General features: G+C 48.5%; 2 protein-coding genes across 2 annotated transcripts; both read left to right on the top strand.

The window, feature by feature from the left end:
- The first annotated feature begins 22,448 nt into the window (after nt 1-22,448).
- LOC132381626 (gastrula zinc finger protein XlCGF7.1-like) lies at nt 22,449-30,337 on the top strand. Its single transcript, XM_059951164.1, has 2 exons — nt 22,449-22,587; nt 29,076-30,337. The coding sequence occupies exon 2, from the start codon at nt 29,188-29,190 to the stop codon at nt 30,169-30,171; it is 984 nt and encodes a 327-aa protein (XP_059807147.1). The 5' UTR covers nt 22,449-22,587; nt 29,076-29,187; the 3' UTR covers nt 30,172-30,337.
- A 9,066-nt stretch (nt 30,338-39,403) lies between these two features.
- Nucleotides 39,404-46,096, top strand: LOC132381641 (gastrula zinc finger protein XlCGF57.1-like). The gene is made up of 2 exons (XM_059951223.1): nt 39,404-39,624; nt 44,848-46,096. Exon 2 carries the CDS (start codon nt 45,051-45,053, stop codon nt 45,918-45,920), a length of 870 nt encoding a protein of 289 aa, XP_059807206.1. The 5' UTR covers nt 39,404-39,624; nt 44,848-45,050; the 3' UTR covers nt 45,921-46,096.
- The last annotated feature ends 25,993 nt before the right edge of the window (nt 46,097-72,089 follow it).

Raw genomic sequence — 72,089 nt, 5'->3', positions numbered from 1 at the left:
TCCCCCACTGTAGGAAACATCCATTCCATATCCACTCTATCTGTGCCCTCTGGTCCTAGACTCCCCCACTGTAGGAAACATCTTCTCCACATCCACTCTATCAGTGCCCTCAGGTCCTATACTCCCCCACTATAGGGAACATTCTCTCCATAATCCACTCTATCTGTGTCCTATGGTCCTAGACGCCCCCACTATAGGAAACATCCTCTCCACATCCACTCTATCTGTGTCCTCTGCCCCTAGACTCCCGCACTATAGGAAACATCCTCTCCACATCTACTTTATCTGTGTCCTCTGACCCTAGACTCCCCCACTATAGGAAACATCCTCTCCACATCTACTCTATCTGTGTCCTCTGGCCCTAGACTCCCCCACTATAGGAAACATCCTCTCCACATCCACTCTATCTGTGTCCTCTGCCCCTAGACTCCCGCACTATAGGAAACATCCTCTCCACATCTACTTTATCTGTGTCCTCTGGCCCTAGACTCCCCCACTATAGGAAACATCCTCTCCACATCCTCTCTATCTCTGTCCTCTGGCCCTAGACGCCCCCACTATAGGAAACATCCTCTCCACATCTACTCTATCTGTGTCCTCTGGCCCTAGACTCCCCCACTATAGGAAACATCCTCTCCACATCCACTCTATCTGTGTCTTCTGGCCCTAGACTCCCCCACTATAGGAAACATCCTCTCCACATCCACTCTATCTGTGTCCTCTGGGCCTAGACGCCCCCACTACAGGAAACATCCTCTCCACATCCACTCTATCTGTGCCCTCTGTTACTAGACTCCCCCACTGTAGGGAACATCCTTTCCACATCCACTCTATCTGTGTCCTCTGGTCCTAGACTCCCCCACTATAGGAAACATCCTCTCCACATCCACTCTATCTGTGTCCTCTGGTCCTAGACTCTCCCACTATAGGAAACATCCTCTCCACATCCACAATATCTGTGTCCTTTGGTCCTAGACTCTCCCACTATAGGAAACATCCTCTCCACATCCACTCTATCTGTGTCCTCTGGTCCCAGTCTCCCCCACTACAGGAAACATCCTCTCCACATCTACTCTATCTGTGTCCTCTGGCCCTAGACTCCCCCACTATAGGAAACATCCTCTCCACATCTACTTTATCTGTGTCCTCTGGCCCTAGACTCCCCCACTATAGGACACATCCTCTCCACATCCACTCTATCTGTGTCTTCTGGCCCTAGACTCCCCCACTATAGGAAATGTCCTCTCCACATCCACTCTATCTGTGTCCTCTGGGCCTAGACGCCCCCACTATAGGAAACATCCTCTCCACATCTACTCTATCTGTGTCCTCTGGCCCTATATTCCCCCACTATAGGAAACATCCTCTCCACATCCACTCTATCTGTGCCCTCAGGTCCTATACTCCCCCACTATAGGAAACATCCTTTCCACATCCACTCTATCTGTGTCCTCTGGTCCTAGACTCCCCCACTATAAGAAACATCCTCTCCACATCTACTTTATCTGTGTCCTCTGGTCCTAGACTCCCCCACTATAGGGAACATTCTCTCCATAATCCACTCTATCTGTATCCTATGGTCCTAGACGCCCCCACTATAGGAAACATCCTCTCCACATCCACTCTTATCTGTGCCCTCTGGTCCTAGACTCCCCCACTATAGGAAACATCCTCTCCACATCCACTCTATTTGTGTCCTCTGGTCCCAGACTCTCCCACTATAGGAGACATCCTCTCCACATCCACTCTATCTGTGTCCTCTGGTCCTAGACTCTCCCACTATAGGAAACATCCTCTCCACATCCACTCTATCTGTGTCCTCTGGTCCCAGACTCCCCCACTACAGGAAACATCCTCTCCACATCTACTCTATCTGTGTCCTCTGGCCCTAGACTCCCCCACTATAGGAAACATCCTCTCCACATCCACTCTATCTGTGTCCTCTGCCCCTAGACTCCCGCACTATAGGAAACATCCTCTCCACATCTACTTTATCTGTGTCCTCTGGCCCTAGACTCCCCCACTATAGGAAACATCCTCACCACATCCACTCTATCTGTGTCCTCTGGGCCTTGACGCCCCCACTATAGGAAACATCCTCTCCACATCTACTCTATCTGTGTCCTCTGGCCCTAGACTCCCCCACTATAGGAAACATCCTCTCCATATCCACTCTATCTGTGTCTTCTGGCCACAGACTCCCCCAGTATAGGAAACGTCCTCTCCACATCCACTCTATCTGTGTCCTCTGGGCCTAGAAGCCCCCACTATAAGAAACATTCTCTCCACATCCACTCTATCTGTGTCCTCTGGGCCTAGACGCCCCCACTATAGGAAACATCCTCTCCACATCTACTCTATCTGTGTCCTCTGGCCGTAGACTCCCCCACTAGAGGAAACATCCTCTCCATATCCACTCTATCTGTGTCCTCTGGTCCCAGACTCCCCCACTACAGGAAACATCCACTCCACGTCCACTCTATCTGTGCCCTCAGGTCCTATACTCCCCCACTATAGGAAACATCCTTTCCACATCCACTCTATCTGTGTCCTCTGGTCCTAGACTCCCCCACTATAAGAAACATCCTCTCCACATCTACTTTATCTGTGTCCTCTGGTCCTAGACTCCCCCACTATAGGGAACATTCTCTCCATAATCCACTCTATCTGTGTCCTATGGTCCTAGACGCCCCCACTATAGGAAACATCCTCTCCACATCCACTCTTATCTGTGCCCTCTGGTCCTAGACTCCCCCACTATAGGAAACATCCTCTCCACATCCACTCTATTTGTGTCCTCTGGTCCCAGACTGTCCCACTGTAGGAAACATCCTCTCCACATCCACTCTATCTGTGTCCTCTGGTCCTAGACTCTCCCACTATAGGAAACATCCTCTCCACATCCACTCTATCTGTGTCCTCTGGTCCCAGACTCCCCCACTACAGGAAACATCCTCTCCACATCTACTCTATCTGTGTCCTCTGGCCCTAGACTCCCCCACTATAGGAAACATCCTCTCCACATCCACTCTATCTGTGTCCTCTGCCCCTAGACTCCCGCACTATAGGAAACATCCTCTCCACATCTACTTTATCTGTGTCCTCTGGCCCTAGACTCCCCCACTATAGGAAACATCCTCTCCACATCCTCTCTATCTCTGTCCTCTGGCCCTAGACTCCCCCACTATAGGAAACATCCTCACCACATCCACTCTATCTGTGTCCTCTGGGCCTAGACGCCCCCACTATAGGAAACATCCTCTCCACATCTACTCTATCTGTGTCCTCTGGCCCTAGACTCCCCCACTATAGGAAACATCCTCTCCACATCCTCTCTATCTGTGTCTTCTGGCCATAAACTCCCCCAGTATAGGAAACATCCTCTCCACATCCACTCTATCTGTGCCCTCTGGTCCTAGACTACCCCACTGTAGGGAACATCCTTTCTACATCCACCCTATCTGTGTCCTCTGGTCCTAGACTCTCCCACTATAGGAAACATCCTCTCCACATCCACTCTATCTGTGTCCTCTGGTCCTAGACTCCCCCACTATAGGAAACATCCTCTACACATCCACTCTATCTGTGTCCTCTGGTCCTAGACTCTCCCACTATAGGAAACATCCTCTCCACATCCACACTATCTGTGTCCTTTGGTCCTAGACACTCCCACTATAGGAAACATCCTCTCCACATCCACTCTATCTGTGTCCTCTGGTCCCAGACTCCCCCACTACAGGAAACATCCTCTCCACATCTACTCTATCTGTGTCCTCTGGCCCTAGACTCCCCCACTATAGGAAACATCCTCTCCACATCCACTCTATCTGTGTCTTCTGGCCCTAGACTCCCCCACTATAGGAAACGTCCTCTCCACATCCACTCTATCTGTGTCCTCTGGGCCTAGACGCCCCCACTATAGGAAACATCCTCTCCACATCTACTCTATCTGTGTCCTCTGTCCCTAGACTCCCCCACTATCGGAAACATCCCCTCCACATCTACTTTATCTGTGTCCTCTGGCCCTAGACTCCCCCACTATAGGAAACATCCTCTCCACATCCACTCTATCTGTGTCTTCTGGCCCTAGACTCCCCCACTATAGGAAACGTCCTCTCCACATCCACTCTATCTGTGTCTTCTGGCCCTAGACTCCCCCACTATAGGAAACATCCTCTCCACATCCACTCTATCTGTGTCCTCTGGGCCTAGACGCCCCCACTATAAGAAACATTCTCTTCACATCCACTCTATCTGTGTCCTCTGGGCCTAGACGCCCCCACTATAGGAAACATCCTCTCCACATCTACTCTATCTGTGTCCTCTGGCCCTAGACTCCCCCACTAGAGGAAACATCCTCTCCATATCCACTCTATCTGTGTCCTCTGGTCCCAGACTCCCCCACTACAGGAAACATCCACTCCACGTCCACTCTATCTGTGTCCTCTGGTCCTCTGGTCCTAGACTCCCCCACTATAGGACACATTCTCTCCACGTCCTCTCTACCTGTGTCCTGTGGCCCTAGACTCCCCCACTATAGGAAACATCCTCACCACATCCACTCTATCTGTGTCCTCTGGGCCTAGACGCCCCCACTATAGGAAACATCCTCTCCACATCTACTCTATCTGTGTCCTCTGGCCCTAGACTCCCCCACTATAGGAAACATCCTCTCCACATCCTCTCTATCTGTGTCTTCTGGCCATAGACTCCCCCAGTATAGGAAACATCCTCTCCACATCCACTCTATCTGTGCCCTCTGGTCCTAGACTACCCCACTGTAGGGAACATCCTTTCTACATCCACCCTATCTGTGTCCTCTGGTCCTAGACTCTCCCACTATAGGAAACATCCTCTCCACATCCACTCTATCTGTGTCCTCTGGTCCTAGACTCCCCCACTATAGGAAACATCCTCTACACATCCACTCTATCTGTGTCCTCTGGTCCTAGACTCTCCCACTATAGGAAACATCCTCTCCACATCTACTTTATCTGTGTCCTCTGGCCCTAGACTCCCCCACTATAGGAAACGTCCTCTCCACATCCACTCTATCTGTGTCTTCTGGCCCTAGACTCCCCCACTATAGGAAACATCCTCTCCACATCCACTCTATCTGTGTCCTCTGGGCCTAGACGCCCCCACTATAAGAAACATTCTCTTCACATCCACTCTATCTGTGTCCTCTGGGCCTAGACGCCCCCACTATAGGAAACATCCTCTCCACATCTACTCTATCTGTGTCCTCTGGCCCTAGACTCCCCCACTAGAGGAAACATCCTCTCCATATCCACTCTATCTGTGTCCTCTGGTCCCAGACTCCCCCACTACAGGAAACATCCACTCCACGTCCACTCTATCTGTGTCCTCTGGTCCTAGACTCCCCCACTATAGGACACATTCTCTCCACGTCCACTCTACCTGTGTCCTGTGGCCCTAGACTCCCCCACTACAGGAAACATCTTCTCCACATCCACTCTATCTGTGCCCTCTGGTCCCAGACTCCCCCACTGTAGGAAACATCCATTCCATATCCACTCTATCTGTGCCCTCTGGTCCTAGACTCCCCCACTGTAGGAAACATCTTCTCCACATCCACTCTATCAGTGCCCTCAGGTCCTATACTCCCCCACTATAGGGAACATTCTCTCCATAATCCACTCTATCTGTGTCCTATGGTCCTAGACGCCCCCACTATAGGAAACATCCTCTCCACATCCACTCTATCTGTGTCCTCTGCCCCTAGACTCCCGCACTATAGGAAACATCCTCTCCACATCTACTTTATCTGTGTCCTCTGACCCTAGACTCCCCCACTATAGGAAACATCCTCTCCACATCTACTCTATCTGTGTCCTCTGGCCCTAGACTCCCCCACTATAGGAAACATCCTCTCCACATCCACTCTATCTGTGTCCTCTGCCCCTAGACTCCCGCACTATAGGAAACATCCTCTCCACATCTACTTTATCTGTGTCCTCTGGCCCTAGACTCCCCCACTATAGGAAACATCCTCTCCACATCCTCTCTATCTCTGTCCTCTGGCCCTAGACGCCCCCACTATAGGAAACATCCTCTCCACATCTACTCTATCTGTGTCCTCTGGCCCTAGACTCCCCCACTATAGGAAACATCCTCTCCACATCCACTCTATCTGTGTCTTCTGGCCCTAGACTCCCCCACTATAGGAAACATCCTCTCCACATCCACTCTATCTGTGTCCTCTGGGCCTATACTCGCCCACTATAGGAAACATCCTCTCCACATCCACTCTATCTGTGTCCTCTGGGCCTAGACGCCCCCACTACAGGAAACATCCTCTCCACATCCACTCTATCTGTGCCCTCTGTTACTAGACTCCCCCACTGTAGGGAACATCCTTTCCACATCCACTCTATCTGTGTCCTCTGGTCCTAGACTCCCACACTATAGGAAACATCCTCTACACATCCACTCTATCTGTGTCCTCTGGTCCTAGACTCCCCCACTATAGGAAACATCCTCTCCACATGCACTCTATCTGTGTCCTCTGGTCCTAGACTCCCCCACTATAGTGAACATTCTCTCCACATCCACTCTATCTGTGTCCTATGGTCCTAGACGCCCCCACTATAGGAAACATCCTCTCCACATCCACTCTATCTGTGTCCTCTGGTCCTAGCCTCCCCCACTATAGGAAACATCCTCTCCACATCCACTCTTATCTGTGCCCTCTGGTCCTAGACTCCCCCACTATAGGAAACATCCTCTCCACATCCACTCTATCTGTGTCCTCTGGTCCTAGACTCTCCCACTATAGGAAACATCCTCTCCACATCCACTCTATCTGTGTCCTCTGGTCCCAGACTCCCCCACTACAGGAAACATCCTCTCCACATCTACTCTATCTGTGTCCTCTGGCCCTAGACTCCCCCACTATAGGAACCATCCTCTCCACATCCACTCTATCTGTGTCCTCTGCCCCTAGACTCCCCCACTATAGGAAACATCCTCTCCACATCTACTTTATCTGTGTCCTCTGGTCCTAGACTCCCCCACTATAGTGAACATTCTCTCCACATCCACTCTATCTGTGTCCTATGGTCCTAGACTCCCCCACTATAGGAAACATCCTCTCCACATCCACTCTATCTGTGTCCTCTGGTCCTAGATTCCCCCACTATAGGGAACATCCTTTCCACATCCACTCTATGTGTGTCCTATGGTCCTAGACTCCCCCACCGCAGGAATCATCCTCTCCACATCCACTCTAACTTTGTGCTCTGGTACTAGAGTCCCCCACTATAGGGAACATCTTCTCCAGATCCACTCTATCTGTGTCCTCTTGTCCTAGACTCCCCCACTATAGGGAACATCCTCTCTGCATCCACTCTATCTGTGTCCTCTGGTCCTAGACTCTCCCACTATAGGGAACATCCTCTCCACATCCACTCTATCTGTGTCCTCTGGTCCTAGACCCCCCCAACGTAGGAAACATCCTCTCCACATCCACTCTATCTGTGTCCTCTGGTCCTAGACTCTCCCACTATAGGAAACATCCTCTCCACATCCACTCTATCTGTGTCCTCTGGTCCCAGACTCCCCCACTACAGGAAACATCCTCTCCACATCTACTCTATCTGTGTCCTCTGGCCCTAGACTCCCCCACTATAGGAAACATCCTCTCCACATCCTCTCTATCTGTGTCCTCTGGCCCTAGACTCCCCCACTATAGGAAACATCCTCACCACATCCACTCTATCTGTGTCCTCTGGGCCTAGACGCCCCCACTATAGGAAACATCCTCTCCACATCTACTCTATCTGTGTCCTCTGGCCCTAGACTCCCCCACTATAGGAAACATCCTCTCCACATCCACTCTATCTGTGTCTTCTGGCCCCAGACTCCCCCAGTATAGGAAACATCCTCTCCACATCTACTCTATCTGTTTCCTCTGGCCCTAGACTCTCCCACTATAGGAAAAACCCTCTCCACATCCACTCTATCTGTGTCCTCTGTCGCTAGACTCCCCCACTATAGGAAACATCCTCTCCACATCTACTCTATCTGTGTCCTCTGGCCCTAGACTCCCCCACTATAGGAAACATCCTCTCCACATCCACTCTATCTGTGTCTTCTGGCCCCAGACTCCCCCAGTATAGGAAACATCCTCTCCACATCTACTCTATCTGTGTCCTCTGGCCCTAGACTCCCCCACTATAGGAAACGTCCTTTCCACATCCACTCTATCTGTGTCCTCTGGGCCTCGACGCCCCCACTGTAGGGAACATCCTTTCCACATCCACTCTATCTGTGCCCTCTGGTCCTAGACGCCCCCACTATAGGAAACATCCTCTCCACATCTACTCTATCTGTGTCCTCTGGTCCTAGACTCCCCCACTGTAGGGAACATCCTTTCCACATCCACTGTATCTGTGTCCTCTGGTGCTAGACTCTCCCACTATAGGAAACATCCTCTCCACATCCACTCTATCTGTGTCCTCTGGTCCCAGACTCCCCCAGTACAGCTAACATCCTCTCCACATCTACTCTATCTGTGTCCTCTGGCCCTAGACTCCCCCACTATAGGAAAAATCCTTTCCACATCCACTCTATCTGTGTCCTCTGTCGCTAGACTCCCCCACTATAGGAAACATCCTCTCCACATCTACTTTATCTGTGTCCTCTGGCCCTAGACTCCCACACTATAGGAAACATCCTCTCCGCATCCACTCTATCTGTGTCCTCTGGCCCTAGACTCACCCACTGTAGGAAACATCCTCTCCACATCCACTCTATCTGTGTCCTCTGGACCTAGACTCACCCACTATAGGGTACATCCTCTCTGCATCCACTCTATCTGTGTCCTCTGGTCCTAGACTCTCCCACTATAGGGAACATCCTCTCCACATCCACTCTATCTGTGTCCTCTGGTACTAGACCCCCCCAACGTAGGAAACATCCTCTCCACATCTACTCTATCTGTGTCCTCTGGCCCTAGACTCCCCCACTATAGGAAAAATCCTCTCCACATCCACTCTATCTGTGTCCTCTGTCCCTAGACTCCCCCACTATAGGAAACATCCTCTCCACATCCACTCTATCTTTGCCCTCTTGTCGTAGACTCCCCCACTGTAGGGAATATCCTTTCCACATCCACTCTATCTGTGCCCTCTGGTCCTAGACTCCCCCACTGTAGGGAAAATCCTTTCCACATCCACTCTATCTGCGTCCTCTGGTCCTAGACTCCCCCACTATAGGAAACATCCTTTCCACATCCACTCTATCTGTGTCCTCTGGTCCTAGACTCCCCCACTATAGGAATCATCCTCTCCACATCCACTCTATCTGTGTCCTCTGGTCCTAGACTCCCCCACTATAGGAAACATCCTCTCCACATCCACTCCATCTGTGTCCTCTGGTCCTAGACTCTCCCACTATAGGGAACATTCTCTCCACATCCACTCTATCTGTGTCCTCTGGTCCTAGACGCCCCCACTATAGGAAACATCCTCTCCACATCCACTCCATCTGTGTCCTCTGGTCCTAGACTCTCCCACTATAGGGAACATTCTCTCCACATCCACTCTATCTGTGTCCTATGGTCCTAGACGCCCCCACTATAGGAAACATCCTCTCCACATCCACTCTATCTGTGCCCTCTGGTCCTAGACTCCCCCACTGTAGGGAACATCCTTTCCACATCCACTCTATCTGTGCCCTCTGGTCCTAGACTCCCCCACTGTAGGGAAAATCCTTTCCACATCCACTCTATCTGCGTCCTCTGGTCCTAGATGCCCCCACTATAGGGAGCATCCTCTCCACATCCACTCTATCTGTGCCCTCAGGTCCTAGACTCCCCCACTATAGGAAACATCCTTTCCACATCCATTCTATCTGTGTCCTCTGGTCCTAGACTCCCCCACTATAGGAATCATCCTCTCCACATCCACTCTATCTGTGTCCTCTGGTCCTAGACTCCCCCACTATAGGAAACATCCTCTCCACATCCGCTCTATCAAGGGTTTTCAATGTTCAATAGGTTTCAATGAGAGCTCCCTCATTGTTCTAATTCAGTGAATACGGGCCCAGAGCTCCTCATGCATTAACTTTCATTCCCAGAATTATTCTTCTGGACTTCCTATGGACCCTCTCCCTGTTTCATTAGATAAAAGGCCCAACACTTCACAATACTCCGTGCAGTCTGACCAACGCCTAACAAAGCATCAGTATTTCATCCTTTCATGTTCTAGACGTCTCAAAATTAATGCTAATGTTGCACTTACCTTCCTTACCATTGACTCAACCTACAAGTTAATCTCTAGGGAATCCTGCACTCAGACTCCGAAGTGGCCTTTGCACCTGTTTGCTGAATTTTCTCCTCTGTATTCCCACCGTTGCCTCCTGCCAGTCTGTCAATCTTCCCTCCATGCTCGTATCGTCCCTGTAACACCATGGGAGCCTCCAGTGTGGCACCTTGCCAAAATGCCTTCTGAAAATCCAGGTAAACAACATCGACGGACTCTTCTTTATCTGTCCTGCTTGTTACTTCCTCAAATAACTCCCAACAGATTTGTCAGGTAAGATTTTCCCTGAAGGAAACCACGATGACTTTGATGATTTTATTATGTGCCTCCAACTACCCTGAACCTTATCCTTAGAAATAGACCCGAGTTCCTGCCATCCTTTCAAGTTAGCCTATAATTCCCTTTCTTCTGCCTCCGTCTCTTCCTTAAGAGTGGAGAGAAATTTGCAATTGTCCATTCCTCTGGAACCTTTCCAGAGTCTACTGATTCTTGAAAGAACATTACTAATGCCTCCATCATCTCTTCAGCTACCTCTTTCAGAACCCTGGGGTGTGCTCCATCTGCTCCTGGTGACTTGTCTACCTTCAGACCTTTCCGCTTCCCAAGCACCTTCTCCTCAGTAATAGCAATGACACTAATTTCTGCCCCCGGTACTCTCGAATTTCTGACATTCTGCTGCTGTCTTCCCAATTGAAGACTGACACAAGAAACTTAGAAATATCAGAACACAAAACACTTAGAAATATGTCTACCCATGACCTCCTCTACTGTCAAAATGAATCCACACTCAGATTGGAGGAACAACACCTTATATACCGGCTGGGTAGCCTCCAACCTGATGGCATGAACATTGACTTCCCTAACTTCTGTTAATGCCCCTCCTCCCCTTCTTACCCATCCCTGACATATTTAGTTGTTTGCCTGTTCTCCATCTCCCTCTGGTGCTCCCCCCCGCCTTTCTTTCTCCCTGGGCCTCCCGTCCCATGATCCTTTCCCTTCTCCAGCTCTGTATCCCTTTTGCCAATCACCTTTCCAGCTCTTAGCTTCATCCCACCCCCTCCGGTCTTCTCCTATCGTTTTGCATTTCCCCTTCTCCCCCACTACTTTCAAATCTCTTACTATCTTTCTTTTCAGTTAGTCCTGACGAAGGGTCTCAGCCCGAAACATCGACAGCGCTTCTCCTTATAGAGGCTGCCTGGCCTGCTGTGTTCCACCAGCGTTTTGTGTGTGTTGTTGTTAATGTCGACAGTGCTTCTCCCTATAGACGCTGCCTGGCCTGCTGTGTTCCACCAGCATTTTGTGTGTGTTGTTGTTAATGTCGACAGTGCTTCTCCCTATAGATGCTGCCTGGCCTGCTGTGTTCCACCAGCATTTTGTGTGTGTTGTTGTTAATGTCGACAGTGCTTCTCCCTATAGACGCTGCCTGGCCTGCTGTGTTCCACCAGCATTTTGTGTGTGTTGTTGTTAATGTCGACAGTGCTTCTCCCTATAGATGCTGCCTGGCCTGCTGTGTTCCACCAGCATTTTGTGTGTGTTGTTGTTAATGTCGACAGTGCTTCTCCCTGTAGATGCTGCCTGGCCTGCTGTGTTCCACCAGCATTTTGTGTGTGTTGTTGTTAATGTTGACAGTGCTTCTCCCTGTAGATGCTGCCTGGCCTGCTGTGTTCCACCAGCATTTTGTGTGTGTTGTTGTTAATGTCGACAGTGCTTCTCCCTGTAGATGCTGCCTGGCCTGCTGTGTTCCACAGTGTGTGTGTTGTTAGGAAACAATCTAAGGGTCGAGATTGAAGATGGATCCTGATAGCTCTGGACACTTTTCTTCTTTTCTCTCTGTCGATCTACTTTGATCTCCTTTACCGTTCTCATGTTCCTTCTCTCTTTCACGCCGTTCTCAGAATCAGAATCCTTCATTATCGCCAGGTATGAGGACACATACAGGGAATTCGATGCCGGTTTCCCTGAGCGCTCTCTGTACAGAATTAAAAGCAAACAAAACCATAGTGCAAATAATCATAAACTATGTACAATGAGGTCCACCTCATTGAATGTACAGTGGACTTGATTTATAACAGACTAAAATTCAAGTGTTCATAAGACTGATGGCATACAGAAAGAAATTGTTCTTGTACCCATTTGTCCTGACATACAGTGATCTAAAGCGCCTACCAGAAGGAAGGAGTTGGAACAGGTGATGTCCAGGGTGTGATGGGTCTACAATAATGATGCTTGCTTGCTTCCTAACTCTAGATGCATGTAAGTCCTGGATCGAGGTCAGCTTCACACCAATAATCCTTTCCGCAGCCCTGACGGTTCTTTGGAGTCTATTCTTATCTTGTGTGGTAGCTGATGCTGATTTCTTTCTCTTTCTATTTCCCATCTTTCTCTCCATCTCGCCCTTCCTTTTTCTTCTAGTTTGTGTGTCTTGACCTGGGAAGGTGCATTTAGTTCACGGGTGTATTAATCCTTCTATTGCTCCTGTTATAATTTGACCTCTCCTCTTTGTTTCCTCATCCTCATCATAATCCTCTGTTTTCTTTCTGGTTTTCTGCTCACTGAGCTGGGCTTTGGTCTTTGCATCTACTTTTACAAGATGCTTTTTGTCACCCACTTGAAGTTCATTCGATAACCTTAATACACGCGGAGTAGATTCTGCTTTTTTACACTCACAGAAGCTGAATCCTTGCAACTTTCTTGAAGATTCTTGAACTCTCCTTCAGCTTAAAACCAAGCCACATTTCACAAGTAACTGCCTGATCAACATACAAGAAGCTTCCTCGGATACGGTGCCTCCAAAAGCAGTTGTAGTTGGATCATTAGTTTCATCACTCACAATTCCTCTCAGCAGCATGGTCCTGGGACCAATATACTTTCCAGCCAGAGGCACCGAGATTGGCAACAACAGCTTGTCCTCTGTTGGGCAACTGCTTAAGGAGTTCGGCACGGAGACAGTCTCCCAGTTCCTTTCTGAATTCACTTTCAGCTGGCTTCATTGCAGATGTGGCATGCAAATGGTGGACGGATTTCCAATCAAGTCGTAGTTGTTGGAGCCAATCGCAATGCTGGTCCTTCTCGTACAAGTTCAGTGTGGCTTCTTGTTGTTGTATTTCACCGATACAGATGTCTTTTCTCCAGTATGAGTTCTTAATTGGATACCGGCAGGCATCAGTTTGCTATCTTTGCATCACCAGTCAAACTCATTTTGCGATTGACTGTGTTACGTATTCAGGCAACAATAAATATATGAGTTCGGCAAGGGTTTTTATAACAAACAACACGTTTATTAAACACTGAAAACAAACCCCCCAAAAGTAAACAAACACTAACGTAACCAGAAATCAGCTGCTGTGCGGCAGCTCAAACAGTTCTTAAAGCGATGTTGCAAAAACAGTTCTTTTACGTAGGATTGCCACAAGTTCAAAATGCTCACGGTTCATTTAAGGGAGAGACTTTTTAAGACGATTTAAATTCTCTTTTACGTCGTTTTGCTTCAGTCCCCGATGTCGAACTTTTCCCACGAAGAATTTTATGAAACAGAACGGCTTAAAGGCACTGACCTTTCCTTCCACACTATCGTCAATCCTTTCTGGTATTCCCAGGGATTAACACGAGAATAGTCATCGAAATCCTTCCAAATAAAGATCAAACAAAGGTCGAACCCGTTTCACCGTCGTAAAGCGATTCTCCTCGATCTTTAACTCCCGAACTCCGATCTTCACTCTCCAATGATTTCTGAACTAGAAGTATTGTGAAGAAACTGCCAGCAATGACCTTTTAAACTTTAGGCATTAGATAAAACTTCATCCTTCAATTAAACTGTGTCATCACATTAAATCATGCAGCGGCATGAAGTCACTTGGCAAATCCAGCCACGAACTGCCCCTCCTGACAAGGTGGGGTCTTCCTTTTATAACCTGTAAAAAAAAACCTATCACATGATCTCTACTGGCCGGAAAATGACATCACTCCACCATCACAAGACCATTACCTCAAGTCCAGTATAGCTTCAACCCCAGTCACGTGACAAGGGTACCACTGTCGTGTCACGAGTACGTAACAACTGGAACAGTGTCAAGTTCCATTTTAATGGAAGTGGCAGTGGAAAGCAAGCAGATACCACCAAACGAGGTGAGTTCCTTCTCCTTGTGGGGGGGGGGTGTTGCTTTTCAAACCATAAAAGGGAGGTGGGGTCTAGCAGAGCGGCTGGTGTGGGAATGGGGGCTAGAGTCAGAGTGGGAACTTAGAGGCTTTGACGAGAAGAGGCTGAGGCCAAAGAAACGGGGGTAAGAGGGGTAGGATTTTCCTTTGGTTATTGCTGATTTGGTCTTGGTTGCCCATCGTACAGCTCAGGCAGGATGGCAGATATGGCAGTGGAATGTGAGGATGTGGGAATTCATGGAACCTGATAGTCTCCCTGGTGACTACACCTGTGGGAAGTGCCGCCAACTCCAGCTCCTGAAAGAGTGCATTAAGGAGCCGGAGTTGGATGAACTAGGATCAACCAGGAGGCAGAGCAATTGATGCATAAGACTTTTGAGCAGGCGGTTACACCCAGAGTGCAGAATTCAGGGAGTAGATGGGTGAACACCGAGAGAGATAAATGGAGAAAGAAGTCAGTGCAGGGTCCCTCTATGGCCATTCCCCTCAGCAACATACCCCTGGATACTGCTGAGGGGTGGATGCAAGGCAGTAGCAGCCAGACAGTAACACTGTGGTCAGCTCTGAACCTCACGAGCTTAGGGTGAACCCAGGCAGAGCCCAGTCATAAGGGACTCGATAGTTAGGGGGACAGACAGGAGTTTCTGCGGCAGCACAAGAGACACCAGGACAGTGTGTTGCCTCCTGGGTGATAGGGTCCAGAATGTCTCTGATCGGTTGCAGAGTATTCTTGAAGGGGAGGGTGAGCAGCCAGGGGTTGTGGTACATAGTGGTACCAATGACATAGGCAGGAGAGGGGCAGAGGTCCTGCACAGCACGTTCAGGGAGTTAGGAAGGAGGCTGGTAACCTCCAGATTACTCCCAGCGCCACGATCGAGGGAAGGTCAGAACAGGAAGATAGCGCAGATGAATGAGTGGCTGAGGAGATCGTGAAGGGGGCAGTATTTCAAGTTCTTGGATCGTAGGAACATTTTCCTGTACAAGTGGGACGGGTTGCCCCTGAACTGGAGGGGAACCAATATCCTGGGGGGGGGGGGAGGTTTTAAACTAGATTTGCAGGGGGTTGGGAACCAAAGTGAAGAAGCAGAGGATGGGGTGGTTGGCACACAGGTAGAGACAGCTTGTAGGGAGTTTGTGAGGAAGGATGGGCAGATGATAGAGCAAAGACGCACTCAGCCAGTCGGTTTCAGACCTGTCTGTTTTAATGCAGGGAGTGTCGTAGATAAGGTGGATGAACTTAAGAGCATGGATCAATATGTGGAACAGTGACGTTGTGGCCATTGCAGAGACTTGAATGTCTGCAGGGGGAATGGCTTCTGAGGGTGCCAGGATTTAAATGTTTCAAAAAGGACACAGAGGGAGGCAGAAGAGGTGGGGCAATGGCATTGCTCTAGGGGCAGTATCACGGCTGCAGAAAAGGAAGAAGTCATGGAGGGATTGTCTACTGAGTCAGTGTGCATGGAAGTCAGAAACAGGAAGGGGGCAATAACTCTACTGGGTGTTTTTAGAGAACCCCACTCAATAGTAACAGAGACATCAAGGAGCAGATAGGGAGACAGATTCTAGAGTGAAACAATAATAATAGGGTTGTTGTGATGGGTGATTTCAACTTTCCTAATATTGATTGACATCTCCCTGGAGCAAGGGGTTTGGATGGGGTGGAGTTTGCTAGGTGTGTTCAGGAAGGTTTCCTGACGCAATATGCAGATAAGCCAACTAAGAGGCTCAGTCTACATGAGCCAAGGACATGTCTTTTAATTAAATTTGTCAATCTTTTCGATGTAGCCAGGACTTCAGATTTTAAAAATGATTATTATTACCCAGCACTCACTCTTTATGAACTGTGAATTATTCTGCTTTCTGACTTAAAAAAAACTTAGTTGTGTCTTCCCTCCTGAAGTCTCCCTCTTCCCACGCTGGGCTGCACTCAGCTGCTTTTTCACTTCGGCCACCTTGCTCTACTTTAATGGTCAGTAGTGTTTAAAAATACCTCATCGTCAATTTTGGAAACGAGAGGGTGTACAGGAGTGAGATATGCCAACTAGCGGGGTGGTGCCACAGCAACAACCTGGCACTCAACGTCAGTAAGACTAAAGAGCTGATTGTGGACTTCAGGAAGGTAAAGATGAAGGAACACATACCAATCCGCATCGAGGGGTCAGAAGTGGAGAGAGTGAGCGGCTTCAAGTTCCTGGGTGTCAAGATCTCTGAGGATCTAACCTGGTCCCAACATATCGATGTAGTTATAAAGAAGGAAAGGTAGAGGTTATATTTCATTAGGAGTTTGAAAAGGTTTGGTGTGTCAACAAATACACTCAAAAACTTCTGCAGTTGTACCGTGGAGAGCATTCTGACAGGGTGCATCACTGTCTGGTAAGAAGGGGCTACTGCACAGGACCAAAAGAAGCTGCAGAAGGTTGTAAATCTAGTCAGCTCCATCTTGGGTACCGGCCTACAAAGTACCCAGGACATCCTCAGGGAGCGGCGTCTCAGAAAGGCAGTGTCCATTTTTAAGGACCTCCAGCACCCATGGCATGCCCTTTCCTCGCTGTTACCATCAGGTAGGAGGTACAGAAGCCTGAAGGCACACATTCAGCGATTCAGGAACTGTTTCTTCCCCTCTGCCATCCGATTCCTAAATGGACTTTGAATCTTTGGACATGACCTCACATTAAAAAAAAATACAGTATTTCTGTTTTTGCATTTTTTTTGGTCTATTCAATATACCTAATTGATACTCTTGTTTATTTATTATTATTTTTTATTTTTATTTCTCTCCTAGATTATGTATTGCTTTGAACTGCAGCTGCTGCTAAGTTAACAAATTTTACTTTGTATGCCAGCGATAATAAACCTAATTCTGATTCTGTAACTTAAAAACATTAAATTAGCTCAAGTGAGGATGGGAGTCCGTGGTAGTGTGATGATGTATGCAATTGATCTATTTTACATATAACCCATGATTAATTATTTAAATGAACAAGAATGCTTAATCAAACAATATATCAAAATGCAAGATTACTCAAATGTTATTGAAATCTGAAATAGGCAACGCCATTCCCCTGCCAAATTAGATTAAACTCTCCACAACAACGTGAACAGACTTGTCTGGAAAGATATCGGTACCCCTGAGGTTCAGATGTATCCCGTCCTTCTTCTAAGGTCATACCTTCTCTAGAAGAGATCCCAATGATCCAGAAATCTCAACCCCTGCCTATCCCCTTCCCACTGCACCAATTCCTTGGTATTGATCTGCCAAGTCATCCCATTCTTACTCTCACCGGAGCATGGCACATTCAGCAATCCAAAGATTACTACCCTGAAGGTCCTGCTTTTCAGCCTTCAACCTAAAACCCTATATTCTCCTACATTTACCTACCAACGTCATTGCTACCAATCTGTACCATGACTTCTGGCTGCTCACCCTCCCCGTTTAGAATGCTTTGGACCTGATCTGAAATACCCGTGATCCTAGCACCTGGGAAGCACGTCCCATCTTCAAACTCCACAGAATCTCCTGCCCACTCCTCTAACTACTGGGCTTTCCCCGGTAGGCTGACCCACCTCCAACAGCGTCCAAGGGGAAGAGCCACAGAGGTACTGTACTCTGTGCTGGCTGTCTGTTCCCTTCTGACAGTGACCCAGGTACGTGCCTCCTGCAACATACGGCTGACCATCTCTGTGTGGCTCCTATCTATCACTTCCTTATTGTCCTGTATGAGCTGAAGGTCATTGAGCTGCTGCTCCAATTCTTTAACATGATCTCTGAGGAGCAATATACTTGGTGCAGGACTGGAGCTCCACATCTCACACCAGCGTCTCCCAAACCAACCGCTCATCTTGGATCCATTCTCGCTGAACTAGCAATGTTCTAATATTAAAGAAAGAGGAAAAAAATCTTACTTGGAGGCTCTGCCTGTTCTCGCCTGAGGCTGTTGAACAAAGGCCTGGCCACTCTAACACTGTCCACTCCTACAATGGCTGCTGCGCTCATTCTCTGCTCCTTTTCATTGGTCTATGCCAAGTGCCTAACTGATCATTATGAATGCAGCCCACCGAAAAGTCCTGAAAGGTCCTCAGCTCTTTTTAAAACCTACAAACAAACGACAGTTCATGACGATTGTAACCTGACCTGCTGGACAGAATGGACTAATGCTGCTCCTATATGTTATGGTCTCCTCAACTCTTTCCCAGCCCTGCAATTTCCCCATGGTATCCCCAGCAATAACTCACAATGAGCCCCCACATCTCAGCACTCAGTCCAGCCCATCCTACACGAACCCCCCACAGGCAGCGTCTCAACACCGAACCATCATATCCAAAGATAATTTTTTCACAGATCCTGTCTGGCCTGCTCAGCACTAGAAATTATGTTTTTATTTTTATTTCCCTTTGAAGTTACTGTCACATCTCTCTTAGCAAGTCCAGCCTTGAAGGAATTCTCTGTTCTGGCTGGTTTGCCATCTGCCTCTTATTTCCCCAACTACCCTCCCCAATCCCCTCTCATATTAACCATTTCCACCCTGGGGAACACTCGATCCATGCCTCATCTTATACAGAGTATAGTACGCTGTATTCCCTGACTGTAATATTGAAAGCAGTCAACAAATCATATCCTTTGTCTTCAACTTGAGCAGATTCAATGTGGTACCTCTCATCCTCATTTACTCCAAAAAGGAGTAAAAACCTATCTCGCTCATCCTTTCCTCAGATATCTGGATCGGAGACGCAACTTTCTACAACCCAAATTCCTGGCACACTGTTGTACTTACAACATGGAGTCAGTGCCACATCATTACTGACCGCCTGTATCTAATAAAATGGCTACTGAATGTGCGTTTGTGATATGCTGCTGCTGTAGCCCGTCCACTTCAAGGTTCGACACGTTCAGAGGTGCTCTTCCACACACTCCTGGGGGGGGGGGGGGGGAGCATATCTCTTTTTGTGTTGCCTTCCTGTCAGCTTGAAGCAGTCTGGCCATTCTTCTCTGGTCTCTCTCATTGACACTGTGTTTTCACCCAGAGAACTGCCACTCACAGGATGAACTTTGTTTCTCATACCATGCTGTATAAACTTTAGAAACCTGTATTTGAAAATTTCTGGAGATCAGCAGTTCCTACGATATTCAGACCATCTCATCGACACCAACAATCACTTCACGGTCAAAGTCACTTCGGTCACATTTCTTCCCCATTCTGATGTTTGGTCTGAACAACAACTGAACCTCTTGACCATGTCTGCATGCTTTTTTGCATTGCGGTGCTGCCACATGATTGGCTAGTTAGATATTTGAATTAACAAGAATGGGAAAGTTGAAATGTAACTTACATGAAAAGCTGTAACCAAGAAATCAGTCAAGTCAAGTCACTTTTTATTGTCATTTCGACCATAACTGCTGGTACAGTGTGTAGTAAAAACCATGGTGTTACATGACACAGTATAAAAACTAGACTGAACTACGTCAAAACAACACAGAGAGAAAAAAATACACTAGACTACAGACCTATCCAGGACTTAAATTAAGGGTTTGGGGGCAGATAATGCAATCACATGAGTCAACTATGATCTTCACCTATTGTCTTAGTGGAGAATGCCTGTGTGTGACTTTGTTTAACATGGGGAACTTGATGCATGGACAGCCACTACATAGTCCTTGACAGTGACTCTCATCTGGAAGATGGAAATCACTCCTCTGAGTGCTGTGAAGACCAGATTGGGAACCTGTCTCAGCATTAAACATTCCCAAGGACACTACCCCTCAGTTCTCAGGATGCTATGAAGGTTGAATATCAAATATTTCTTCAGCGGATCAGAGGCAGAAACCAGAGGGGAGCAAGAATCGGGAGGGACTATGGAAGAGAGAGAGGATTCAGGAACAGTTATTACCCCTCAACCATCAGGCTCTCAAACTAGAGGGAATAACTTCCATTCGCCCCAGCACTGATTTGATGCCACAACTTATGGACTGGCTTGCAAGGTCTTAACAATTCATAGTCCTGATATTTATTGTGAATTTATTTATTATTATTCTGCTTTTTCTCTCTTTGTATTTTCAGTTTGTTTTCTTTTGCTGTCTATGGCCTTTCATTGATTCTGTCTTTGGATTTTACTGGGAATACACACAAGACATGAATCTGTGCAGTATATAGTGACACTTAGGTACTTTCTTCAGCAATTTACTTTCAATGTTGAACTTCCAACTTAAAGGTGCTATTTGAATATTAAATCTGTTTTGTTTACATGGCAGCCATGTGTAAGATCTGGGAAGTGCAGAGACCCAACCTGCTGCAGCAGTTGCAGTTGGGTGTGGAGTTCAGTAGAACAGTGGAGTGAGTCTGCTGACGGAAGTTGCTCTCAAGCAGAAAGCGGGGTGGAGAATTCAGGATGAAGAAGATAGATGTCACAAACAGGTGATGGTATTGCGTGACAGGATTTGTATGGCAGAAGGTGAATGGCAGTTTTCTGGGAATCGGAAGGATAAGCGGCGAATTGAGGATTGTGGTGGCTTACCATCCAGCGAAGAACGCGGTAGACAGGATTTAAATAAAAGAAGGAAGGTAGCATTTAGGGTATTGCTGATTTTTGAATGTGGACCTGTTTATAATATCAATCCAAGTAGATTAACTAAGGATTTGCAAAAAAAGCAGTAAGAGATATCGTGTGTGGAAGAACTTTAAAAGACAGTGCACACTTAGTGATTCTGTAAAGATAGTAAGCAATGTGAAAAAACTTTCAGGATAAAAGCTGTGGGAGGAAGAAAATTAAAACCAAGGAATTATATTGAACAACAGTGGCTTTGGGGAGTAATCGCAGGAGTGCTTCTAGATGTATCAATGGAACAAGTTAAAAATAATTTAGTCGGGGGAAAAGTTGTGACACTAAACATTTAAAGGGGCTTTGTGTGGAATAAGAACAGATAGTTTATCAGTGTTGAATTAATTTGATGTAACAAGTTGCTGGATTTCGGTTATATAAGTTATATGGTTTGAGTTTGTGTACCACCGTCTCTGAGATGTTTTCGGTGCCAGAAGATTGACCATGTAGCAGCTGTGAGTGAGGGCAAAAAGCAGTGATGTAGCAGAGAGCATGATTGTGCCAATTGTGGAGAAGGTGTTAGACCAAAATGTTGCATTTGTGTCAAAGAATTTAGCTCTGCTTACATAGGGTGTCCTGCATAGAAGAAAGCTGCGGAAATGCAATACGTTTGGGTAGAAATAAGCACATCATGTCTAGAGTCTCTTCAGAAAGCACATACGACTGTGTCAACAGGACATATGAGTACCTACAGATAGATTTAAAACAGTGTGTTAAGTGAGTAATTTTATAACAAAGGATTCGTTGATACTTGATAAAACTAAAGTCTGCCACTTTCATGGCAGATGTGGTAAATATACAGCTCAAATAAACAATAGGCCAGAAAAAAATAAACATCATATTAAAAGCTCCAGAAAAACCTCTGGAGATCAAAGACTTAACTCTAGAAGTCACTAATGCTTCTTTACAAGGATATATTTAATAGAAAAGACCTCAAAGCTTTTTTTTTGGATGTTTTTTTTTCCCTGTTTACTCTTTTACAACGGAAAGCTGTAATGGCCGGGGACCTGAATGCTTCTGGTACTTTGACAAGTGCGAATGCGGCGCACACACCGCCTGGCCTGCCGAGTTCGCCGGGATTCCCAGCATCTGCAGGTTTCCTCGGGTTGGGAATGGGAATGCGGCAACAGCGGGGGACCCTTTTGCAGCAGAAAGTATTTGGTGGGCTTAGAAGAACCCCGGCTGATGGCTTTAATGCGTCTGACGCCGCTCTGCCAAACGCCTTTAAACATTACTAGAAGCCGATAAAAAAACATTCAACCGCAAATCACTGTGGCTGCGAAAGCGGGAGCGAGCCCAGCGCGGGGGCGCGCTCTGGATGTGACGTCGCCGTCACGTGACCATACAGGAAACTTTCGGAGCGGCGGCGGCGGCCGGCGGTCAGTCGGCTCCGAGGAGCGGGTCAGAATCCGTCCGGGCGGCGGAATCGCCGCGGGCAGTGACCACCCTGAGCGGCCTGGACCTTGCTCTCGCCCCGCTTCCCCCTCGCAGAGGACCCGGGGACCTCCCTGCGTTAACAAGTCTCTCCGGTGAGAAATGGGGCAGAGCGAAAGTAAGTTGCCCTTTTTTACCGTCTCTTTGTGGAGCCGACTGGGTGCGGGCGGGATAGACCGGACAAAGGGAACATCTGATCGGCTTCACTTGGTCCACCCGAGCCTCGCTCAACTTCTTAATTGTCCTTTCTGATGAGCAAAGGCAGAAAAATGTTAACGCTTTGAAAAGTGGGCCAGAGCTCTCCTTCCAACATCAGCGACATTTGTGCATCACAGTTTGTAAAAACATCTAGTGTCTGATTGTTCTCTCTGTAGCTCCCTGATTCATCTGGGGAACTGACGGGTTGCTGAGGTATTCTCAGCCAGAACCATTCTATTTGCCCTGTTTCAAAAAAATACAGCTGCAATAATACAGCGTAAAGACAGAAACTGCTGGAAATTCTGCAGATGTTGGAAGTCCAGAGCCACACACACACACAACTGGCTGAAGGAACTCAGCAGGTCAGGTCGCATCTGTGGAAGGAGACCTCCAGTTATCTGGTCCTTTGACAGTTTTCAACTTACTGAATAGAGCCAGCATGCTGTTATGACAGAGAAATTTGTTGGTGCCCGGTTTAAAAGTGGGAAGGTTTTCTTCTCTTTAAAACTTGAATCTTTGCGATATCGATCTACTGCAAAGTGATTCTGCTATGATTAGTTATATAACTATATAACAATTACAGCACGGAAACAGGCCTTCTAGTCCGGGCCGAATGCTTACTCTCACCTAGTCCCACCGACCTGCACTCAGCCCATAACCCTCCATTCCTTTCCTGTCCATATACCTATCCAATTTTACTTTAAATGACAATATCAAACCTGCCTCTACCACTTCTACTGGAAACCCCTTCCACACAGATTCCGCTCTCTGAGTAAAGAGATTCCCTCTCGTGTTACCCCTAAGCTTTTGCCCCTTAACACTCAACTCATGTCCTCTTGTTTGAATCTCCCCTACTCTCAATGGAAAAAGCCTATCCACGTCAACTCTATCTATCCCCTTCATAATTTTAAATACCTCTAACAAGTCCCCCCTCAACCTTCTACGCTCGAAAGAATAAAGACCTAACTTGTTCAACCTTTCTCTGTAACTTAGGTGCTGAAACCCAGGTAACATTCTGGTAAATCTCCTCTGCACTCTCTGTATTTTGTTGACATCTTTCCTATAATTCGGTGACCAGAACTGTACACAATGCTCCAACTTTGGCCTCACCAATGCCTTGTACAATTTAAACATTACATCCCAACTCCTATACTCAATACTCTGATTTATAAAGGCCAGCATACCAAAAGCTTTCTTCACCACCCTATCCACATGAGATTCCACCTTCAGGGAACTATGCACCATTATTCCTAGGTCACTCTGTTCTACTGCATTCCTCAATGCCCTACCATTTACCATGTATGTCCTATGTTCTTTGCGTTGGCTGTGCAGACAGAGGTGAGAAAATTGAGATGGGCGTTGTCTGGAAAATTGTCCAAATCTCTGTTGGTAATGGCCAAAAATGGGGCTGTGTTTAACTGCCAGTCGAGAAAAAAGATGTCTTGTATTCTGAATAAAAACTCAAAATGCTGGCAGAACTCAGCAGGCCAGACATCATCTATGGGAGGAGGTAGTGACAGCGTTTCAGGCCAAAATCCTTCATCAGGAGTGAAGTAACATGGGATGGCGGAGAGGGGATAAGAAGAGGGGGGAGGGATGAAGTAGAGAGCTGGGAAGTGATAGACTGGAGGGATGGGGTAAGGGGGGGCAGGGGTATCAACGGAGGTCTGCTCCATCGACCGGCATGTGGCCTCATCTTGACGGATGACTGCTGGAGGACTGAGTGCTGGTGTTCGGTGAAACGGTCTCCCCAATGGCGGGATCTCCCTGTGGCCTCACAATTCAATTCCACAGATCACTCCCACTCCAACATGTCTGTCCACGGCCTCCTCTACCGTCAAGATGAGGCCACACGCAGGTCGATGGAGCAATACCTTATCTCCCACCTAGGTAGCCTCCTACCTGCTGGCATGAACATCCAACTCACAGACCTCCGTTGATACCCCTGCCCCCCCTTACCCCATCCCTATCTATTATTTTAGTCTGGTTCTCTTTCTCTCTCTTTTCTCCTCCCAGCCCTACCTTTCTTCATCTTTTATTTCCCATAATTCTCCACCTTCCCCCAGCCCATTTCCCTCCAGCCTATCACTTCCCAGCTCTCTACTTCATCCCTCCCCCCACTTCTTATCCCCCCTTGACCATCCCATGTTACTTCACTCCTGATGAAGGGTTTTGGCCCGAAACGTCGTCACTACCTCCTCCCACAGATGCTGTCTGGCCTGCTGAGTTCTGCCAGTATTTTGTGTTTTTATTTATTTCCAGCATCTGCAGATTCACTCGTGTGTCTTGTATTCTGAAAGTTATTTACCCTTCTCACTTCTGGAAATTGTTCATCGTTCTCTATTCCTGGGTGCTTCTGTCACTGAGAATGTCTGGGTATAGAATGATATTGAACATTGGTACAGTACTAGGCAGCTGGCTGAGGAGCCCAAGTCATTGCGTATATTTAAAGCAGATGTTGATAAGTTTCCGATTAGTCAGGATGTCAAAGGTTACAGGGGAAAAGCACGAAAATGGAGTTAAGCGGGATAATAAATGGGACATGACGGAATGGTGGACAAGACACGATGGGCCGAATGGCCTAATTTGCTCCTGTGTCGTTAGTTTGCACGGATAAAGTAAAAGGTAAGGAGAGTGTAGGGGATCTGCAGAAAGAGGGGGTGTTTTGGGTTTTAATACCCCTCTCACCGGTGGAAGTCAGGTGAATTTCAGTAGTGGAGTCGGTGAGGGAGCCACTGGCAAAAAACAGTCCAGGAGAAGACAGAAGGAGAAGCAGAGGTGTTGATACTTGTGGCATTCCCAAATGGAAGATAAAATCATAAGACATCGGAGAAGAACTAGGCCGTTCAGTCCATCGTATCTGCTCCACCATTTCATCATGGCTGATCCCGGATCTCACTCAACCTGCCTTCTGGCCCTAACCTTGGATGCCCTGACCAATCAGAAACTACCAATTTTTGCTTTAAATATAGTCACAGTCTTGCCCTCCAGAGCATTCCACAGCTTCACTACTCTCTGCTATAAAAATTCCTCCTTGCCTCTGTTGTGAAGGATTGCCCCTCAGCTTTGAGGCTGTGCCATCTAGTTCTGGACACCCCCACTATAGGAAACATCCTCTCCATATCCAACTTATCTGGTCCTTTCAATATTCAGTAGGTTTCAATGAGGTACCCCGCATTCTACTGAATTCCAGTGAGCACAGGCCCAAAGCTGCCAAATATGTTAACCCCTTAATTCAGAAATCATCCTGGTGAACCTCCTCTGGACTCTCTCCAATGACAACACATCCCTTCTGAGATATGGAGCCCAAAGCTGTTGATGATACTCCAAGTGCAGCCTGGCTAGTGTCTTATAAAGGCTCAGCATTATCTCCCTGCTTTACGTTCTACTCCCCTTGAAATAAATGCCAGCATTGCATTTGCCTTCTTTACCACAGACTCAGTCCATAAATTAACCCTCTGGGAGTCTTGCACGAGGACTCCTAAGTCCCTCTGCACCTCTGATGTTTGAATTTTCTCCCCAGTTAGAAAATAGTCTGTACTATTGTTCCTTGTACCATACATTTCCCAACACTATTCCATCTGCCACTTTTTTGTTCATTCTTCCAAGTTGCCTAAGTCTTGCTGCAATCGCATTGCTTCCTCAGCACTACCTACCCCTCCACCTATCTTCATATCATCCACAAACTTTGCCATAAAGCCAGCAATTCCATTATCCAAATCACTGGCAAACAATGTGAAAAGTAGTGGACCCAATACTGACCCCTGAGGAACACCACTAATCACCGGCAGTCAACCAGAAATGGCCCCCTTTATTCCCACTCACTGCCTCCTGCCTATCAGCCATTCCTCTATCCATGCCAGTATCTTTCCTGTAACACCATAGGATTTTATCTTGTTAACCAGCTTCATGAGTGTCACCTTATCAAATGCCTTCTGAAAATCCAAGTAAATGACATCCACTGCCTCTCCTTTATCCACCCTGCTTGTTACTTCCTCAAAGAACTCTATCAGATTTGTCAGGCAAGATTTCCCTTTACAGAAACCATGCTGACTTTGACTTATTTTATCATTAGTCTCCAAGTACCCCTAAACCTCGTCCTTAATAATAGTCTCCAATACTTTCCCAGCTACTGAGGTTAGGCTAACTGGTCTATAATGTTCTTTCTTTTGTCTTTCCTCCCTTCTTAAAGAGTGGAGTGACATTTGTAGTTTTCCAGTCCTCTGGAACCATGCCAGGATCAAGTGACTTTTTGAAAGATCATAACTGATGCATCAGTTATCTCTTCAGCAACCTCCCTCAGGACTCTGGGATGTAGTCCATCTGGTCAAGGTGACTTATCCACCGTAAGACCTTTCAGTTTGCCTAGCATTTTTCCTACTCACAGTAACTCACTCCTGCTCCCTGACCCTCACGGACCTCTGGCACACAGCTAGTGTCTTCCACAGCGAAGACTATTGCAAAGTACCCATTAAGTTCTGCTGCCATTTCTTTGTCCCCCATTACTACCTCACCAGCATCATTTTCCAGTTGTCCAATATCAACTCTCACCTCCCTTTTATTCTTTATATAACAGAAAAAAAATTTGGTATCCTGCTTTCTATTATTAGCTAGTTTGCCCTGATATATCATCTTTTCCCTTCTTATAGCTTTTCTTGTTGCCTTTTGTTAGATTTTAAAAACTTCCTGATCATCCAACTCCCCACTCACTTTTGCTACACTATATGTTCTTTCCTTGGCTTTATAATCTGTCCTTACCTTCTCCTATCAGCCACGATTGCCTACCCCTGCCATTTGAGAACAACTTCTTCTGTCGGACATGTCTATCTTGCAAGTGATGAACTATTCCCAGAAGTTCAGCCAGCTCTGCTCTGCTATTCCCCCTCCCCTGCAGTATCCCTCTCTACCAGGGCAAGCTCGTCTCTCGTGCGTCTGTAATTCTCTTTATGCCATTGCGTTAGCGATACTTGTGACTTGTGCTTCTCCCTCTCAAATTGCAGGATGAACTCAATCATACCATGATCACTGCCTCCTAAGGGTTCCTTTACCTTAAGCTCCCTGATAAAATCTGGATTGTTACAGAACACCCAATCTTAGATAGTCTATCCTGAGTGGGCTCGAGCACAAGCTGCTCTATAAAGCCATCTCGTAGGCATTCAACAAATCCCCTCTCTTGCGATCCGACACCAAGCTGATTTTCCCAATCCCCTTGCATATTGAAGTCCCGACTTCCTTTTCCAAGCCTTTTCCAGCTCCCACTGCAATCTCAACCCCACATCTTGGATACTATTTGGAGGACTGTATATGATTCCCATAATGCTTTTTTTTTTTACCCCTGCTGTTTCTTAACTCCACCCACAAAGATTCAACGTTCACCTCTTTCTAAAGGTGTAATTCCATCTCTTACCCACAGAGTCGAGCCACGCCACCACCTGCCTTCCGGCCTGTCCTTCTGAAACAAAGGATATCCTTTGATGTTAACCTCCCACTAAGACCTTCTTTCAGCCACGACTCAGTGGTGCCCACATCATCGTGAGACCAATCTCGAGTTCACCCACCTTATTCCGAATGCCTTGTGTATTTAAATACAGCACCTTCAGTCCTGCATTCTTCGCCCTTTTGAATTTTGCTCCTGTGGTACAATTTAACTCTTTGCTCTGTCTGTATTTGTACTCAATCATTGGCTTGACCTTCCTTACGTTCATGTTACACCCATCATCTGCTTGTAAACCTGCTGGCTCATCCTCAGCTCTATCGTACTGGTTCCCATCCCCCTGCCATATTAGTTTAAACCACTCCCAACAGCTCTCGTAAACCAGCCCATGAGAATATTGGTCCCCCTCAGATCCAAGTGCAACCCGTCCCTTTTGTACAGGTGCCACCTGCCCCAGTAGAGGTCACAATTATCCAGAAATCTGAACCTCTGCCCCCTGCTCTAATTCTTCAGCCACACATTTATCTGCCACCTCACTCTATTCCTATCCTCACTGTCGTATGGCACAGACAGCAACCCTGAAATTACTACCCTTGAGGTTCAGCCTCTCAGCTTCCTTCCCAATTCCCAGTATTCTGTCTTCAGGACCTCTTCCCTTTTTCTACTTTAGAACCAATATGTACCACGCCTTCTGGCTGCTCACCCTCCTTTTCAGGATAATCGTGGACGCTCTCAGAAACATCTCCAGCTCTGGCACCTGGGAGGCAAACTACCATCCGTGTTTCTGTCTCACACCCACAGAATCACCTGTCTGTCCCCCTAACTACAGAGTCCCCTATTACAGCTGGTGATGGCGGGTTGTTCCTCACTCTTGTGTTTCGTGTTATTGTAAAACCTCACTATAAAGACGAAAATAATCTCAGCTGTAATCCTGTCCCGGGCCTGTTGGTGACTTACATAAATTCGTTTTACAGGGTGAAACAAGGTTATGCGAATCTCAAACACAACAGCGGTGAATTCACAGTCGTGGGGCCGTCTGTCTGCTCTGGGTGTGGGAAGGGATTCACTGGATTACTCCAGCTGCTGATGCACCAACCAAGGGAGAGACAGACTCCGTTCCTACATCGGTGGGCTCGTACCGTAGAGGAGCTCATTCATCTGTCAACGTTAGCGCAGGGCTTGACTCCGTTATCCAGCCTGATGACACACCAGACCGGGGAGAGGCCGTTCGTCTGCTCCACATGTGGGAAGAGATTCAGCCAGTCGACCAATCTGCAGGCACACCAGCGGGTTCACACTGGCGAGAGGCCGTTCACCTGCTCTGAGTGCGGGAAGGGGTTCACTCAGTTGTCCAGCCTGGTGAATCACCAGCGAGTTCACACCGGGGAGAGTCCGTTCATTTGCTCTGAGTGTGGGAAGAGATTCACTCAACTCTCCCACTTGCAGACACACCAGCGAGTTCACAGCGGGGAGAGGCCGTTCATGTGCTCCGAGTGCGGAGGGAAATTCACTCAGTCGTCCCATTTGAAGACGCACCAGCGCGTTCACACCGGGGAGAGGCCGTTCTCCTGCTCTGAGTGCGGGAAGACGTTCAGTCAGTCAGTCAATTTGCGGACACACCAGCGCGTTCACACGGGGGAGAAACCGTTCGCCTGCTCGACGTGCGGTAAGGAATACGCTCAGCTGACCAGCCTGATGATGCACCAGCGAGTCCACACCGGGGAGAAGCCGTTCATCTGCTCCGAGTGTGGAGTGCGATTCACTCGGTCGTCCCAATTGAAGGAACACCAGCGAGTCCACACCGGGGAGAAGCCGTTCACTTGCTCGACGTGCGGGAAGGGGTTCGCTTGGTCAAACAACCTGGTGATACACACGCGGATTCACACCGGGGAGAGGCCATACGTCTGCTCCGAGTGCGGGAAGGGGTTCACCCGGTCCAACGAGCTGGTCAAGCACCAGCGGGTTCACACCGGCGAGCGGCCGTTCCCCTGCTCGACGTGCGGGAAGGGATTCCGTCAGTCCACCGACCTGCTGAACCACCAGCGCATTCACGCCGCAGAGGAAGACTGAATGGACCGTAAGCTGAGCGTTTCTCTCGAAATCCGACAGAAATTCACCAGAGCTGCAGGAGTTCCTGGATGTTGGATTCTGTTACTGCTGATCCCAGGGCATTGAGAACAATTGGTTTATAATACTCTGGATCTGTAATTAAAATAAAACAGTTTACCTGAGGCTCTTCCTGTCTCTGTACCCACATTGATTCTGCATCCTCCGATCATACGTCTCCTCTTTCTCAGGACTTCATTTCATTTTTTACCGGTAGAGCCACCCTGCCTCCCTGCTGGTCTGTTTGACATAATGTGTATCCTTGGGTGTTAAGCTCCCGACTATGAACTTTTTTTTAGCCATGACTCGGTCATGGCCACACCGTAACTTGACAATCTCTAATAGTGCCACAAGATCATATACCTTGCCCTGTATGCGGAATCTATTCGAATATAACACCTCCAATCCTGTATTCGTCACCCTGTTCGAATTTGTCCCCGTGTTACACTTCAACTGCAGTTTTTCCCTATTATCTGTCAATAGACAATAGGTGCAGAAGTAGACCATTCGGCCCCTCGAGCCTGCACCGCCGTTTTGAGATCATGGCTGATCAGCTACCGCCTGTCCTTCCTCACTTTCTCATTGAACACTGCATCTAGTTGTATTAACAACTGCCCCATCCTCAGCCCTATCACTGTCGTTCCCATTCCCCTGCCAAATTAGTTTGAGCCTTCTCAGCATGTCGAACAAACTTGCCCACAAGGAGATTCATCACCCTGGCTGTTCTCTTTGGACAGACCATACCGTACCCAATGATCCAAAATCTGATGCCCTGCCCCCGCACCAATTTCTCTGCCATGCATTTATCCGCCAAATCATCCTGTTCTTACCCTCACTAGCTCATGGCAAAGGCACCAATCTGGAGATTTCTGCTCCAGGAGTTGGCCCTCCTTATCCGTGGGGGATTGGCTCCAGAACGCCCCCCCCCCCCCCGAGGATACCAAAAAACACGGATGCTCAAGTCCCTGACTTAACCTGGCTCAGTGCGGGTGGACTTTAGGACCCAGGGGAGCTCAGGACCCACTGCCCGCGGCTGCTGCTGAATCCGCAGCGTTTCTGTTCCGTTGACGGAAGACGATCACGATTGAAAATTAAGCGGAAATAATAAAGTGATCGGAAAGAGGTGAAATGTCATCGGTCACTGGAAAAGCGTTAGGCTACAGTCGGTCAATGATCGGAACAATTTTAAAGGATAAAGTGAGAATAATGGAGCATGTGCGGGCCCTGTCCCGATGAAAGCTACAATTATTACTAAGCAACACAGTGGTTTAATTATTGAAATACATACATTTCTTAAGTGTTTTGTATGCATAGAAAGGTAAAATATATACTATATACTAAGACAAACGTTTGACTAACTGACGCTAAATAATACCGGATGTCCCTGTTCCGACTTGCGTACAAATCCGACTGAAAGACAGACTCAGGAACGGAACTCGTTCATAACCCGGGGACTGCCTGGACTTTAAATCATCTCTAGATTACTTATAATACCTAATACAATGTAAATGCTATGTAAATAGTTGTTATACTGCATTGTTCAGGGAATAATGACAAGGACAAAAAGTCTGACATGCTTAAACAACAAGTGCTGGAGAGAGAACTTCTGGGTTTTCCCAATCCGAGGTTGGTTGAATCCGCGGATAAGGAGGGCCGACTGTATTCTGTCTTCAGGACCTCCTCCTTTTTCCTACCAACGGTACATTATTGGTACCGACAAGTACCCTGACTTCTGCCTGACCCCTCAAGGGCACTGTGGACCCGATCTGAGGAATCCCTGACCCTGGCACCTGGGAGGCAACATACCATCTGGGTGTCTCCCATCAATTTTCCAGAATGGAATCCTCTGTCACAAATGCTCTCGTCTTCTCCTCCCTTCCCTTCTGAGCTTCGGAGCCAGACTCAGTTGCTGCAGCTTTCCCCCTGTAGGTCTCCCCTCCCAAAGGTATTATCCCGAGTGGGAGACCGTTTCGTTGAGAGGGTGCTCTGTACTGGCTGCCTATTCCCTCTTCCTCTCCCATCAGGCGAATACCTCCTGCAACGCAAGGGTGTTTGCCTCCCTGTGGCTCCCGTGTTGTCGAGCTGCAGCTCCAGCTCCTTAGCGTGGCCTCCGAGAAGCTGTGACTCAGTGACCTCCGCGAGGCTGCAGTTCTCGGGGAAGAACTCCCACATCGCACAAAAAGAACGCACCGCTAACCCTGGACCCGTTCTCGTTGCACTAGCCACCTGCTAGCAGAGAAAGAGGAAAAAGTACATGTTTGGAGCCTCTGCGTGTTCTCACTCATGCTGTTGTCAAAGCCCGACCCTCCGACAATGGCCTCGCTTCACTTGATTGGCCTTTTCTGAGTGCCTACTGCAGCCGGCTGCAAAGTCCCAAAAGTTCCTGACCTCATTACAAGCCTCGTGATGATTGTAGCCCAACTCAATGGGCTGAACGGCCTAGCGCTGCTGCTGCCAAGCGTTCTGATCTCCCTTATCAACCTCCGCCGCTCCTCGCAGCCCGGAGATTTCCCCGTGGTATCTACGTCGCTGGGCGGAAGACCTCAGCAATGACTCACATTGAGCCCCCGCAGCTCGGCACTCAGCCGAGCCCGTCCTACACGAGCCCCCACGGGCAGGGTCCCGTGTCGCCAATATCACCCCGCAGATCCTGTTTGGCCTGCTCGACGCCAGAAACGACACCTTCATTTTCATTTCCCTTTGGAGCTACTGCCACATCTCCTTTAGCAACGTCAACCCTGACGGGATTCTCTGACAGGTTTTCTGAGTGCCTCTGAGTTGTGTCCCTTTTTGCTGCCTGAGCTACTGTTTTCCCTGTATCCACAACAGCTGTGGTCCCCTTGGAGTTGGGGTCCAAGAGGTGCTGGATCACAGAGTGAACAGTACACGCCTTTCGTTACACAATGTCCATTCAACCTACTCTAAGGTCAATGTAACTATTCCTTTCTCCATAGCCCTCCTTTCTTTTGTCATCCATGTGCCTAATCAAGAGCCTCCTCAAAGCCTTTGACTCAAGACTCAAGGTTGAAGATTGTTCATGTCATTTCTGGTATACAAGTGTAAGGGGGAATGAAATAAATGTTTCTCTGGATCGGGCTATGGATATGTTCCACAGATGCGGATAAAGAGTGCAATATTAATAAAAACAATAAAGACATAAGATATAATGTTTGTATGTATATGAGTGATGCAAGCAACAGGAGGGTCTACATGAGATGACTGAGTGGAAATGATAAAGTAGTGGATGGGGAGGATGTGGATTGGCCTCACTGCTTGGGGAAAAGAACTGTTTTTGAGTCTGGTGGTCTTGGTGTGGATGCTACGTAGCCTCCTCCCTGATGGGAGTGGGACAAACAGTCCACGAGCTGGATGGGTGGGATCTCTCATGGTGATGTTGGCTGTTTTCTGACACCCTACTGTGCATGTGCCCTTGACAGGGGGTAGGCTGGTGCCAGCGATGCACTGGGTGGTTTTGAGTACCCGTTGTAAAAGTCTCTGGTCCGCTGCTGTGCCGTTTCTTTACCATGCAGTGATGCAACATATGGGATGTTCTCTACCGCACCTCTGAGTATTGATGTAAATAGTCCAGCTCCCTTTATAAAGTAAAGGCACTGGTGACTGTGTAGGATGTGTTCTGGGTCCATGGGAGATTGTGTGGATGGGCCCTCCCAGGAGTTTGAAACCGCTCGCGGTTTCCGCTGATGTAAAGAGGGGTGCGGGTTCTCTTGAAGTTAATAAACATCTCCTTTGTCTTGCTGGCATCGAGGAAGAGGTTACTTGCCTGGCACCCAGCCTTGAGCTCTTCCACCTCCTCATTGTTGGTAAAGAGCCAACGTGATTATTTGGCCGTTGTGTGTGAGCAAACGCAGGGCCCAGGAGGGCACCAGTGATGGGAAGGGCGGGGTGGTTGTGCATTCTGAACACTGGAGGTCTGTTCATTTGGAAGCAACACCCAGTTAGTCGCACAACGGTGTACTTAGACCATGGAGCAGGAGTTTGTTCGCTGATGTCTGTGGGACAACAGTGTTGAATGCCGAACTGAAATTCAGGGGGATAAAACACAGGTGTCTGGTGCATGACTGTTGATATGGCATCTGTCAGGGAGCGGTATGTGCCTCTGGCGCCGCCCATGCCCGTGTGTTCCTCATACCCACCATTCACAGTGTGAAATACCTACGTCGCTGACGTCCCCTCCCCATACTTTACCCCAATCACCCTCTCATGTTAACCATTCACCACCCTCCCCTGGGAAAAGGTGCTGATTGTTCACTCGATACACACCTCTTTCCCTGACACTAAGTAAAATATATTCCTTGAAAGGTAACTTGTTTAAGATAGATAGCAGCGAGTCATATCCTTTGTCTGGTTATCTTTAGTTGTCACCTCCCATCCTCATTCGTACCAAAGAGAAAAGCCTCACCTCACTCATCCTTTCCTCAGATATACGGCATTCTGACATCCCGGCACACTTTGGTAGTGAAAACGTGCTCAGTGGCCACTATTATTTATCTGCTATGATGACACGGCCGCTGAGTGTACATGCGTGGTCTTCTGCTGCTGTAGCCTGTGCATTTTAAGGTCCGAGCGTTCAGCGATGGCCTGCGTGCTGCACTGCTGTACAGGTGCTTATTGATGTTCCTATCAGCTTGAACCAGTCTGGCCTCTCTCCTCTGATCGTTTTCGCCCACAGACCTGCTGCTCACTGGGTGTTTCTGTGTTTGTTTCTCAGATCCTCGATGCACACTATCTGGCACAAACTACCATTCCACCGTCAAACCCACTTAGATCACACTGCTGGTGTTCGGGCTGAACCTCTTGACCGTGTCTGCATGCTTTCATGCATCGAGTTGCTGTCTTGTGATTGGTTGATCAGATCTTTGCATTGACGGGCATGCTACCTAGTATAAGGTGGCCACTGAGTGCATTTCCACAAGTGGGATTTGATGTTGGGAGAAATGCGAATTTGAAATGTACTGTAACGTCAATGAATATTTGTAACCAAGAAATTAAGGGTTATGGTGCAGGTAATAGGATCACTTGATGTTCTCCTAAGGGGTCATTCTCTTAATTGAGAACACCTATGCCTGACTTTGTTGAATGTGAGGAAGCTGATTTATAGGCAGCCACCACACCATCCTTAACAGTGATTCTTGTCTGAAATACAGGAGGCTGGAAAATGAAAAACTGTGCTCTGAACGTTATGAAGACCAGGTTAGGAATCCACCTCAGCTTTAATTATACCCACAGACCTCAGTTCTCAGGATCCAGTGAAGATTGAGTATCAAATATTTCCTCAAATGGACAGAGACAAAAAAACAGGGGAGCAAGAACAGTGAGGGGCCACGTGGGCTTGGTGGATTCAGGAACAGTTATTACCCCTCAACCATCAAGCTCTTGAACCAGAGGGAATAACATCACTCACCCCAACACTGACCCAATTCCACAGCCTTCAAGGACTTAACAACCCATGTTCCTGATATTTTTTGTTGATTTATTTATTATTAATACTTCTGTTTGTATTTGCAAAGATTGTTGTCTTTTGCATGTCAGTTGTTTGTCTTTGTTGTGGGTTTTCATTGATTCAATTGTGTTTCTTTGTATTTTACTGTGAATGTCTGGAAGAAACTTCATCTCGGGGTAGTATAGAGTGGCATTCATCTATTTTGATCATTCATTTACTTTGAACAGTGAACTTCCAACCTAAAGGCACTATTTGCACATTGAATCCTTTTAGGTGGGTTCACATGTCAGCCATATATAAATTCGGGAAACTGATGGAAAAAAATGATGGTAAAGTGTTGCTGGAAAGGGTTAAGTTAGGTTATATGCTTCGAGTCTGTTATGAGGAAGCAGGTTTGGTTATTCAGAGAGAAGACACTGATTATGAAAAAGCACATCAGCCATTTATTTTCAGGTAACCTGTAAATAAATGTGTTGGCGCGTGGCCTAGTGGATAAGACATCAGACTAGTAACCTGAAGGTCACTGGTTCGAGCCTCAGCTGAGGCAGCGGTTTTGTGTCCTCGAGCAAGGTACTTAACCACACATTGCTCTGCTTGGGTCCTAGTCCCCTTCCCTTGGACAACATCGGTGGCGTGGAGAGGGGAAGGCCTGCAGCTTGGGCAACTGCTGGTCTCCCATACAACCCTGCCCAGGCCTGCACCTTGGAAACTCCAGGCCGACGGATGCCACCACCATAACCTGTAAAAGTTGGACCAAACAGCTAAGTCACCCTAAGTGACAGAAACGGCGACACTAAACATTCAGTGACACTTCAAACTCAACGGGTACCTCATTAAGTCTCCCCAAGTTACACAACTACAGAACTGAACATTCAACAGGCACTTAACCCTCCTATATCTGCAACATACTTTCCCAATGATTCTTCAACTCTGGAGAGAAACGAAAGCCAGCCAGTCTGTCAGTCGTGGTGTATGAAACCAGACACCGGTGCCAATGGGGGGGGGGGGGGGCACGGCAACCAATGGCAAGAGTATCCGCTGAATGGGTCAATCATGAACCATCATGTCGGAAGCGGCTTTTGCACGCTAACTCTTCACCTTACAGATTCTATGTGCCTCCCCCCGAGACGTCTTCAGTATCAGAAGTTGGGTCAAGAGCAGTTGTTTGCGGGGTGGGGGGGGGAAGTGGTGCGACAGATACGGTGGAGAATATGATTGTGGTAATTGTAGAGCAAGCTTTAGTCCAAAATGGAGCAATTGTGGAGGGGAAGGTAGCTCTGCTTAAGCAGGGTGTCCTGTACATTTACAAAAATGCCGTGGAGGTGCAACAAGGTTGTGTAGAAATGACATATCATTCCCATACTTCGAAAAGCACAGAGGACTGTGTCAATTGTGTCAATAATAATGTCCAGATAAATTAAAGTCAGTGTGTAAAATGTGTGATGGTATAACAAAGGATTCTCTGAATGTTGATTAACTAAAATTTGTTACTTTCATGTTAGATGTGGCGACAAACAGCACAAGCTAAAAGTAGGACAGAAAATTGTTAAATTTATATTAAAAACTTCTGAAAGCATCTAGACATAGAAGACTCAACTCTAGAAGTTATGATGCTTTATAAGGAGGAGTAAATAAGGTTCAGACATCAAAGGAGGGTTGTTAATGTTTTAAAATTTTCTTATGTTTTACAATGGAATGCTAGGAATTTGTCAGCTCGTGGCCAGAGAAGTGTTAATGTTTTTTCCATTTTTTTCTTTATTGAAATGCTAAAATATTCTTAGCTAATGGTCAGAGGATTTTAGTGCTATGTTATAGTCCATAAAATGCTATTCCTTTTTCTCAGTTCCTTTGTCTCCACCATATCTGTTCCCAGGTCATCAGATGTCCTCCTTCAAGGAATGGGGCTTCCCTTCCTCCAGTTCACCCGCATCCCGTCCATTTCCCGAATGCCCGCACTTATCCCATCCTCCTGCCTTTACAGAGATAGAGTTCCTCATGTCCTCACCTACCACCCATCAGCCTCCGCACCCAACACATCATTCTCTGCGTCGTCTCCGAAGGGATCCTGCTGCTGAAAACTCTCCGCCCTTTCCGCTTTCTGCAGGGATCGCTCCCTCCACGACTCCCTTGTCCATTCGTCTCTCCCGGCACTTGCCCCTGAAAGGGGCCCGAGTGCTACATCTGCCTTTTCACCTGCTCCCTCACCTCATTTCAGGTCTCCAAACAGTCCTTCCAGGCGAGGCAACACTTCACCTGCTGGGGCCGTCTGTTGTGTCTGGTGCTCCCGAAGCGGCCTCCTCTCGAGTGGTAGGAACCGCCGTGAACTGGGGGAATCGTTTCATCAAGCAGTTCCACTCCGTCCACCAAAAACCAGACATTTTAATTCTGATTCCCATTCCCGTTCCAACATGTTGGTCCGTGGCCTCCTCTTGTGCCGAGATGAGGCCACCCTCAGGGTGGAGGAGCAACACCTCATATTCTGTCTGGGTGCCCTCCAACCTGGATGCATGAGTATCGATTTCTCCGTCCAGTGAAAATAAATTTTCCTCCCACCCCTAGTCTTCTATTTCCCACTCTGGTCTTTCACCTTTCCTTACCTGGCTATAACACCCATATAACATATAACAATCACAGCATGGAAACAGGCCATGTTGGCCCTCCTAGTCCGTGCCGAACTCTTAATCTCACCTAGTCCCACCTACCCGCACTCAGCCATAACCCTCCACTCCTTTCCTGTCTATATACCTATCCAATTTTACCTTAAATGACACAACTGAACTGGCCTCTACTACTTCTACAGGAAGCTCATTCCACACAGCTATCACTCTCTGAGTAAAGAAATACCCCCTCGTGTTTCCCTTAAACTTCTTCCCCCTAACTCTCAAATCATGTCCTCTCCTTTGAATCTCCCCGACTCTCAATGGAAACAGCCTATTCCCGTCAACTCTATCTATCCCCCTCAAAATTTTAAATACCTCGATCAAATCCCCCTCAACCTTCTACGCTCCAATGAATAGAGACCTAACTTGTTCAACCTTTCTCTGTAACTTAAGTGCTGAAACCCAGGTAACATCCTAGTAAATCGTCTCTGCACTCTCTCTAATTTATTGATATCTTTCCTATAATTCGGTGACCAAAACTGCACACAATATTCTAAATTTGGCCTTACCAATGCCTTGTACAATTTTAACATTACATCTCAACTTCTGTACTTAATGCTCTGATTTGTAAAGGCCAGCGTTCCAAAAGCCTTCTTCACCACCCTATCTACATGAGACTCCACCTTCAGGGAACTATGCACTGTTATTCCCAGATCTCTCTGTTCCTCTGCATTCCTCAATGCCCTACCATTTACCCTGTATGTTCTCTTGGGTCTCGTCCTCCTTCCCTTTTTCCCACGGTCCACTCTCCTCTCCCATCGGATTCCTTCATCTCCAGCCCTTTACCTTTCCTACCCATCCTTCCTCTCCTTACCCCCCCCCCCCTGCTCTCCTCTGACATCTTCCCCCTTCCTTTCCAGTGCTGAAGAAGGTCTCGGCTGTTCAGTGACTTCCACAGATGCTGCCCGACCGACCCGCTGAGTTCCCCCGGGGCTGCAGCGGCAGAGGTGGTGGGAGACTGCAGGAAGAAAAGTGCTCACTAGGTGGCGGTAAACACCGCAGGCCGAGGGGGGAGGCGAGAGCGGGCCGACTGCGCAGGCGCGCGTTGGACGTGACGTCGCCGGCACGTGACCGCGACAGGAAGCTGCCCCCGGCGGGGTCCACGGGTTTACCCGGGTCCGGGGCAGGTCACGCCCCGGGGGAGGGAGAGGGGGAGGGGGGTAAACAGCCCGTGCGAGCTGCGGTCACTGCCTTCCCCGCCGACCCGGGAACAGCCCCGCGACAGTGACCGCAGCTGCTGGACGGGGAACTTTGCAAGTCCGGACCGGGGTAGATGCGCTGTTGCCCAGTTTAAAGGTAAGAGAGCTTCTCCTCTCCGGAGCTCGGGTCTTTGCCACGTCGGGTTGCTGTGACCTGACTCCGCTGCGATAAGCTTCGCTCTGGAGACGCAGATGCACAAATTGAAATTGGGACTTGGTCTCCAGACGCGGCCCATCCTATTGGTTTCACTTGGGCCACTCTCGCCACTTACTGACCCTTCTGGTGAGCAGGTTGCTGGAGACAGAACGATGTTGACGCTTTGAGATGTGGGCCAGAGCTGTTGCCGAGCTCGGCTGCAGCTCTGCCTCACAGTTCGTAATATGTCTGGGGTTTGATTTCTCTCTCTGCCTGGCTTGACTCATCTCAGGAACGGGCAGATCAGTAAACTACGGGTGATGCAGAATCTGCCAGATGTTCCGCAGATGCTGGGAATCCAGAGCGAAGCACACATGCTGGAGGAATTCAGCAGATCAGGCAGTAAACAAAATAGAGGAGAATACAGAGGAGATTTACTAGAATGTTACATGGGTTTCAGCACCTAAGTTACAGAGAAAGGTTGAACAAGTTAGGTCTTTATTCTTTCGAGCGTAGAAGGTTGAGGGGGGACTGGATAGAGGTATTTAAAATTATGAGGGGGATAGATAGAGTTGACGTGGATAGGCTTTTTCCATTGAGAGTAGGGGAGATTCAAACAAGAGGACATGAGTTGAGAGTCAGGGGGTAAAAGCTTAGGGGTAACAAGAGGGGGAACTTCTTTACTCAGAGAGTGGTAGCTGTGTGGAACGAGCTTCCAGTAGAAGTGGTAGAGGCAGGTTCGATATTGTCATTTAAAAAAAAAATTGGTTAGGTATATGGACAGGAAAGGAATGGAGGGTTATGGGCTGAGTGCGGGCCAGTGGGACTAGGTGAGAGTAAGCGTTCGGCACGGACTAGAAGGGCCGAGATGGACTGTTTCCGTGCTGTAATTGTTATGTGGTGATAGTATGTGTGCGGGGAATAAACTGACCACATTTCGCCCAGAGCTGGATAAGTTCAGCAGGCTAGGCAGCATCTGTGGAAAGGGAATGTATCAGTTTAGAGACTCCCTGTTATTATCTGATTGTTTGAAAATTCATAACTTACTGATCAGAGTTCGTATGGTGTCATCAAAGAGAAATTCACTGGCGCCCGATTGAAAGGGGAGATGGGAAGGAGATCTTCTCCCCAAACCTTAGCAACATCGTACACGATGAACTGATTCCAATGCAGTAAGCACTTCAGCTTTGGTCCGCTGACGGAGTCAGGAGACTCAGATGAGATAATTGGGATTGGGATGTGGGATGGGTCTCCAGACACTGTCTATGGACAAATCTTTGTAGGTAATGTTTATAGTCTGAAAAGGGACCAAGTAATGGACTGTGGCTAACTCCCAGTCAAGAAAAAATGTCTTCTATCCTGAAAATAATTTACCCATGCAGGGGGTCGTTTTGACTTCTGGATTTTGTTCAGCATCCTCTAGTCCTGGGTTCTTCTGCTCCTGGACATATTCTAGTCTTCCTAGGTGTAGAATGATATTGAACACCTGCATCAAATAACAATTGGACGATCTCCAATCAGTGACTCCAAATCAGCTAATCCTCACACTTGGTGGCATTATAATCGCTAAATGTGTGGATGATACAAAGGCAGAGGGTCAGGTAGTGTTGTGGAAGCAACACCCCTGCGCAGCAGGATTCGGACAGATGAGAACGGACAAAGAAGAGGCAGACAGAACACAGTGCAGGGAAGTGTGTGGTCACGCACACTGGTAGAAGGAGTAACAATGTAGACTGTCTTCTAAATTGGGAGAAAATTCAGAAATCAGAGGTGACAGGGGAATCTTCTTGTAGGATTTTTGAGTTGGTGGTAAGGAAGGAAAATGCAATGCTTGTATTTGTTGTGACAGGACGAGAGTATAAAAGCAAGGATTTAATACTGGGGCTTATAAGCTCATGGTTGGTCAGACTGCACTTTTGGGACCCTTATCGAGGAAAGGATGTGCTGGTGATCGCATTGAGCCCTGTCAAATATTGAAATGAATGGGCGTGGAGAGGATGTTTCCTGTAGCGGTGGAGTGCAGGACCAGAGGACACAGCCTCAGAACAGAACGTCCATTTAGAACAGAGATGTGACGGAAGTTCTTTTGCCAGAGGGTGGAGAATCTATGGGGTTCATTGGACAGGTGGCTGTGGAGGCCAAATCATTGGTTGATAGGTTCTTGGTTAGTAAGGGGGTCAAAGGTTACAGGCAGAAGCCGGGAGAATGGAGCTAAGAAGGGATAATAATCAGTTATGATGGGATGGTGGAGCACACTTGATGGGTTTAAATTTGCTCTGATGTCTTTTGGTGGCATGGATACATAGAAGGAAAGGAGAGTGCAGGAGATCTGCAGAAAGAGGAGATGTTTGGAATTTTACTACCCCTTTCCCCAGTGAAAGACAGAAACAAGTGGGTTTCAGGAACAGGAAGGGGCCGATAACTCTACTGTTTTTTTTTATAGACCACCCAATAGTAACAAGGACTTCAGGGAGCAGGTGCGGAGACAGATTCTGGAAAGGTGTAATAATAACAGGGCTGTCGTGGTGGGGGCTTTTAATTTCCCAAATATTGATCGGCATGTCCCTAGAGTGAGGAGTTTAGATGGGGTGGAATTTGTTAGGTGTGTTCAGGCAGATTTCCTGGCACAATAAGCCTACAAGAGGAGAGGCTGTACTTGATCTGGTATTGGGAAATGAACCTTGTCAGGTGTCAGGTCTCTCAGTGGGAGAGCACTTTGGAGATAGTGATCACAATTCTATCTCCTTTATTGGAGAGGGATAGGAACAGACAAGTTAGGAAAGCGTTTTATTGGAGTAAGGGGAAATTTGTGGCTATCAGGCAGGAACTTGGAAGCAAAAATTGGAAACAGATGTTCTCAGGGAAATGTAGCAAAGAAATGTGGCAAATGTTCAGGGGATATTTGCATGGAGTTCTGCACAGGTACGTTCCAATGAGACAGGGAAAAGGATGGTAGGGCAGGAACCATGGTGTACAAAGGCTGTTGTAAATCTAGTCAAGAAGAAAAGAAGAGCTTACGAAAGGTTCAAAAAACTTGGTAATGATAGAGATCTAGAAGATTATAAGGCTAGCAGGAAAGAGCTTTGGAAAGAAATTAGGAGAGCTATAAGAGGCCACAAGAAGGTCTTGGTGGACAGGATTAAGGAAAACCCCAAGGCATTCTACAAGTATGTGAAGAGCAAGAGGATAAGAAGGGAGAGAATAGGACCAATCAAGTGTGACAGTGGAAAAGTGTGTATGGAACTGGAGGAAACAGCAGAGCTACTTAATGAATACTTTGCTTCAGTATTCACTATGGAAAAAGGACCTTGGAAATTGTAAGGAAGACTTACAGCGGACTGAAAAGTTTGAGCTTGTAAATATTAAGAAAGAGGATGTGCTGGAGCTTTTGGAAAGCATCAAGTTGGATAAGTCTCTGGGGCCAGATGAGATGCCTCCCGAGCTACCTTGAGAGGTGAGGGAGGAGAATGCTAAGCCTCTGGCAATGATCTTTGCATTATCAATAGGGTCAGGAGAGGTTCCGGAGGATTGGAGGGTTGCAGATGTTCCTTTATTCAAAAAAGGGAGTAGGAATAGCCCAGGAAATTATAGGCCAGTGAGTCTCACTTCAGTGGTTGGTAAGTTGATGGAGAAGATCCTGAGATGCAGGATTTATGAACATTTGGAGAGGTATAATATGATTAGGAACAGTCAGCATGGCTTTGTCAAGGGCAGGTCATGCCTTATGAGTCTGATTGAATTTTTTGAGGATGTGACTAAACACACTGATAAAGGTAGAGCAGTAGATGTAGTGTATATCGATTTCAGCAAGACATTTAACAAGGTACCCCATGCAGGGCTTATTGAGAAAGTAAGGAGTCATGGGATCCAAGGGGATATTGCTTTGTGGATCCAGAACTGGCTTGCCCACAGAAGGCAAAGAGTGGTTGTGGATGGGTCTTATTCTGCATGGAGGTCGGTGACCAGTGGTGTGCCTCAGGGATCTGTTCTGGGACCCATATTCTTAGTGATTTTTATAAATGACCTGGATGAGGAAGTGGAGGGATGGGTTTGTAAGTTTGCTGATGACACAAAGGTTGGAGGTGTTGTGGATAATGTGGAGGGCTGTCAGAGGTTACAGCGGGACATTGATAGGATGCAAAACTGGGCTGAGAAGTGGCAGATGGAGTTCAACCCAGATAAGTGTGTGGTGGTTCATTTTGGTAGGTCAAATATGATGGCAGAATATAGTATTAATGGTAAGACTCTTGGCAGTGTGGAGGATCAGAGGGATCTTGGGGTCCGAGTCCATAGGACACTCAAAGCTGCTGTCCAGGTTGACTCAATGTTTAAGAAGGCATACAGTGCATTGGCCTTCATGAATCATGGGATTGAGTTTCTGAGCCGAGAGGTAATGTTGCAGCTATATAGGACCCTGGTCAGACCCCACTTGGAGTACTGTGCTCAGTTCTGGTCGCCTCACTACAGGAAGGATGTGGAAACCATAGAAAGGGTGCAGAGGAGATTTACAAGGATGTTGCCTGGATTGGGGAGCATGCCTTATGAGAACAGGTTGAGTGAACTCAGCCTTTTCTCCTTGGAGTGATGGGGGATGAGAGGTGACCTGATAGAGGTGTACAAGATGATGAGAGGCATTGATCGTGTGGATAGTCAGAGGTTTTTCCCCAGGGCTGAAATGGCTAGCATGAGAGGACACAGATTTAAGGTGCTTGGAAATAGGTACAGAGGAGATGTCAGGGGTAAGTTTTTTACTCAGAGAGTGGTGAGTGTGTGGAATGGGCTGCCGGTGGAGGTGGATACAATAGGGTCTTTTAAGAGACTCCTGGATAGGTACATGGAGCTCAGAAAAATAGAGGGCTATGGGTAACCCTGGGTAATTTCTATGTTAAGGACATGTTCGGCACAGCTTTGTGGGCCAAAGGGCCCGTAGTGTGCTGTAGGTTTTCTCTGTTTCAGTAGAGGAACAGATGAGGGAGGGGCAGGTCAGGGAAAGGAACGAGGCAGGAAAGGGTCCATTCTTGTCGAGATGGGAGGAAAAGCAGCCCAGAGGCCTGCAGCATTCCCAGGTGGAAAGTGACTGCTTGTGTTTAGTGTTATTGTAACAGCTGACTATGGAGACGAAAATAATCTCCGCTGAAATCCTGGCCTGGGCCTATTGATGATTGTTGTAAATTCTCTTTGCAGGGTAGAAGAAGCAGTGAATTTGTTTATGGGAATCTCAAAAGCAGCATCAGTGAATTCACACTGGCGAGGAGCTGTCCACTTTCTGAGGCAGAGACAGAGCCCAGACCATCTTCCTTCAGTCCTCCTGCTTGCGGATACATCAGTGAGAGGAGCTCATTCATCTGTCAACGTTTGCGCAGGGATTGTCTCCATTATCCAGCCTGATGACACACCAGACCGGGGAGAGGCCGTTCGTCTGCTCCACGTGTGGGAAGAGATTCAATCAGTCGACCAATCTGCAGGCACACCAGCGAGTTCACACTGGCGAGAGGCCGTTCACCTGCTCGATGTGTGGGAAGGGGTTCACTCAGTTATCCAGCCTGGTGAATCACCAGCGGGTTCACACCGGGGAGCGGCCATTCATCTGCTCCGAGTGCGGGAAGAGATTCACTCAGCTGTCCCACTTGCGGGCGCACCAGCGAGTTCACACCGGGGAGAGACCGTTCACCTGCGCTGAGTGCGGGAAGAGATTCAGTCAGTCGTCCAATTTGCGGGCACACCAGCGCGTTCACACTGGGGAGAAACCGTTTGCCTGCTCGACGTGCGGGAAGGAATACGCTCAGTTAACCGGACTGATGATGCACCAGCGAGTCCACACCGGGGAGAGGCCGTTCATCTGCTCCGAGTGCGGACTGCGATTCACTCGGTCGTCCCAATTGAAGGGGCACCAGCGAGTTCACACCGGGGAGAAACCGTTCACCTGCGCGACCTGCGGGAAGGGGTTTGCTTGGTCAAACAACCTGGTGATACACACGCGGATTCACACCGGGGAGAGGCCGTTCACCTGCTCTGACTGTGGGAAGGGATTCACTAGATCAAACGAGCTGGTCATTCACCAGCGGGTTCACACCGGGGAGAGGCCGTTCATCTGCTCGACGTGCGGGCGGGGGTTCACCCATTCATCCATATTGCGGGCGCACCAGCGAATCCACACCGGCGAGCGGCCATTCCCCTGCTCGACGTGCGGGAAGCGATTCCGTCAGTCCACTGACCTGCTGAACCACCAGCGCATTCATGCTGCGGAGGAAGACTGACCACTGCTCCCGAAATGCAACACAAGTTCGCAAGAGTTGCAGGACGTCGGTTTCCACCGATGCTGCCGATCACACCCCAGGGCTGAGCCCCGTTCGTTGGGAACACTGCGATACGATTGGATATTCTGGATCTGTGATTGAAATAAAACAGTTCTGTTCGAAACGGTTTATCCAAGGCCCTTACTGTCTCTGCATTGCGCACAGTGAATGGTAGAGAGGCCGTTCAGCCCATCTGCTGCCTTGCTGTGTTTCTGCTCCACACCAGTGCCCTTCCATCTCAGCCAGTGTGATTAAAATATTCAATGAGTCGTGCAAACTTCTCAAGGGCGGTGTCCATTCAGAAATCCGATAACAGAGTGGACGAAGCTGACTCTAAAGGGTTAAGTGTGTGTCTTAAGGCTCCTGTATCACCTCCTTGATGGAGTCCACATCAGTTCCCTGATATTATTGACACTTGAGTGCAAAGTTGTTGCAACACCACTCATTCAGCTGATCTACCTCACCCCTGTAAGTCGCCTCATGACATCTCCCAGCAATAGTTATGTCACTGGCAGTTTTAAAGATGATGTTCGAGCAGTGCCTAGCTACACAGTCACGGTCAAAGTAATAGAGAAATGAGGCAAAGGACTTGGCCCTTTGACTCGGAGTCCACAGTGATCATCACTCATTTACCCCAATGTTACGTTAATGCGTCTTACGTTCTCTTCTCATTTGCATTAAGCACACTCCCCTTCACCCCGCGATCTTACACCTGGATAGGGGGAGTAATTTACAGTGACGATTGGCCTTTGGGATAGGAGGAGCCGCGTGCAGTCTCAGGGAGATTGGGCAAACTCAGAAGGGGAGTGAGGGTTTCCTATCCCTGGCAGGTGATCGTGAAAATTCTTACGTTGTGGCAGCCGGAGATTACAGTGTTTAATGAACACTATAATAAGAGATGTGATTAAAATATTCAATGAGTCGTGCAAAAAGAGAGCAAAACATCTCAAGGCCGTGTCCATTCAGAAATCTGATAACAGAGTGGACGAAGCTGTCTCTAGGGCATAGGTGTCAAACTCAAGGCCCGCGAGATCATTTTAGATAGCTCTATTATTTTAATTATTAATGGCCCGGCGATATGAAGCCTATGATTGTAAGTTAATACCAATCATAAAAATAATGCTTGCTCAGCAGTCTTCTTCATAAGAAACGGAATTTGTGAAGTGAAACACTTTGTAGTTATAGCAGAGACTGAGACACATGAGAACAGGCTGAAAAAACGGAGGCAATGAAAGCTGTGTTCGCAAGCGCCCGACTGATCCGGCCCGCATGAAGCTGCATTTTGCCCAATCCGGCCCGTGACCTAAAATGAGTTTGACACCCCTGCACTAAAGGGTTAAGTGTGTGTCTTCAGGCTCCTGTACCACCTCCTTGGTGGAGTCCACAGCAGTTCCTGAGAGCAAGGTTGTTCCAGCACCACTCAACCAGCAGATCTATCAGACTCCTGTAAGCCACCTCGCGCCGTCTGAAATTCCCCCAGCGATAGTTATCGGCAGATTTCTGGATGCTGTTCGAGTGGTACGTAGCTACACGCTCATGGGTGTGGTGACAGTAGAGCAGCGGGCTAAGCAGAGGCGCACTCGATTATCGGCGAGGAGGAGACTTGAAGAAGTCAAGTGTAACACTTACCCAACAGGCTGGTATATGTCTGGGGAAAAGGAGATCCAGCCACACACCAACCCCACCTCCCGTGAATGCAGGTGCTGTGGGAATCAAGTTTATGCCGCGCACACACACCATATCAAACTCCCACCAGATACCGTTACGAAATACACTAAAGATTTAACTGAAACTAAAAGAGTACTATGCAATACAATATATATGAAAGAAAAGAAAAAGCAAAAGGCGCCAACTTATCAAAGTTCAGTCAGTTTAGTGCACATTGTTGGAGCTCAAACATCGAACCATTCGACCCCTCGTCACTTTCCTCCGACCTCCATGTCCTCGCACCTGGGGCCACCCCGGTGGTCGACCGAGCAGTGCAGCGCACGTCCATCTTCCTCGGCGACTCCTTCCCACCTCCCCCGAAAAAACCGCGAACCCCCCCCCCCAAGCTCCCAGCCTCACAAGACAAAATAACATTCCCCATTGGTTAACAAGTGAATACAATCCCCATATCAGCAAGTCCAAAGCTAAACGACTGCGAGAGAAAGCACGCATCATACACAGAAGCCTTCCTACTCTTAACAAAACAAAGAAGCCATTTTGATTAACATACACGGTACATTGTACCCAAGAATCTAGTTGCAGAGTTCCGCCAGAGGTCAGAATTGAACCTGGGACGTTTCCCCTACTAGCTCTCTGCTTATTCGGCCGCCTGTTTTGTCACCAGCAGCCCTCGCTGTGCTGCTGTTCCACATTACTCAAGTCCCTGGGTGAAGTGTGTTCCCTAAGATATCTGCGGGTCTTTCGGAAGATTCATGGCAGAATAAGGAGGTGGGGTTTGGTTGTTTTCTTCCCCTGATGGAGGGTCTGGGCTGAAAACGCCACCCATTTTCCCTCTCCATAGGTAGTGCCCGACCTGAGTTCCTCCAGCACTTTCTTTTTGTTTGTTCTTTTGCACGTTTCTCTGGATTTCCAGCACCTGCAAAATCTCGTGTTATTGGAATAAACAAATGCGGGGACACCAATGAGCTGGATAAATGATACTTGAAGCAACAGATAAATTGAGACGGTGATGTAGCAGGTGAAAGTCAAGTACAGGTATAATCTCCGGTCCATGTCAAGCAAGTGAGGCTGCGATTGATTAGTATATGATTAAAGGAATAATATTTATGAATCTTAACTAAACGGTTAGTAAAGAAAAGAAAGAAAAAAAAACACACCAGAAAGGGATGTTTATAATCAAACAGTCAAATGTGCACAAGTTGGAGCGAAACCCTTCCAAAAGTCATATTCACAGATCCTCGGCAGACTCTGGCCTGGCTCCATTGAATCACGGTCCCCCAACGGGATGAATCCTAAAACGGGTTCTCTCCAGCATCTTCTCTCTTCATCTGAGCTTGTGGTGGGGGCCAAAGACAATAGCTCCAGTCTTCATATCATTCACTTGTAGACCCCCTCTGCACATTGAACATTGGGGGTTGGTGATAGATCTGGGATAATGGAGTGAGCCAGAGATGTTGGAGAGGCAGAGATGAATGTCATTGGCAGAAATGTGAAGCCTGATGCACAGTGTCTCCTGCATGACACATCTTTCACAATGGCCTCCTCTACTGCCACGATGGAGGAACAGCACCTTGAATCACGTCAGAGTAGGCATGAACGTTGATACCTCTAACCTCTGGCAATTTCTCCCCCTCCCATTCTTTCCTTCCACCCTCCCTCGACAGCTTCAACTTCCAGTCTTTCAGTCACTGTGTCTGCTTCCAACCATCCCCACAGAAACACAGCCACACCTAGCTCCATCTGCCCACAATCCCTTCCTTATCTGGTCCCACATCAATATTTCCTCCCCCCCCCACCACTCCATCTCACCTGATCCTCACCTCCCATTTCAACTAGTTACACCTGCTCCTCACCTCCCATCTCACCTGGTTACACCTGCTCCTCACCTCTCATCTCACCTGTTTACACCTGCACAACCTCCCATCTCACCTGGTTACACCTGCTCCTCACCTCCCATCTCACCTATTTACACCTGCTCCTCACCTCCCATCTCACCTGGTTACACCTGCTCCTCACCTCCCTTCTCACCTGGTTACACCTGCTCCTCACCTCTCATCTCACCTGTTTACACCTGCGCAACCTCCCATCTCACCTGTTTACACCTGTGCAACCTCCCATCTCAACTAGTTACACCTGCTCCTCACCTCCCATCTCACCTGGTTACACCTGCTCCTCACCTCGCTTCTCACCTGGTTACACCTGCTCCTCACCTCTCATCTCACCTGTTTACACCTGCACAACCTCCCATCTCACCTGGTTACACCTGCACAACCCCCCATCTCACCTGGTTACACCTGCTCCTCACCTCCCATCTCACCTGGTTACACTTGCACAACCTCCCATCTCACCTGGTTACACCTGATCCTCACCTCCCATCTCACCTGTTTACACCTGCTCCTCACCTCCCATCTCACCTGTTTCCACCTGCGCAACCTCCCATCTCACCTGGTTACACCTGCTCCTCACCTCCCATCTCACCTGGTTACACTTGCACAACCTCCCATCTCACCTGGTTACACCTGCTCCTCACCTCTCATCTCACCTGTTTATTCCTGCGCAACCTCTCATCTCACCTGGTTACACCTGCACAACCTCCCATCTCACCTGGTTACACCTGCTCCTCACCTCCCATCTCACCTATTTACACCTGCTCCTCACCTCCCATCTCAGCTGGTTACACCTGCTCCTCACCTCCCATCTCACCTGGTTACACCTGCTCCTCACCTCTCATCTCACCTGTTTATTCCTGCGCAACCTCTCATCTCACCTGGTTACACCTGCACAACCTCCCATCTCACCTGTTTACACCTGCTCCTCACCTCCCATCTCACCAGTTTACACCTGCTCCTCACCTCCCATCTCACCTGGTTACACCTGCTCCTCACCTCTCATCTCACCTGTTTATTCCTGCGCAACCTCCCATCTCACCTGGTTACACCTGCGCAACCTCCCATCTCACCTAGTTACACCTGCTCCTCACCTCTCATCTCACCTGGTTACACCTGCTCTTCACCTCTGATCTCACCTGGTTACACCTGCACATCCTCCCATCTCACCTGGCTACACCTGCTCCTCACCTCCCATCTCACCTGGTTACACCTGCTCCTCACCTCCCATCTCACCTGGTTACACCTGCTCCTCACCTCCCATCTCACCTGGTTACACCTGCAGAACCTTCCATCTCACCTGGTTACACCTGCGCAACCTCCCATCTCACCTGGTTACACCTGCTCCTCACCTCCCATCTCACCAGTTTACACCTGCTCCTCACCTCCCATCTCACCTGGTTACACCTGCTCCTCACCTCCCATCTCACCTGGTTACACCTGCTCCTCACCTCCCATCTCACCAGTTTACACCTGCTCCTCACCTCCCATCTCACTTGTTTACACCTGCGCAACCTCCCATCTCACCTGGTTACACCTGCTCCTCACCTCTCATCTCACCTGTTTATTCCTGCGCAACCTCTCATCTCACCTGGTTACACCTGCACAACCTCCCATCTCACCTGTTTACACCTGCTCCTCACCTCCCATCTCACCAGTTTACACCTGCTCCTCACCTCCCATCTCACCTGGTTACACCTGCTCCTCACCTCCCATCTCACCTGTTTACACCTGCGCAACCTCCCATCTCACCTAGTTACACCTGCTCCTCACCTCCCGTCTCACCTGGTTACACCTGCTCCTCAACTCCCATCTCACCTGTTTATTCCTGCGCAACCTCTCATCTCACCTGGTTACACCTGCACAACCTCCCATCTCACCTATTTACACCTGCTCCTCACCTCCCATCTCACCAGTTTACACCTGCTCCTCACCTCTCATCTCAGCTGGTTACACCTGCTCCTCACCTCCCATCTCACCTGGTTACACCTGCTCCTCACCTCTCATCTCACCTGTTTATTCCTGCGCAACCTCTCATCTCACCTGGTTACACCTGCACAACCTCCCATCTCACCTGTTTACACCTGCTCCTCACCTCCCATCTCACCAGTTTACACCTGCTCCTCACCTCCCATCTCACCTGGTTACACCTGCTCCTCACCTCTCATCTCACCTGTTTATTCCTGCGCAACCTCTCATCTCACCTGGTTACACCTGCAGAACCTCTCATCTCACCTGGTTACACCTGCAGAACCTCCCATCTCACCAGTTTACACCTGCTCCTCACCTCCCATCTCACCTGGTTACACCTGCTCCTCACCTCTCATCTCACCTGTTTATTCCTGCGCAACCTCTCATCTCACCTGGTTACACCTGCTCCTCACCTCCCATCTCACCTGTTTACACCTGCGCAACCTCCCATCTCACCTAGTTACACCTGCTCCTCACCTCCCGTCTCACCTGGTTACACCTGCTCCTCACCTCCCATCTCACCTGTTTATTCCTGCGCAACCTCTCATCTCACCTGGTTACACCTGCACAACCTCCCATCTCACCTATTTACACCTGCTCCTCACCTCCCATCTCACTTGTTTACACCTGCGCAACCTCCCATCTCACCTGGTTACACCTGCTCCTCACCTCTCATCTCACCTGTTTATTCCTGCGCAACCTCTCATCTCACCTGGTTACACCTGCACAACCTCCCTTCTCACCTGTTTACACCTGCTCCTCACCTCCCATCTCACCAGTTTACACCTGCTCCTCACCTCCCATCTCACCTGGTTACACCTGCTCCTCACCTCTCATCTCACCTGTTTATTCCTGCGCAACCTCTCATCTCACCTGGTTACACCTGCAGAACCTCCCATCTCACCTGGTTACACCTGCTCCTCACCTCCCATCTCACCTGGTTACACCTGCTCCTCACCTCCCATCTCACTTGTTTACACCTGCGCAACCTCCCATCTCACCTGTTTACACCTGCTCCTCACCTCCCATCTCACCTGGTTACACCTGCTCCTCACCTCTCATCTCAGCTGGTTACACCTGCTCCTCACCTCCCATCTCACCTGGTTACACCTGCTCCTCACCTCCCATCTCACCAGTTTACACCTGCTCCTCACCTCCCATCTCACCTGGTTACACCTGCTCCTCACCTCCCATCTCACCTGGTTACACCTGCTCCTCACCTCCCATCTCACCAGTTTACACCTGCTCCTCACCTCCCATCTCACCTGGTTACACCTGCTCCTCACCTCCCATCTCACCTGGTTACACCTGCTCCTCACCTCCCATCTCACTTGTTTACACCTGCGCAACCTCCCATCTCACCTGGTTACACCTGCTCCTCACCTCCCATCTCACCAGTTTACACCTGCTCCTCACCTCCCATCTCACCTGGTTACACCTGCTCCTCACCTCCCATCTCACTTGTTTACACCTGCGCAACCTCCCATCTCACCTGGTTACACCTGCTCCTCACCTCTCATCTCACCTGTTTATTCCTGCGCAACCTCTCATCTCACCTGGTTACACCTGCACAACCTCCCATCTCACCTGTTTACACCTGCTACTCACCTCTCATCTCACCTGTTTATTCCTGCGCAACCTCTCATCTCACCTGTTTACACCTGCACAACCTCCCATCTCACCTGGTTACACCTGCTCCTCACCTCCCATCTCACCAGTTTACACCTGCTCCTCACCTCCCATCTCACCTGGTTACACCTGCTCCTCACCTCTCATCTCACCTGTTTATTCCTGCGCAACCTCTCATCTCACCTGGTTACACCTGCAGAACCTCCCATCTCACCTGGTTACACCTGCTCCTCACCTCCCATCTCACCAGTTTACACCTGCTCCTCACCTCCCATCTCACCTGGTTACACCTGCTCCTCACCTCTCATCTCACCTGTTTATTCCTGCGCAACCTCTCATCTCACCTGGTTACACCTGCAGAACCTCTCATCTCACCTGGTTACACCTGCAGAACCTCCCATCTCACCAGTTTACACCTGCTCCTCACCTCCCATCTCACCTGGTTACACCTGCTCCTCACCTCTCATCTCACCTGTTTATTCCTGCGCAACCTCTCATCTCACCTGGTTACACCTGCACAACCTCCCATCTCACCTATTTACACCTGCTCCTCACCTCCCATCTCACCTGGTTACACCTGCTCCTCACCTCTCATCTCACCTGTTTATTCCTGCGCAACCTCTCATCTCACCTGGTTACACCTGCACAACCTCCCATCTCACCAGTTTACACCTGCTCCTCACCTCCCATCTCACCTGGTTACACCTGCTCCTCACCTCCCATCTCACTTGTCTACACCTGCGCAACCTCCCATCTCACCTGGTTACACCTGCACAACCTCCCATCTCACCTGGTTACACCTGCTCCTCACCTCCCATCTCACCTGGTTACACCTGCTCCTCACCTCCCATCTCACCAGTTTACACCTGCTCCTCACCTCCCATCTCACCTGGTTACACCTACTCCTCACCTCCCATCTCACCTGTTTACACCTGCAGAACCTCCCATCTCACCTGGTTACACCTGCTCCTCACCTCCCATCTCACCAGTTTACACCTGCTCCTCACCTCCCATCTCACCTGGTTACACCTACTCCTCACCTCTCATCTCACCTGTTTATTCCTGCGCAACCTCCCATCTCACCTGTTTACACCTGCACAACCTCCCATCTCACCTGTTTACACCTGCTCCTCACCTCCCATCTCACCAGTTTACACCTGCTCCTCACCTCCCATCTCACTTGTTTACACCTGCGCCACCTCCCATCTCACCTGGTTACACCTGCAGAACCTCCCATCTCACCTGGTTACACCTGCTCCTCACCTCCCATCTCACCTGGTTACACCTGCTCCTCACCTCCCATCTCACCAGTTTACACCTGCTCCTCACCTCTCATCTCACCTGTTTATTCCTGCGCAACCTCCCATCTCACCTGTTTACACCTGCACAACCTCCCATCTCACCTGTTTACACCTGCTCCTCACCTCCCATCTCACCAGTTTACACCTGCTCCTCACCTCCCATCTCACTTGTTTACACCTGCGCCACCTCCCATCTCACCTGGTTACACCTGCTCCTCACCTCTCATCTCACCTGTTTATTCCTGCGCAACCTCTCATCTCACCTGGTTACACCTGCACAACCTCTCATCTCACCTGGTTACACCTGCACAACCTCCCATCTCACCTATTTACACCTGCTCCTCACCTCCCATCTCACCAGTTTACACCTGCTCCTCACCTCCCATCTCACCTGGTTACACCTGCTCCTCACCTCCCATCTCACTTGTTTACACCTGCGCAACCTCCCATCTCACCTGGTTACACCTGCTCCTCACCTCTCATCTCACCTGTTTATTCCTGCGCAACCTCTCATATCACCTGGTTACACCTGCAGAACCTCCCATCTCACCTGTTTACACCTGCTCCTCACCTCCCATCTCGCCAGTTTACACCTGCTCCTCACCTCCCATCTCACCTGGTTACACCTGCTCCTCACCTCCCATCTCACCAGTTTACACCTGCTCCTCACCTCCCATCTCACCTGGTTACACCTGCTCCTCACCTCCCATCTCACTTGTTTACACCTGCGCAACCTCCCATCTCACCTGGTTACACCTGCTCCTCACCTCTCATCTCACCTGTTTATTCCTGCGCAACGTCTCATCTCACCTGGTTACACCTGCACAACCTCCCATCTCACCTGTTTACACCTGCTCCTCACCTCCCATCTCACCAGTTTACACCTGCTCCTCACATCCCATCTCACCTGGTTACACCTGCTCCTCACCTCTCATCTCACCTGTTTATTCCTGCGCAACCTCTCATCTCACCTGGTTACACCTGCAGAACCTCCCATCTCACCTGGTTACACCTGCTCCTCACCTCCCATCTCACCAGTTTACACCTGCTCCTCACCTCCCATCTCACCTGGTTACACCTGCTCCTCACCTCTCATCTCACCTGTTTATTCCTGCGCAACCTCTCATCTCACCTGGTTACACCTGCACAACCTCCCATCTCACCTGTTTACACCTGCTCCTCACCTCCCATCTCACCAGTTTACACCTGCTCCTCACCTCCCATCTCACCTGGTTACACCTGCTCCTCACCTCCCATCTCACCAGTTTACACCTGCTCCTCACATCCCATCTCACCTGGTTACACCTGCTCCTCACCTCTCATCTCACCTGTTTATTCCTGCGCAACCTCTCATCTCACCTGGTTACACCTGCAGAACCTCCCATCTCACCTGGTTACACCTGCTCCTCACCTCCCATCTCACCAGTTTACACCTGCTCCTCACCTCCCATCTCACCTGGTTACACCTGCTCCTCACCTCTCATCTCACCTGTTTATTCCTGCGCAACCTCTCATCTCACCTGGTTACACCTGCACAACCTCCCATCTCACCTGTTTACACCTGCTCCTCACCTCCCATCTCACCAGTTTACACCTGCTCCTCACCTCCCATCTCACCTGGTTACACCTGCTCCTCACCTCTCATCTCACCTGTTTATTCCTGCGCAACCTCTCATCTCACCTGGTTACACCTGCAGAACCTCTCATCTCACCTGGTTACACCTGCAGAACCTCCCATCTCACCAGTTTACACCTGCTCCTCACCTCCCATCTCACCTGGTTACACCTGCTCCTCACCTCTCATCTCACCTGTTTATTCCTGCGCAACCTCTCATCTCACCTGGTTACACCTGCACAACCTCCCATCTCACCTATTTACACCTGCTCCTCACCTCCCATCTCACCAGTTTACACCTGCTCCTCACCTCCCATCTCACCTGGTTACACCTGCTCCTCACCTCCCATCTCACTTGTTTACACCTGCGCAACCTCCCATCTCACCTGGTTACACCTGCTCCTCACCTCTCATCTCACCTGTTTATTCCTGCGCAAACTCTCATCTCACCTGGTTACACCTGCACAACCTCCCATCTCACCTGTTTACACCTGCTCCTCACCTCCCATCTCACCAGTTTACACCTGCTCCTCACCTCCCATCTCACCTGGTTACACCTGCTCCTCACCTCCCATCTCACCTGGTTACACCTGCTCCTCACCTCTCATCTCACCTGTTTATTCCTGCGCAACCTCTCATCTCACCTGGTTACACCTGCAGAACCTCCCATCTCACCTGGTTACACCTGCTCCTCACCTCCCATCTCACCTGGTTACACCTGCTCCTCACCTCCCATCTCACCAGTTTACACCTGCGCAACCTCCCATCTAACCAGGTTACCCCTGCTCCTCACCTCCCATCTCACTTGTTTACACCTGCGCAACCTCCCATCTCACCTGTTTACACCTGCTCCTCACCTCTCATCTCACCTGTTTATTCCTGCGCAACCTCTCATCTCACCTGTTTACACCTGCGCAACCTCCCATCTCACCTGGTTACACCTGCTCCTCACCTCCCATCTCACCTGGTTACACCTGCACAACCTCCCATCTCACCTGGTTACACCTGCTCCTCACCTCCCATCTCTCCTGTTTACACCTGCGCAACCTCCCATCTCACCTGTTTACACCTGCGCAACCTCCCATCTCACCTGGATACACCTGCTCCTCACCTCCCATCTCACCAGTTTACACCTGCTCCTCACCTCCCATCTCACCTGGTTACACCTGCTCCTCACCTCTCATCTCACCTATTTATTCCTGCGCAACCTCTCATCTCACCTGGTTAAACCTGCACAACCTCCCATCTCACCTGGTTACACCTGCTCCTCACCTCTCATCTCACCTGTTTACTCCTGCGCAACCTCTCATCTCACCTGGTTACACCTGCACAACCTCCCATCTCACCAGTTTACACCTGCTCCTCACCTCCCATCTCACCTGGTTACACCTGCTCCTCACCTCTCATCTCACCTGTTTATTCCTGCGCAACCTCTCATCTCACCTGGTTACACCTGCACAACCTCCCATCTCACCTATTTACACCTGCTCCTCACCTCCCATCTCACCAGTTTACACCTGCTCCTCACCTCCCATCTCACCTGGTTACACCTGCTCCTCACCTCCCATCTCACTTGTTTACACCTGCGCAACCTCCCATCTCACCTGGTTACACCTGCTCCTCACCTCTCATCTCACCTGTTTATTCCTGCGCAAACTCTCATCTCACCTGGTTACACCTGCACAACCTCCCATCTCACCTGTTTACACCTGCTCCTCACCTCCCATCTCACCAGTTTACACCTGCTCCTCACCTCCCATCTCACCTGGTTACACCTGCTCCTCACCTCTCATCTCACCTGTTTATTCCTGCGCAACCTCTCATCTCACCTGGTTACACCTGCAGAACCTCCCATCTCACCTGGTTACACCTGCTCCTCACCTCCCATCTCACCTGGTTACACCTGCTCCTCACCTCCCATCTCACCAGTTTACACCTGCGCAACCTCCCATCTAACCAGGTTACCCCTGCTCCTCACCTCCCATCTCACTTGTTTACACCTGCGCAACCTCCCATCTCACCTGTTTACACCTGCTCCTCACCTCTCATCTCACCTGTTTATTCCTGCGCAACCTCTCATCTCACCTGTTTACACCTGCGCAACCTCCCATCTCACCTGGTTACACCTGCTCCTCACCTCCCATCTCACCTGGTTACACCTGCACAACCTCCCATCTCACCTGGTTACACCTGCTCCTCACCTCCCATCTCTCCTGTTTACACCTGCGCAACCTCCCATCTCACCTGTTTACACCTGCGCAACCTCCCATCTCACCTGGATACACCTGCTCCTCACCTCCCATCTCACCAGTTTACACCTGCTCCTCACCTCCCATCTCACCTGGTTACACCTGCTCCTCACCTCTCATCTCACCTATTTATTCCTGCGCAACCTCTCATCTCACCTGGTTACACCTGCACAACCTCCCATCTCACCTGTTTACACCTGCTCCTCACCTCCCATCTCACCAGTTTACACCTGCTCCTCACCTCCCATCTCACCTGGTTACACCTGCTCCTCACCTCCCATCTCACCTGTGTACACCTGCACAACCTCACATCTCACCTGGTTACACCTGCTCCTCACCTCCCATCTCACCTGTTTATTCCTGCGCAACCACTCATCTCACCTGGTTACACCTGCAGAACCTCCCATCTCACCTGGTTACACCTGCTCCTCACCTCCCATCTCACCTGGTTATTCCTGCGCAACCACTCATCTCACCTGGTTACACCTGCAGAACCTCCCATCTCACCTGGTTACACCTGCTCCTCACCTCCCATCTCACCTGGTTACACCTGCTCCTCACCTCCCATCTCACCAGTTTACACCTGCGCAACCTCCCATCTAACCAGGTTACCCCTGCTCCTCACCTCCCATCTCACTTGTTTACATCTGCGCAACCTCCCATCTCACCTGGTTACACCTGCTCCTCACCTCTCATCTCTCCTGTTTATTCCTGCGCAACCTCTCATCTCACCTGTTTACACCTGCGCAACCTCCCATCTCACCTGGTTACACCTGCTCCTCACCTCCCATCTCACCTGGTTACACCTGCACAACCTCCCATCTCACCTGGTTACACCTGCTCCTCACCTCCCATCTCTCCTGTTTACACCTGCGCAACCTCCCATCTCACCTGTTTACACCTGCGCAACCTCCCATCTCACCTGGATACACCTGCTCCTCACCTCCCATCTCACCTGTTTACACCTGCTCCTCACCTCCCATCTCACCTGGTTACACCTGCTCCTCACCTCTCATCTCACCTGTTTATTCCTGCGCAACCTCCCATCTCACCTGGTTACACCTGCTCCTCACCTCTCATCTCACCTGTTTATTCCTGCGCAACCTCTCATCTCACCTGGTTACACCTGCACAACCTCCCATCTCACCAGTTTACACCTGCGCAACCTCCCATCTCACCTGGTTACACCTGCACAACCTCCCATCTCACCTGGTTACACCTGCTCCTCACCTCCCATCTCACCTGTTTACACCTGCTCCTCACCTCCCATCTCACCAGTTTACACCTGCTCCTCACCTCCCATCTCACCTGGTTACACCTGCTCCTCACCTCTCATCTCACCTGTTTATTCCTGCGCAACCTCTCATCTCACCTGGTTACACCTGCACAACCTCCCATCTCACCTGTTTACACCTGCTCCTCACCTCCCATCTCACCAGTTTACACCTGCTCCTCACCTCCCATCTCACCTGGTTACACCTGCTCCTCACCTCCCATCTCACCTGTTTACACCTGCGCAACCTCCCATCTTACCTGGTTACACCTGCACAACCTCCCATCTCACCTGTTTACACCTGCTCCTCACCTCCCATCTCACCAGTTTACACCTGCTCCTCACCTCCCATCTCACCTGGTTACACCTGCTCCTCACCTCCCATCTCACCTGTTTACACCTGCGCAACCTCCCATCTCACCTAGTTACACCTGCTCCTCACCTCCCGTCTCACCTGGTTACACCTGCTCCTCACCTCCCATCTCACCTAGTTACACCTGCTCCTTACTTCCCGTCTCACCTGGTTACACCTGCTCCTCACCTCCCATCTCACCTAGTTACACCTGCTCCTCACCTCCCGTCTCACCTGGTTACACCTGCATCCTCACCTCCCATCTCACCTGGTTACACCTGCTCCAACACCTCCCATCTCACCTGGTTACAACTGCACAAACTCCGTCTCACCGTTCTCTCACTTTTTTAACACTGGGACACTCCCTGGACATTCTCAGCCCTGATACGGTGCCTTGGACTAATGAAACCACTGACCATCCCTCTGACTCTACAGATGCAGCTAGATGTGTTCCTCCCGCAGGTTTATTATTTTTCTTTCCTTTGGCTCCAGACTCCACCGTCCGACGATGACCGCCCGTTCCATGGACTGTACATGTTCCCCACACGGCAAGATTGCCTGTGCCGTGTGCGTGGCAGGTGCGGGCAAAACTCACATTGCGATGACATAAAAAAATGAGGACTAGAACACTGTGCCAACCCAGCAACCTCCTCTGAGGTCAGCCTAAGTTTTCCTCCATTTGACCGTATCTATATGTCTATCCAAGATGTTCTTAAATGGCCTCAGTGAATATTTCACCACCCTGAGGTTTATTTTCTTCTGGGCATTCACAGTGCAAAAAAACTACAATGGCATCAATGAAAAATCACACTAACAAGGCTAAACAGCCAAACGAACTGTGCGAATAAAAATAAAGTAGGTAAATAGATATATAATATTGAGAACACAAGTTGTAGTCTACTTCAAAGTAAGTCCAAAGTTTGTGGAATCAGTTCAGAGTTGGTGTGAGTTAAGTTATCCACACTGGTTCAGGAGCCTGATGTGTGGAATCAGTTCAGTGCTGGGCTGAGTGAAGTTAAACACACTGGTTCAGGAGCCTGATGTGTGGAATCAGTTCAGTATTGGGAGTGAGTGATGTTAACCACACTGGTTCAGGATCCTAAAGCGTGGAATCAGTTCAGTGTTGGGGTGAGTGCAGTTATCCACACTGGTTCAGGAGCCTGATGTGTGGAATCAGTTCAGAGTTGGGGTGAGTGAAGTTATCAACATTGCTGCAGGAGTCTGATGTGTGGAATCAGTTCAGTGTTGGGGTGAGTGAAGTTATCCACACTGCTTCAGCAGTCTGATGTGTGGAATCAGTTCAGTGTTGGGGTGAGTGAAGTTATCCACACTGGTTCAGGAGACTGATGTGCTGAATCAGTTCAGTGTTGGGATGAGTGAAGTTATCCATACTGGTTCAGGAGCCTGATGTGTGAAATAACTTCAGTGTTGGGGTGAATGAAGTTATCCATTCTGGTTCAGGATACTGATGTGTGGAATCTGTTCAGTGTTGGGGTGAGGGAAGGTATCCACCCTGGTTCGGGATACTGATTTGTTTAATCAGTTCAGTGTTAGTGTGAGTGAAGTTATCCACACTGGTTCAGGAGTCTGATCTTTTGAATCAGTTCAGTGTTGCGGTGGGTGAAGTTATCCACACTGGTTCAGGAGCCTGATGTGTGGAATGACTTCAGTGTTGGGGTGAGTGAAGCTATCCACACTGGTTCGGGAGCCTGATGTGTGGAATCAGTTCAGTGTTCATGTGAGTGTGGTTATCCACACTGGTTCAGGAGCCTGATGTGTTGAATCAGTTTAGTGTTGGTGTGAGTGAAGTTATCCACACTGGTTCAGGAGCCTGATGTGTGGAATCAGTTCAGTGTTGCGGTGAGTGAAGTTATGCACACTGGTTCAGGAGCCTGATGTGTTGAATCAGTTCAGAGTTGGTGTGAGTGAAGTTATCCACACTGGTTCAGGAGCCTGATGTGTGGAATCAGTTCAGTGTTGCGGTGAGTGAAGTTATGCACACTGGTTCAGGAGCCTGATGTGTGGAATCAGTTCAGTGTTGCGGTGAGTGAAGTTATGCACACTGGTTCAGGAGCCTGATGTGTTGAATCAGTCCAGTGTTGCGGTGAGTGAAGTTATCCACACTGGTTCGGGAGCCTGATGTGTGGAATCAGTTCTCTGTTGAGGTGAGTTAAGTTATCCAAACTTTTTCAGGAGCCTGATGTGTTGAATCAGTTCAGTGCTGGGATGAGTGAAGTTATCCACACTGATTCAGAAGCCTGATGTGTGGAATGTGTTCAGTGTTGGGGTCAGTGAAGTTATCCACACTGGTTCAGCAGCCTGATGTGTGGAATCAGTTCAGATTTGGGGTGTGTGAAGTTATCCACACTAGTTCTTGAGTCTGATGTGTGGAATCCGTTCAGTGTTGGGGTGAGTGAAGTTGTCCACACTGGTTCAGGAGTCTGATGTGCTGAATCAGTTCAGTTTTGAGGTGAGTGAAGTTATTCACACTGGTTCGGGATCCTGATGTGTGGGATCAGTTCCATGTTGGGGTGAGTGAAGTTATCCACACTTTTTCAGGAGTCTGATGTGTTGAATCAGTTGTGTGTTGGGATGAGGGAAGTTATCTACATTAGTTCTTGAGTCTGCTGTGTGGAATCAGTTGCATGTTGGGGTGAGTGAAGTTATGCACACTGGTTCAGGAGCCTGATGTGTGGAATCAGTTCAGAGTTGGGTTGAGTGAAGTTATCTACATTAGTTCTTGAGTCTGCTGTGTGGAATCAGTTGCATGTTGGGGTGAGTGAAGTTATGCACACTGGTTCAGGAGCCTGATGTGCAGAATCAGTTCAGGGTTGGGGTGAGTGAAGTTATCCACACTGGTTCGGGAGCCTGATGTCTGGAATCAGTTCAGTGTTGAGGTGTGTGAAGTCATCCACACTGGTTCAGGAGACTGATGTGTGGAATCATTTCAGTGTTGGGTTGAGTGAAGTTATCCAAACCGTTTCAGGAGACGGATCTGTGGAATCAGTTAAGTGTTGAGATGAGTGAAGTTACCCACACTGGTTCGGGATCCTGATGAGTGGAATCAGTTCATTGCTGGGGTGAGTGAAGTTATCCACACTGGTTCGGGAGCCTGATGTGTGGAATCAGTTCAGTGTTGGGGTGAGTGAAGTTATCCACACTGTTTCAGGAGCCTGATGTGTTGAATCAGTTCAGTGTTGGTGTGAGTGAAGTTATCCACACTGGTTCAGGAGCCTGATGTGTGTAATCCAGTGTTGAGGTGAGTGAAGTTATCCACACAGTTCAGGTGCCTGATGTGTGGAATCAGTTCAGTGTTGGCGTGAGTGAAGTTATCCACACTTTTTCAGGAGCTTTATGTGTTGAATCAGTTCAGAGTTGGTTTGAGTGAAGTTATCCACATTGGTGCAGCAGCCTGATGTGTGGAATCAGTTCAGTGTTGGGGTGAGTGAAGTTATCCACATTGGTTCAGGAGTCTGATGTGTGGAATCAGTTCAGTGTTTGGGTGAGTGAAGTTTTCCACACTGGTTCAGGAGCCTGATGTGTGGAATGACTGCAGTGTTGGTGTGAGTGAAGTTGTCCACACTGGTTCAGGTGCCTGATGTGTGGAATCAGTTCAGTGTTGCGGTGAGTGAAGTTATCCACACTGGTTCGCGATCCTGATGTGCGGAATCAGTTCCATGTTGGCGTGAGTGAAGTTATCCACACTGGTTCATGAGCCTGATGTGCTGAATCAGTTCAGTGTTGGGTTGAGTGAAGTTATCCACACTGGTTCAGGAGCCTGATGTCTGGAATCAGTTCAGTGCTGATATGAGTGAAGTTATCCACACTGGTTCAGGAGCCGGATGTGTTGACTCCGTTCAGTGTTGATGTGAGTGAAGTTATCCACACTGGTTCGGGAGACTGATGTGTGGAATCAGTTCAGTGTTGGGTTGAGTGAAGTTATCCACACTGGGTCAGGAGTCTGATGTGTGGAATCAGTTCAGTTTTGGTGTGAGTGAAGTTGTCCAGACTTTTTCAGAAGCCATGTGTGTTGAATCAGTTTAGAGTTGGGGTGAGTGAAGTTATCCACACTGGTACAGGAGCCTGATGTGCTGAATCAGTTCAGTGTTGTGGTGAGTGAAGTTATCCACACTTTTTCAGGAGTCTGATGTGTTGAATCAGTTCAGTGTTGTGGTGAGTGAAGTTATCCACACTGTCTCGGGAGCCTGATGAGTGGAATCAGTTCAGTGTTAATGTGAGTGAAGTTATCCACACTTTTTCAGAAGTCTGATGTGTTGAATCAGTTCAGTGTTGGGATGAGTGAAGTTATCCACCCTGGTTCCGGAGACTGATGTGTTGAATCAGATCAGTATTGGGGTGAGTGAAGTTATCCACACTGGTTCGGGAGCCTGATGTGTGGAATCAGTTCAGTGTTGGGTTGAGTGAAGTTATCCACACTGGTTCAGGTGCCTGATGTGTGGAATCAGTTCAGTGTTGGTGTGAGTGAAGTTGTTCACACTGGTTCGGGAGTCTGATGTGTGGAATCAGTTCAGTGTTGGTGTGAGTGAAGTTATCCACACTGGTTCAGTAGCCTGATGTGCTGAATCAGTTCAGGGTTGGCGTGAGTGAAGTTATCCACACTGGTTCGTGAGTCTGATCTCTGGAATCAGTTCAGTGTTGAGGTGTGTGAAGTTATCCACACTGGTTCAGGAGACTGATGTGTGGAAGCAGTTCAGTGTTGGGTTGAGTGAAGTTATCCACACTGGCTGAGGAGTCTGATGTGTGGAATCAGTTCAGTGCTGGTGTGAGTGAAGTTATTCACACTGGTTCAGGTGCCTGATGTGTGGAATCAGTTCAGTGTTGCGGTGAGTGAAGTTATCCACACTGGTTCGGGATCCTGATGAGTGGAATCAGTTCATTGCTGGGGTGAGTGAAGTTATCCACACAGGTTCGGGAGCCTGATGTGTGGAATCAGTTCAGTGTTGGGTTGAGTGAAGTTATCCACACTGGTTCAGGTGCCTGATGTGTGGAATCAGTTCAGTGTTGCGGTGAGTGAAGTTATCCACACTGTTTCAGTAGCCTGATGTGTGGAATTAGTTCAGTGTTGGGGTGAGTGAAGTTATCCAGAATGTTTCAGGAGCCTGATGTTTTGAATCAGTTCAGTGTTGGAATGAGTGAAGGTATCCACACTGGTTCGTGATCCTGATGTGTGGACTATGTTCAGTGTTGGTGTGAGTGAAGTTATCTACACTGGTTCAGGAGCCTGATGTGTGGAGTAAGTTCAGTGTTGGGATGAGTGAAGTTATCCACTCTGGTTCAGGAGTCTGATGTGTTGAATCAGTTCAGTGTTGGGGTGAGTGAAGTTATCCACACTGGTTCAGGAGCCTGATGTGTGGAATCAGTTCAGTGTTGGGGTGAGTGAAGTTATCCACACTGGTTCAGGAGCCTGATGTGTTGAATCAGTTCAGAGTTGGGATGAGTGAAGTTATCCGCACTGGTTCAGTAGCCTGATGTGTGGAATTAGTTCAGTGTTGGGGTGAGTGAAGTTATCCACACTGGTTCAGGAGCCTGATGTGTGGAATAAGTTCAGTGTTGGGATGAGTGAAGTTATGCACACTGGTTCAGGAGCATGATGTGTGGAATGAGTTCAGTGTTGGGGTGTGTGAAGTTATCCACACTGTTTCAGGAGACAGACGTGTGGAATCAGTTCAGTGTTGGGGTGACTGAAGTTATCCACACTGGTTTAGTAGCCTGATGTGTGGAATCGGTTCAGTGTTGGGGTGAGTGACGTTATTCACACTGGTTCAGGAGCCTGATGTGTGGAATCAGTTCAGCGTTGAGGTGAGTGAATTTATCCACACTGGTTCAGGATTTTGATGTGTTAAATCAGTTCAGTGTTGTGGTGAGTGAAGTTATCCACACTTTTTCAGAAGCCTGATGTGTTGAATCAGTTCAGAGTTGTGATGAGTGAAGTTATCCACTCCGGTTCAGGAGCCTGATGTGTGGAATCTGTTCAGAGTTGGAGTGAATGAAGTTACCCACTCTGGTTCAGTAGTGTGATGTGTGGAATCAGTTCAGTGTTGGGGTGAGTGAAGTTATCCACACTGGTTCAGGAGCCTGATGTTTTCAATCAGTTCAGTGTTGGAATAAGTGAAGGTATCCACACTGGTTCGTGATCCTGATGTGTGGATTCTGTTCAGTGTTGGTGTGAGCGAAGTTATCCACACTGTTTCAGGAGGCTGATGTGTGGAATCAGTTCAGTGTTGGGATGAGTGAAGTTATGCACACTGGTGCAGGAGCATGATGTGTGGAATGAGTTCAGTGTTGGGGTGAGTGATGTTATCCACACTGGTTCAGGGGCCCGATGTGTGGAATCAGTTCAGAGTTGGTGTGAGTGAAGTTATCCACTCTGGTTCAGGAGTGTGATGTGTTAAATCAGTTCAGTGTTGGTGTGAGTGAATTTATCCACACTGGTTCAGGAGCCTGTTGTGTTGAATCAGTTCAGTGTTGGGATGAGTGAAGTTATCCACACTGGTTCAGTAGCCTGATGTGTGGAATCAGTTCAGTGTTGGGGTGAGTGAAGTTATCCACAATGTTTCAGGAGCCTGATGTGTTGAATCAGTTCAGTGCTGGAATGAGTGAAGGTATCCACACTGGTTCGTGATTCTGATGTGTGGATTCTATTCAGTGTTGGTGTGAGCGAAGTTATCCACACTGGTTCAGGAGCCTGATGTGTGGAATCAGTTCAGCATTGGGATGAGTGAAGTTATGCACACTGGTTCAGGAGCATGATGTGTGGATTGAGTTCACTGTTGGGGTGAGTGAAGTTTTCCACACTTTTTCAGAAGCCTGATGTGTTCAATCAGTTCAGAGTTGCGGTGAGTGAAGTTATCCACTCTGGTTCAGGAGCCTGATATATGGAATCAGTTCAGAGTTGTGGTCAGTGAAGTTATCAACTCTGGTTCAGGAGTCTGATGGTTTGAATCAGTTCAGTGTTGGGGTGAGTGAAGTTATCCACACTGGTTCAGGAACCTGATGTGTGGAATCAGTTCAGTGTTGGGATGAGTGAAGATATCCACACTGGTTCAGTAGCCTGATGTGTGGAATCAGTTCAGTGCTGGGGTGAGTGAAGTTATCCACAATGTTTCAGGAGCCTGATGTTTTCAATCAGTTCAGTGTTGGAATGAGTGAAGGTATCCACACTGGTTCGTGATCCTGATGTGTGGATTCAGTTCAGTGTTGGTGTGAGTGAAGTTATCCACACTGGTTCAGGAGCCTGATGTGTGGAATAAGATCAGTGTTGGGATGAGTGAAGTTATGCGCACTGGTTCAGGAGCCTGATGTGTGGAATGATTTCAGTGTTGGGGTGTGTGAAGTTATCCATACTGGTTCGTGATCCAGATGTGTTGAATCAGTTCAGTGTTGCGGTGAGTGAAGTTATCCACACTGGTTCGGGAGCCAGATGTGTGGAATCAGTTCAGTGTTGAGGTGATTGATGTTATCCACACTTTTCCAGGAGTATGATGTGCTGAATCAGTTCAGTGTTGTGGTGAGTGAAGTTATACAGACTTTTTCAGGAGACTGATGTGTGGAATCAGTTCAGTGTTGGGATGAGTGAAGATATCCACACTGGTTCGGGTTCCTGATGTGTGGAATCAGTTCAGTGTTGAGGTGAGTGAAGTTATCCACACAGGTTCGTGATCCTGATGTATGGAATCAGTTCAGTGTCGGGGTGAGTGAAGTTATCCACACAGGTTCGTGATCCTGATGTGTGGAATCAGTTCAGTGTTGGGGTGTGTGAAGTTATCCACACTGGTTCAGGAGCCTGATGTGTGGAATCGGTTCAGTGTTGGGGTGAGTGAAGTTATCCACACTGTTTCAGGAGCCTGATGTGTGGAAACAGTTCAGTGTTGGGGTGAGTGAAGTTATCCACACTGGTTCAGGAGCCTGATGTGTTGAATCAGTTCAGTGTTGGGATGAGTGAAGTTATCCACACTGGTTCAGTAGCCTGATGTGTGGAATCAGTTCAGTGTTGGTGTGAGTGAAGTTATCCACACTGGTTCAGGAGCCTGATGTGTTCAATCAGTTCAGTGCTGGAATGAGTGAAGGTATCCACACTGGTTCGTGATCCTGATGTGTGGAATCAGTTCAGTGTTGGTGTGAGTGAAGTTATCCACACTGGTTCAGGAGCCTGATGTGTTGAATCAGTTCAGTGTTGGGATGAGTGAAGTTATCCACACTGTTTCAGTAGCCTGATGTGTGGAATTAGTTCAGTGTTGGGGTGAGTGAAGTTATCCAGAATGTTTCAGGAGCCTGATGTTTTGAATCAGTTCAGTGTTGGAATGAGTGAAGGTATCCACACCGGTTCGTGATCCTGATGTGTGGACTATGTTCAGTGTTGGGATGAGTGAAGTCATCCACTCTGGTTCAGGAGTCTGATGTGTTGAATCAGTTCAGTGTTGGGGTGAGTGAAGTTATCCACACTGGTTCAGGAGCCTGATGTGTGGAATCAGTTCAGTGTTGGGGTGAGTGAAGTTATCCACACTGGTTCAGGAGCCTGATGTGTTGAATCAGTTCAGAGTTGGGATGAGTGAAGTTATCCACACTGGTTCAGTAGCCTGATGTGTGGAATTAGTTCAGTGTTGGGGTGAGTGAAGTTATCCACACTGGTTCAGGAGCCTGATGTGTGGAATAAGTTCAGTGTTGGGATGAGTGAAGTTATGCACACTGGTTCAGGAGCATGATGTGTGGAATGAGTTCTGTGTTGGGGTGTGTGAAGTTATCCACACTGTTTCAGGAGACAGACGTGTGGAATCAGTTCAGTGTTGGGGTGACTGAAGTTATCCACACTGGTTTAGTAGCCTGATGTGTGGAATCGGTTCAGTGTTGGGGTGAGTGACGTTATTCACACTGGTTCAGGAGCCTGATGTGTGGAATCAGTTCAGCGTTGAGGTGAGTGAAGTTATCCACACTTTTTCAGAAGCCTGATGTGTTGAATCAGTTCAGAGTTGTGATGAGTGAAGTTATCCACTCCGGTTCAGGAGCCTGATGTGTGGAATCTGTTCAGAGTTGGTGTTAGTGAAGTTACCCACTGTGGTTCAGTAGTGTGATGTCTGGAATCAGTTCAGTATTGGGATGAGTGAAGTTATCCACTCTGGTTCAGGAGCCTGATATATGGAATCAGTTCAGTGTTGGGGTGAGTGAAGTTATCCACACTGGTTTAGTAGCCTGATGTGTGGAATCGGTTCAGTGTTGGGATGAGTGAAGTTATGCACACTGGTTCAGGAGCATGATGTGTGGAATGAGTTCAGTGTTGGGGTGTGTGAAGTTATCCACACTGGTTCGTGATCCAGATGTGTTGAATCAGTTCAGTGTTGCGGTGAGTGAAGTTATCCACACTGGTTCGGGAGCCTGATGTGTAGAATCAGTTCAGTGTTGAGGTGATTGAAGTTATCCACACTTTTCCAGGAGTATGATGTGCTGAATCAGTTCAGTGTTGAGGTGATTGAAGTTATCCACACTTTTCCAGGAGTATGATGTGCTGAATCAGTTCAGTATTGGGATGAGTGAAGTTATCCACTCTGGTTCAGGAGCCTGATATATGGAATCAGTTCAGTGTTGGGGTGAGTGAAGTTATCCACTCTGGTTCAGGAGTCTGATGGTTTGAATCAGTTCAGTGTTGGGGTGAGTGAAGTTATCCACACTGGTTCAGGAGCCTGATGTGTGGAATCAGTTCAGTGTTGGGGTGAGTGAAGTTATCCACACTGGTTCAGGAGCCTGATGTGTTGAATCAGTTCAGTGTTGGGATGAGTGAAGTTATCCACACTGGTTCAGTAGCCTGATGTGTGGAATCAGTTCAGTGTTGGGGTGAGTGAAGTTATCCACAATGTTTCAGGAGCCTGATGTTTTGAATCAGTTCAGTGTTGGAATGAGTGAAGGTATCCACACTGGTTCGTGATCCTGATGTGTGGATTCAGTTCAGTGTTGGTGTGAGTAAAGTTATCCACACTGGTTCAGGAGCCTGATGTGTGGAATAAGTTCAGTGTTGGGATGAGTGAAATTATGCACACTGGTTCAGGAGCATGATGTGTGGAATGAGTTCAGTGTTGGGGTGTGTGAAGTTATCCACACTGGTTCGTGATCCAGATGTGTTGAATCAGTTCAGTGTTGCGGTGAGTGAAGTTATCCACACTGGTTCGGGAGCCTGATGTGTGGAATCAGTTCAGTGTTGAGGTGATTGAAGTTATCCACACTTTTCCAGGAGTATGATGTGCTGAATCAGTTCAGTGTTGTGGTGAGTGAAGTTATACAGACTTTTTCAGGAGACCGATGTGTGGAATCAGTTCAGTGTTCGGATGAGTGAAGATATCCACACTGGTTCGGGTTCCTGATGTGTGGAATCAGTTCAGTGTTGAGGTGAGTGAAGTTATCCACACAGGTTCGTGATCCTGATGTGTGGAATCAGTTCTGTGTCGGGGTGAGTGAAGTTATCCACACTGGTTCAGGAGCCTGATGTGTGGAATCAGTTCATTGCGGGGATGAGTGAAGTTATCCACACTGGTTCCGCAGACTGTTGTGTTGAATCATTTCAGTATTGGGGTGAGTGAATTTATCCACACTGGTTCAGGAGTCTGATGTGTTAAATCAGTTCAGTGTTGTGGTGAGTGAAGTTATCCACACTTTTTCAGAAGCCTGATGTGTGGGATCAGTTCAGAGTTGTAGTGAGTGCAGTTATCCACACTTTTTCAGGGGTCTGATGTGTTGAATCAGTTCATTGTTGTGGTGAGTGAAGTTATCCACACTGGTTCAGGAGCGTGATGTGTGGAATCGGTTCAGTGTTGTGGTGAGTGATGTTATCCACACTGGTTCAGGAGCCTGATGTTTTGAATCAGTTCAGTGTTGGAATGAGTGAAGGTATCCACACTGGTTCGTGATCCTGATGTGTGGATTATGTTCAGTGTTGGTGTGAGTGAAGTTATCCACACTGGTTCAGGAGCCTGATGTGTGGAATAGGTTCAGTGTTGGGATGAGTGAAGTTATCCACTCTGGTTCAGGAGTCTGATGTGTTGAATCAGTTCAGTGTTGGGGTGAGTGAAGTTATCCACACTGGTTCAGGAGCCTGATGTGTGGAATCAGTTCAGTGTTGGGGTGAGTGAAGTTATCCACACTGGTTCAGGAGCCTGATGTGTTGAATCAGTTCAGTGTTGGGATGAGTGAAGTTATCCACACTGGTTCAGTAGCCTGATGTGTGGAATTAGTTCAGTGTTGGGGTGAGTGAAGTTATCCACACTGGTTCAGGAGTCTGATGTGTGGAATAAGTTCAGTGTTGGGATGAGTGAAGTTATGCACACTGTTTCAGGAGACAGACGTGTGGAATCAGTTCAGTGTTGGGGTGTGTGAAGTTATACAGATTGGTTCAGGAGCCTGATGTTTGGAATCACATCAGAGTTGGGGTGAATGAAGTTATCCACACTGGTTCAGGAGCCAGATGTATTGAATCACTTCAGGGTTGGGGTGAGTGAAGTTATCCACACAGGTTCAGGAGTCTGATGTGTGGAATCAGTTCAGTGTTGGTGGGAGTGAAGTTATCCAGACTGGTTCAGGAGCCTGAGGTGTTGAATCAGTTCAGTGTTGCGGTGAGTGAAGTTATCCACACTGGTTCGGGAGCCTGATGTGTGGAAAGAGTTCAGTGTTGATGTGAGTGAAGTTATCCACACTGTTTCAGAAGCCTGATGTGTGGAATCAGTTCAGTGTTGGGGTCACTGAAGTTATCCACACTGGTTTAGTAGCCTGATGTGTGGAATCGGTTCAGTGTTGGGATGAGTGAAGTTATCCACACTGGTTCAGTAGCCTGATTTGTGGAATCAGTTCAGTGTTGGGGTGAGTGAAGTTATCCACAATGTTTCAGGAGCCTGATGTGTTGAATCAGTTCAGTGCTGGAATGAGTGAAGGTATCCATACTGGTTCGTGATCCTGATGTGTGGATTCTATTCAGTGTTGGTGTGAGCGAAGTTATCCACACTGGTTCAGGAGCCTGATGTGTGGAATCAGTTCAGTATTGGGATGAGTGAAGTTATGCACACTGGTTCAGGAGCATGATGTGTGGATTGAGTTCACTGTTGGGGTGAGTGAAGTTTTCCACACTTTTTCAGAAGCCTGATGTGTTCAATCAGTTCAGAGTTGCGGTGAGTGAAGTTATCCACTCTG

The sequence above is a fragment of the Hypanus sabinus genome, chromosome 26 (genome assembly GCF_030144855.1).
Source record: "Hypanus sabinus isolate sHypSab1 chromosome 26, sHypSab1.hap1, whole genome shotgun sequence".
Taxonomy (NCBI): domain Eukaryota; kingdom Metazoa; phylum Chordata; class Chondrichthyes; order Myliobatiformes; family Dasyatidae; genus Hypanus; species Hypanus sabinus.
This window is presented reverse-complemented; position numbering and strand designations above follow the sequence as displayed.

What these genes read in the sequence shown, in the direction of transcription:
- LOC132381626 (XM_059951164.1), top strand. Translation starts at nt 29,188, where the DNA reads ATGCACCAACCAAGGGAGAGACAGACTCCGTTCCTACATCGGTGGGCT.
- LOC132381641 (XM_059951223.1), top strand. Translation starts at nt 45,051, where the DNA reads ATGACACACCAGACCGGGGAGAGGCCGTTCGTCTGCTCCACGTGTGGG.